Source organism: Coptis chinensis, chromosome 7 (genome assembly GCF_015680905.1).
Source record: "Coptis chinensis isolate HL-2020 chromosome 7, ASM1568090v1, whole genome shotgun sequence".
Classification (NCBI taxonomy): Eukaryota; Viridiplantae; Streptophyta; class Magnoliopsida; order Ranunculales; family Ranunculaceae; genus Coptis; species Coptis chinensis.
In genome coordinates this window covers 33,514,909-33,585,763 of record NC_141462.1, presented here as the reverse complement: position 1 = coordinate 33,585,763, position 70,855 = coordinate 33,514,909, and the positions used below count along the sequence as shown (strand labels likewise).

At 38.3% G+C, this 70,855-nt stretch overlaps 1 long non-coding RNA gene across 1 annotated transcript; it reads right to left on the bottom strand.

The window, feature by feature from the left end:
* Nucleotides 1–24,843: 24,843 nt before the first annotated feature.
* LOC147487192 (uncharacterized) lies at nucleotides 24,844–26,294 on the bottom strand. Its single transcript, XR_015201851.1, has 2 exons — nucleotides 25,468–26,294; nucleotides 24,844–25,224 (listed from the first exon to the last, which is right to left on the bottom strand). It is a non-coding gene; the product is annotated as an uncharacterized LOC147487192 (long non-coding RNA).
* Between the last annotated feature and the right edge of the window lie 44,561 nt (nucleotides 26,295–70,855).

The window sequence follows — 70,855 nt, the reverse complement described above, 5'->3', positions numbered from 1 at the left end:
GACTTAGACAATCGGACCACGCAGTTTCGAAAAGAAACTATAAAAACAGATGGTTAGTACTTTTGTACCCCCTCGCACCACAAACCTCATAGAGATACGTGTGATCGAGGTAGCGGTGTTAACCGAGAAGAAAAAGACAAGCAAACCCATAGTGAGAGTGATCGATCGTCCGTATTGTGTCCGTTGTCGGTTGTCGAAGACGAAAAAAAGGTTAGTTTGCTTATCGATATGGTCCTCTGGTTTCAGGGAAACATTCTTCTCATCTTCTACATCCAATCTTCTATCGCGACCCGTAAAAACGATCGGAAAAATCACTAAATAAACGGCTTATTCACAAAGCTCTCCATCATTCTTGGCGCCTTCAAAATATCTTTGGCATCTTGCCCGATACGAGCAAAAAGTTGAGAGATGCTATACAACACCTTGCATGTATACACAAGTTTCTCAAAGGAAACGGCGGCCGAAAGTTACACCCCCCAAATTAAATCGTGGAAGACCACGAACCCCTTGATAAAGCTTTTGTTTTGTTTGTTTGTTTTTTTTTTTTTTTTTTGTTTTTGTTGATGATTGATTGTCAATCTCCCATAACTCTTGCATGCATTTTTATATATCTCTCTTTCCATTAAGCATTTAGAGAAACACTATGGCTTGTTTGTCCGAAGTTGCATGTGGAGGCAACATGAAACGATTAATCTGAGACGATGGCCTCAAATTTGAAATTTGTTTCAATAAAATATGATACCGCAAGACTACCGTGGAAAGGAGGGGCACCATACCTGTGCTCCTTTAAGATGGCCCATGAATCCGGTTTTGGTGCTTTCTCGACCCGATTTTTGACCTATCCGACCCGGTTTTTTTTGTTTTTTTTTTTTTTTTTTTTTTTTTCCAGGTAGAAACTACCGTACTATATCTGGCGAAAAAACACTTTCGAGAAAAAACTCGATGACGATCGCAGACTTGGTGAGGTGGAAAGAAAGTGACGAATCTGGCTGACTATCCGGAACCGCGTCGATGGTCGCTAAGGAAATAAAAAAATACTAGGACTCGAAAATTTGAAATGGAGGAAGTGTACGAATTTGAAACGAAAAGTCGAAGAAGATGAAGTAGTAATGGCTTACACACAATTAAATTACGAGGAACGCAATTCCGTTGAGCAAAGAAATAAGCGCAAATTATCGGAGTGGTGGCAAATTGCACCGGGACAACTGCCAATATCGTTCTGGTTAATCTTTACGAGAGTGCACTGATAAGAGCCCAAAACTGTAGTTTTAACCCCTTAATAATCATACTTTTAGACCAATTATGTGAGTAATAATTAAGAGTTAATACTGATTACGTGTTTTATGTATTTCAGGCTTCAAAGTCCATTATGTGCAGATATGTACCACTTTAGCGAGATAATGGAGCAAGGGTTGGTTGCTAAGAAGTTCTATGATTAAAGGCCAAGATTCAAGAAGACAAAACCTTTGTAAAGCCTGGTCAAAAGATGAAAAGTTAAAGTCCACGCGGGCGTAAAACGATTGCACAAAGTCAGTGAGAACTTCCGACCATATCTTTGGACTCGGACCTCGAATTGGGTGTACCTTATGTCAAAACGACCGACTCGGAAAGAGCTTTCCAATGGTCCAAGCCTTGATCCAATCAGAGGAGGAAAAAGTGGACGAAACATCTGTCGAAGCCAACTGCAGCTGAAGAGCCCTTTTGGATTTGAAGAATTGGGTTTTGGGGACGATTCTCGCCCCAAAACATGGCTCCAAGCCCATGCACGATTTTGGATCTGAAACATATAAAAACAAAGTAAAACTTAGTTCTTAAGTTATCTAGTTTTATTTAGAAAACTAGTTCCTTGTAATGGTAGCTAGGGTTAGGTTAGAAAAAGTAGATCTAGATCTAATTAGTTTTAATTAATTAGTCGCAAATTCTTGTTTTAGTTTAAACATTTGAATCATTGTTCTTCATTTCATTAGATAAATAAAATAGTTATTATTAGTCATTTCGATTTTGTCATCTTACATTTATAGATCTAGTTTAAATTCTTGTTTGTTATCATTATTAGTTTAATTCAATTTTTGCATGAGTAGTTTGAATTGAGTTTAAACAAGTAAAGTTCAAATCTTTATATTATGTCTTGTTTAGATTCCATGAGAAATGATAGTTTAATGACTCTAGGCTAACCCTCCATTAGAGGGTTGAGGAAGCCTCGGTGAAAACTTGATTTTGTTAGCTTAGAATTAGATCACGATAATCTATTCAATTCTAGAAGTAATTAGTTCACCATGAGAATGGGTTTAATGCTTCACATGCTAGTTATTACTTGGTAGAGATTGCCATGAATAGTTAGGGATTAGATTTACCAAATTGAACATTTCAATTTGGAGTCGCGCGATTCTTTGTTAGTAGATTAAGTAGAGTTAAAGCGAATCAATCCCCTAATTCCTTATCATAGAGTCCAGTTAGTATTTCGTAGTTGAATTATCGTATCTTGTTAGTATAAATTGAATCCGTAGTATAATCATAGAATAGATATTTCTTATAACACATCACTCTCACTGTTCCTTGTGTTTGATAAATTGAATTCTATTTAAGTCTTGAAGGTTTAAGAATGGAACGAATCCTTACTCGTTGTATTGCATGATTTTGTTTTGAGAGTAAGAAATATTGATTTAAACGTAAGAACGGTAGGATTACGTATTAGTGTTCTTGTAGCATTAATATTTAGGATTTTACTGTTTTTTCGGGTTATCAAATGGCGCCGCTGCCATCTTAATCTCGTTCAAGACAAGAATTCAATTGCTTGAATCCAAGAGGCAATCCCCCATTCTCTACCCACCCACCCTTTTAATTTTTCATTATTATTTCTTGAATTTTCGAACCTGCTGTTTTTTTTAGGCATAGGGGCTGCGGATTCACAGAGACAAACACTGCGGTGAAGGTATTTCTAAATTTTTGAAAATTCTGAAAATTTTCAGACATAATATTTAATGTGTTGTTGATTTACTGGAATATTTTCAGATTTTTCAAAGTTGGTTTACCTTGTGAAAAAAATACGATCTTTACAGTGCTGCATTTCAGTTTTCACACCGTATGTTCTTAAAAAACAGACGAATAAGGTTACTTAGGGAGCTCTAAAAATTCTATAATTTTTGCAGGAGTATCTATCCTAAGTCAGAAGTTTTTAGTAAAAATTTGACGAGTTTTTTATTTGTTTTGACCTCCTAAATAGTAGAGTGTTTCCAGTGTGTTTCTGCAGTGTTGCAAACACTTAATATCTGGAACACCAGCCGATAAGGAGAGGTTGTAGAACTCCAATTGCTCTCAAATTTTTACAGGAACAAGTAGGATCTGTTAGGAGTCTCCAGTAAAAAGTTGGCAATTTTTGGATTTGTTTTGATGAGTTAACCATTCGGTTGTTTGTATTGTGTCCGAAAACCGTTTTGCAAACTTTGAAGGGCTGTAGAGGGACTTTCACAGCTCCAATTGATCTAAAATTTTATAGGCTACTTGATAGACGTCTTAGAAAATTACTGTAAAAATTTCAGATTTTTTGGAGTACGATAAAAGACCTAAAACTTGAAAACCCTGGAGCGCGACCCGCGCCCAAACCGAGCGCGACCCGCGCCAAAACACTGTAATTTCAACTTACCTTGAGCGCGACCGCGCCCAACCCGCGCTTAGCCCGCGCCCTACAAGGAAAATTCATCGTGAACAGCCCGATTTTCATAGGAAAGTTCAAATTTCTATTCCTTAAAGTTATTTAGTGTTTCTAACTTGTTAAATACACTGAAATCGCGTATACAAGACGCTATTCGTAAGCGAAGCAAGGAGGCATTCAGGTACTCCTTCTTTCACTCCTTGTTTCTTCTGTTAGAGGAGTTTTAATTCTAGTATAATCAGGCTTGTTTTCTTAAAATGAAATACCACATGCCTATCTAGAAATGTATGCTTAGAGTTGTGGTTGCATATTAATTGCCCTATAATATATTTGAAAAACCAATATGGCATATCAATATGTAGACCAACAATCATATGATAATTATGCAAACCCTTCACCATGTTCATGTTGTGGTAGTCCTGACCATTGGGCTTCTCAATGCCCATCATATCAAGAGCAATCTTGTAATTATTATGAGAACCCTTCACCATGTTCATGTTGTGGTAGTCCCCGACCATTGGGCTTCCGATGCCCATCATATCAAGAGCAATCTTGTAATCATTATGGGAACCCTTCACCATGTTCATGTTGTGGTAGTACTGACCATTGGGCTTCTCAATGCCCATCATATCAAGAGCCTGAGCCTACTATAGGATATAGTAATAATTATGAGCCTCAATTTTCAAATTTTTATAGTGACTCATACAATCAAAAGTTTCCTAGTCATCCAAACTATTCATGTAATTCCACCAATAACAATCAACCACCATTCAAATTCGAACCTAACCCATCACAAGATGCGACATCAACCAGAGTCACTCAAACGCCAATAACTATGACTATCAAACACCATACCAACCAGACCCACACCACCAAGCTTCACCTTAGCTAACAACATTCGATGAAATGATGGCCCAAACCAAAATAATACTTCAGAAATCAACCTAACCTAAAGATACTAGGTTCACTGCCCGGAACATTTCTACCATCCCGAGATCGACACTATTCCCATAACTAACCCAGTCAACCTAGTTCACACCTACCCTACATTTCATGAACCATTGCCTTCCTAAAACCCTCCCATTAACCATGATATTAACTCCACACCCCACCGGATGAGGAAATTCTTGTAAAGCGACTCTTTAGGACTAGTTTGGGATGACCACTCAAACTTGAGCGATGTCTCCGAGGAACTTCCCAATGATCCACCTGATGATGAATATAATGATTACACTTTAGAAGATATTTATAAAGATGTGAAGGGAAGAATTTGATAACTATTGGCATTCTCGTAATATGGACCCTCTGTTGAGCATGTCCGGGCCTTTGAGTTTGCAAACCGCACTCGGTGGATGATGTCTCGACACATTCGAATGAGTCCATTGAGGATACTTGTAGTGTTTTAAAGGAAGAAGGTGAGGACATGGAGATTAACAATTCAAATCTAAGGCATGAACAAGTTAATGTGCAAGAAAACGAAAAGTTACATCTTTAGAGCAATGTGAATCTCAATTCAGTTTGGCGGTGAGGAAATAACAATGGAAGAAATAGAGGAAAATCTTAAAGATAAAGCCACGAACCACAACCTTGTGGATTCAGCTAAGCCGGATGTAGAGTTCTTAAGAGCATGTGAGGATCCACCACCCGATGAACCACTAACCAACCACCATCCACCTGAGTTACCACCTCCTATAATCCAACCATCTACCACAACTAAGCCATCCATTCACCCACCATTTAAAAGGAACCTCGATTTTGCCCTTGAGCCAATTGCCTCAGAGACCATCTATAATTTTTTCAACCCTCACAGTGAAGAGTGTTTGCCTAGCACACAATCCCATGAGTACACCATTCGATAATTGAGAGACAAACTCGACCGAAAGTGTAGTGAAAACCCTAGTTTGTCTTATTTTTTTCATCTAAGCTTAATGAAAGACATCGGGATCCACACTTCATTCCCTTCTCACCTAAAGTATCGCTAATTCATCTTTTTGGTCATTCCAACTATTTAAAACAATTACAACATGATGGTTTGCATATGTTCTTTGATAGGATGCATAAGTTTTCATTCCTTTGCTTACATGTTTGCTTCCAATTATACAACATTATTCGTTTGGGGAGTGCATTTAGTATCATGTTTTTATGGCTAGACCCCCAACTCTTCCGACTATTTGTTTATAGTTGACCACGCATCATCCACTTTGTGCCACCCCAGTTTCATGCTTGTTTGGGGGTGTGCACGCCTAGGGAATCGGCGTAAAATGACCCCACATTAAGTCTCGAATCGACTTTAAAAGACCCGTTTTAAAACAAATTTTTACAAACCTATTTTCAAAAATTTGTTTGGGGGTGGGTGTTTAGTTTTTCCATTCTTGATCACTCAAATTCCTATTCTTACCCCCACCTCATTTGCCTTGAAGAGTAGCTAGATTTCTTCTTGTTTGTTGTTTTGATGTTGTTTTTTATTATTTTTAGTAGATAGGATGTTACGTTGTTAAATTCCGTAGTTAACTTTGAATTTGGTAGTTAAATGTTGTTTGAATTTCAATTTTAATATAATGTTGTTCTTTTCAAATTGTGCATGGTTTTTATTGTTAATCCCACCTTCCCGAATTGTTTGGGGGTGGTATTATTTATTCTATCATGATTTGTAGAAGATCTTCCATTTTAGAGTTTGTTTTGGAGTGAAGGTTGAGAATATTGTCATAATTGGCATACCTATGATTAGATGTGGTGGTATGATGAAATCTAAGAGAGTTTAGAAGTTACTAGTCTAAATCCAAAGATAAAAGATATTAGGGTTGTTATAGAATCAAGAATATGAGTTGTTTCCGTTTTGGGTTGGGAAATTTTATTGTTTCGGAAATTGCCTTAAAGTTTTTGGCAACTTACCCATTCGTTTTAACAATTCAAAACCTATAAAAACTTCATTCATTCTACACTCACAACCCACACTACACCTAACTTCCATTTCTCACCTTTCACTCCCACGTTTCCCACGTTTAAATGATTTTTCATGAATCAACACCTTGGGCCCAGCGCTTCGGAAGGAGGCCGCTTCTACACTTTTTGTCGAAATTTTGTTCAGAGCGCCAGCGCTTCAAGGTCAGCGACTCTTCGCTCAAACACTGGAATTCCAAATACCGCAGAGCGACTTCGCCCTAGTTGGCGTGCTTTCGCCGCGACTTCCGTCGACGAGAGAAAAATTCCAGTTTTCAGCGGGTTGTTCCCGGTTCATTCGCAAATTGTTCCAGGCGTAGTTCGAGATGACATCTCCTATAATAATACTGGAACAATCTTTCAAAGATTTGTTTCAAAGCACTACTTATGGTGCTTGGTTTTCGTGAAAGTGATCACACACGCGTAGAAATTTTGGGAACCGCTTATGGTTCTTGCTAGCATTTGTTCTTGGACTTGCTATGCCCGCTGAAATACAAGACCCATGGTGCTATTGGGTAGATAATATGTATGTCTACACTTATGAGTTTTGCATGAGTCGTATGGGGCGGGCATTTTCCGTTATCGTCGACCAAGAGGAATATAACGTCGCCGCTTTTGGTAGCCCCGTCCATGAACATAGGAACTGTTATGTTTTGGATCATGCTAAACATTTTAGGGGAATGACATTTTTCTTACGTGAATGATGCCACTTGCGCGTCTTCCTTGCTTTAGCCACGGGACGTATGTGCCATGACCTTCCCGAACTTTGATGTCTAGTTTAGCTCGAGCCCATAGCATGAGGCATAAGTACCTTCTTATGCCTGTTCTAATTTCCGTATTATGCTATGTTTCTTTCCTATTTTTGTGCCCGTTTCACGGATTGGGTTAGGGTTCGACATTGTGAGACCCACCAATTATATTATCGATCTTTCCGTCTAATGACTTGGCAAGGGTGGAGGATACAACCTCATCGGGTTGCACCTTACACCCCATCCGACCAAGTGGCGCTTTTAATAGGTTAGCAATCATAGATGATAAATGGCGTGAAGCATGGCAAATTATCATGGCATGGCAGGGCGCTGGAACCTCACTTCTTTATAGAAAAGGAGGATGACGAAGTTAAACGCTGAAGTGGAGGTATGTTTTTTAGTTTCAGTTAGTGTCCGCTTATGTCCCAAGCAATTTATTTCTTGTTAACCCCATAATGGATGGAACTCTTATAGAGTTGCGTCCGTTTTCTTTCTATATTAGTATGTTATAACCTTGTTTTGCGGATGTTCCGAATTTCACGCGTTTCCATGGTATTTTTCCTACCATCTCTATTTAAATACTTTGAGGACAAAGCATGTTTCTTGTTTGGGGGTGGGCATAGAAACACGTGTAATTAAGGCATCTGTTAGGATATAGATATGTATAATATGCACTTGTTTTCTAGTAAAAATTTCAAAAATTCAAAAAATATAAATAAATAAGTTATGCTTTACACACTTAGGAATATTGGTATTGTTTTCTTTCTCTATGCTCTTAATAATCTAGAAGTCTCATATAGCTTTTGCATTAGAATAATTGTTAGAAACTTAGGTTAATATGTAGGTAATACTCTTTGCATCTATCTATAAATATATTACATGAGTATCTATGATTGTTAGCAATGAAGTTTAAAATCTAGGCTAGAGTACTTATTCTACAAATCCTGTGAGAATATAGCCTAAAGTCTTATATGAGTGAAACATTTGAGAAATGACACAAGGGAGAAGTAAAATCCAGATAGAGAAATCACACGTCCACTTGCTTGATCACTAAACCATATCCTAAGCGAGAATTTAGGCCCTCTTTGGATCGATATAGCCAGAAATTCAAACCTATGAATTATTTTCCGCTAGTCGCCCCACTGAGCCTTTCATTAGCCCTTCCATAAACCACAATTCCTTTACCATGTTAAAAAAAAACAAAATAAAAAATATATATAAAAAAAAAAAAATCAATCAACCTACCCATTTTAGAATAAGTCTGAGAATAGAATGAAGAAGAAAGAAAAAGAGAAAAACCTGTGTAAACAAAAATTAGTTAGTTGCTTCAGGAAATAAAGAAAAGAAGTTTCCATCCAAAGAAAAAGAAAAATAGAAATAAATCAAAACTCCAAAAATAGAATAAAAGGGAGTCAAAAGCCAAAGAAAAAGAAAAAAAAAAAAATATGGCTAAGGATGGAAACAAAGTGTAGAAGCAAAAGTAAATAACAAGGTTTCTCTAGTTACATAATATGAAGACTCTATTATCTCGGACTTGTCCTTTTGAATATCCATTTCCTTCCTTCTTAAACCATCTCCTAATCCCCGACACCTAATAAAGACATCTAGCTCAATTAGGAATAGGTTAGTGTGATAGTAAGTGGCAGATGTGTTTGATCGACTCGGCTTTCTTGTGTGTCATTGAGATTGTAAGGTAAAGTGTGCCCATTCTTGACCGGAGTAGTGAAACTTGAGCGGAAAAAATCGAGTGATTTTTGTCTTGACTTTAATGTGAGGACCTACTTAAGGGCGCTTATTCGAAGTTTTAAAACTAACCTGCTAGGCATTTCATAGTATTACTCATAGTATATATATTTGTATTATAGATGATTGATTATTATGCATATATTAGCTTAGGTTTTGACTTGGTTATTCTTATTCATTTGCTAGTGAGATGTATAGATAGTTGAGACATGAATGAGAAAAAACAATAGTTTTATTTCTTAGTCGTTGTAGTATAGAAGAAGTTTGTGAGTACCTTCACTGGAAAACTCTCCACGAGGTCAGAACTTCGTCCACTAGGGAATTCCTAGTGGTTTAAGGCCTTGTTGCATATGGTCAATGCAATCGCACTTTCAGTAAACGAGTAGATAGAACTCCATTTTGGTCACTTATTCTAATTTCTCATATTTGTTTGAGGACAAGCAAAATGCTGTTTGGGGGTGGTTTGATAAGAGCCCAAAACTGTAGTTTTAACCCCTTAATAATCATACTTTTAGACCAATTATGTGAGTAATAATTAAGAGTTAATACTGATTACGTGTTTTTATGTATTTCAGGCTTCAAAGTCCATTATGTGCAGATATGTACCACTTTAGCGAGATAATGGAGCAAGGGTTGGTTGCTAAGAAGTTCTATGATTAAAGGCCAAGATTCAAGAAGACAAAGCCTTTGTAAAGCCCGGTCAAAAGATGAAAAGTCAAAGTCCACGCGGGCGTAAACAAAGGCACAAAGTCAGCAGAACTTCCGAAGACCATATCTTTGGACTCAGACCTCGAATTGGGTCTACCTTATGTCAAAACGACCGACTCAGAAAGAGCTTTCCAATGGTCCAAGCCTTGACCCAATCAGAGGAGCAAAAGTGGACGAAACATCTGTCGAAGCCAACTGTAGCTGAAGAGCCCTTTTTGGACTGAAAGAATTGGGTTTTGGGCCTGATTCTCTGGCCCAAAACATGGCTCCAAGCCCATGCACGATTTTGGATCTGAAACATATAAAACAAAAGTAAAACTTAGTTCTTAAGTTATCTAGTTTTATTTAGAAAACTAGTTCCTTGTAATGGTAGCTAGGGTTAGGTTAGAAAAAGTAGATCTAGATCTAATTAGTTTTAATTAATTAGTCGCAAATTCTTGTTTTAGTTTAAACATTTGAATCATTGTTCTTCATTTCATTAGATAAATAAAATAGTTATTATTAGTCATTTCGATTTTGTCATCTTACATTTATAGATCTAGTTTAAATTCTTGTTTGTTATCATTATTAGTTTAATTCAATTTTGCATGAGTAGTTTGAATTGAGTTTAAACAAGTAAAGTTCAAATCTTTATATTATGTCTTGTTTAGATTCCATGAGAAATGATAGTTTAATGACTCTAGGCTAACCCTCCATTAGAGGGGGGTTGAGGAAGCCTCGGTGAAAACTTGATTTTGTTAGCTTAGAATTAGATCCGATAATCTATTCAATTCTAGAAGTAATTAGTTCACCATGAGAATGGGTTTAATGCTTCACATGCTAGTTATTACTTGGTAGAGATTGCCATGAATAGTTAGGTATTAGATTTACCAAATTGAACATTTCAATTTGGAGTCGCATTCTTTGTTAGTAGATTAAGTAGAGTTAAAGGCGAATCAATCCCCTAATTCCTTATCATAGAGTCCAGTTAGTATTTCTATAGTTGAATTATCGTATCTTGTTAGTATAAATTGAATCCGTAGTATAATCATAGAATAGATATTTCATATAACACATCACTCTCACTGTTCCTTGTGTTTGATAAATTGAATTCTATTTAAGTCTTGAAGGTTTAAGAGTGGAACGAATCCTTACTCGTTGTATTGCATGATTTTGTTTTGAGAGTAAGAAATATTGATTTAAACGTAAGAACGGTAGGATTACGTATTAGTGTTCTTGTAGCATTAATATTTAGGATTTTACTGTTTTTTCGGGTTATCACGCACCGTTTACAAAATGAATTTAACAGAAGGTTCGGGGCTCAAGAAATCTTCGCGTTGATACGACCGAAAGCCATATTGACGAAAGGGTACATAAAATTTGAAGTTGAATTCAAGGATTCAAACAGAAGTTTTAAAGGGTTTCCAAAAGTATACATCGGATGGGATAGATTTCTGTACCGCTTGCGAGGGAAGTGGAATCCGACAGAGTTTAAAGTGCCGAACAAATTTCGAGGTAAGCCAAAACATAAGTATTAAAAATTGTACTACGAGTAAACTGTTGACTAACCACGAGTTATTTTTGTGTCTAACAGAAAACGCGAGTATACTACCAGACATTGAATTGGACAAGGAAGTGGAGAACAATCTTCGTTTCTTCTTTCATGAATGCTCTGATGAAAGATTGGTAGATCTGAGCTACTTTGATGATATCGTTGATTTCCGACATTATGGGGGTATCGAACAACGGCCCGATAGGTCCATGGAGGCACATAGTGAAATGGCGAAAAAGAGTAAGAGTCTCAAAAATGCAATATTTGGCAGCGATAGCGATAGTGAAAAAGAAGATGGAACGGAGTTAACACAGCGAGAACTAGTGCTGAGTTTGCCAAGCAAAAAGAGTGAATTGTACAAAAGAAGATGTACCACAAGAAAACGGGCGAACGGAGATCAAGAGAAAAAACCAACGTTACAATGTATGATGCCTCGAGGGACGAGACTACAATGCACAAAACATTCCAGACGAAAGATAATACATACGCAACATCAAGAGGAAAAGGTATGTACCGTAGAAAACATATAAATTTAAAAGTGTGGTGAGATGTAATATCTCGTTCTGGTTTGGTATACACAGGAAAAGAATGGCGGGGAAAAGAACGAAACAGTGATACTTACAAAAGATAGTGCAGCGAAGATCACAAAGTCGGTGAAAGAAAACAACCGGCAAAACAAAATGTAGGAGCAAAAAATCCAACCACCACTGACAAGTACTGTCAAGGGTAATACTAATCATGGAGGAAAACCACAGAATCTGTTAACAGTAAGTTGACCGTTGAATTCTACTATTGCATTAGGACGGTAAAGAAATTTGTGTCCAACACTAATCCGATGAAATTGGTAGATGAAGCAGAGACTGTCAAGTTTGGAAGAGGAAGTGAAGGGGTCGCCCGGGATTACGCCAATGGAAGGGCTCGAAAAATATCAAAACTGTGACCAGAATACGGAGAACATCGGAGAATATGACAGAGCAGTGTCAATGATTTTCGATAGTATGAATCAGGTATGATAGTATTATTTTATTTTTTTTCTAGTTATTGCAAACTTGTGTTTAAGTCTGAAAGATTGATGAAATCAGATATTTTTTGCCGCAGGTTAAAACGGCGTAGTAATGCAGAAAAGAAATTCATGAAACGATCCGCGAAGAAAAATATCGTTCAATGAAGTCAATGCCTTAGAAGAAATAGAGAAAGTGAAGATACTCAACCAAAAATTGGAAGAGGCAAACAAAGCGTTAAAGCGGAACCATCGAGAGTTAGAAGATCTAAAACAAAAGCTTAACCGAAATGGACGGAAGAAGCAGAGGAGAGATCGTCTGAAGAATTCGGAAAGCCCGTGAGATAATGGAGGAACGAAACACTTACAAGCAGATGTGATAGAATTGAAGTCACTTGTGGCGACCAAAGATCGAGAACTTAAACGTCGCAAAAAGAGGTAGAGAAAAATAACAAGCGAAATGACAGATTTAAACGAAATGCTCGCCACGATCACGCGTGCAAATGGCATTAATCGTGAATCGTCCATAAGACAATTGACAGAGACTTTAATAGAAACGGGAGATGAACTAGAATGTGAGAAGATGAATTACAAAAATTTGTACGAGTTGTATATGCGAAAAGTTGGGAAAGAACCATTGGATTTTCCCAAACCAATGATCATGTGATTTTGAGTATGTAATACCGTAGAGCTAAAAATTCTTTTTATGAAAATAAAAATAAAGTATGTGTTGGCTATTGAATATCATTGTGATGTTAGATAACATACCTGCATAAAACTTTGTGTTGTTAATTTATAAATGTAAAAGAACGAGACGCCCCCATGTAGAGAGAATAAACCTCCCAATATAGAACCATTGGAGAAAATTATTGAAAGGCAAAGGGGACATGATTGTCCTCAATGAACCTAGCTATTCAGGTGTTAAATTATTTGTACCGAACGTGAATCAAGGCCTGACAACTGTTGGAGTTGTCACAGGTTCAAAGTCGTCATCCGTGCACTGGGACCAAACTAAAACACAATGTCATTGCCTTAGTAGTGGAATCAGCACGGATATTGTATTGTGGGAGTATTGCAATAATTGTTCCGAGCAAGAATAACTATCTTATTGACTCGGACTTCCGTCAAGTAGGCATGAATCGAACTTACTTTGACCGAAAAAAAAAGGCATAATATGGATGACCTTTACGAATGAACGCGTTAATGAATGACATTGTTGAACGTAAGAGTACAGACGAATAGAGTAATGTAAAACGACAACCAAACTAAGAGAATGGAAGTTGAATGTCTTTATTGATGGATAAAATAGAACGAATTATATAGATGGACAGATTTGTTATTGATGGAGTAATGTAAAAATGCAAAAAATTTCCTAACGGTAAAACTTGCGCAGGTGGTAAGCATTCCATGGCTTCTCTATCATTCTTCCAGAAATAGTACGGAGGAAATATGACCCCTTAGATGCTGGACGATCTATGATGTAGGGTCCTTGCCAATTTTCTCCAAACTTTCCTGATTCTACAAGCTTTGGGTTTCTACAGAGAACCCAGTCTTCAGTAGCAAAAGACTTAGGACGGATCTTCTTGTCGTAGTTCCGTTTCATGTCAGCTTGATACTTAATAAGCTGTTGTAGTCCCTCAGAACGAACCTCATCAATAAGAGCTTTTGACTGAGCCAAAGTAGTGTCATTGGAACCTGTTTCAACCGCGAATCCCGACCGAGATGTACCGAAATCAGTTAGTAGGTAAGACCGCTTCAAAGACCATATGCAAGGTTAAAAGGTGATAATGCGGTTGAATATTTTGGCGTTGTCCTATATGCCCACAAGATACCGGGTAACTCCTTGACCCAATTTCCTTTGGCGCCCGTCCAAACGCCTCTTTAGGTTGGCCAAAATCACCTTATTGGTGGCTTCACCTACCCATTGGCTTCATGGATGATAAGGTGCGGAGAAGTTATGTCGTATCTTTAAATTAGCACGCAAACCCGGCCAATTTCTTCAAAGATCGAATTGTTTACCATTATCCGATACAAGTGCCGTAGGGATGCCAAAACGACAAACAATATTTCTCCACAAAAACATTTTGACGTTGGAAGCATGGATTTGGACCAAAGGCTTTGCTTCTACCCATTTGGTAAAGTAATGTCGGTGGCCACAAGAAGGAATCGTGATACTACCCGGAGCTTTAGGTAAAGGACCAATAATGTCTAAGCCCCATTTGGCAAATGGCCACGGGCTTAGCATGGGATGCAACTTCGATAATGGTAGTTTACTCATATTATCGTGCTTTTGGCATGGCTCACACCTCTCAGATAGGTGTTTTGCATCCTTTTGCATCTCTGGCCACCAATAGCCCTGTGTCATAGCCTTATGAGCTAAACTCCGCCCCTTGGAGTGGCTTCCGCATAAGTCGGAGTGAATCTCTTCCAAAACTTGAAGTCCTTCCTGTTTTGAGAGACATCGCAACATAGGGTTTAAGTCCGAGCCTTTGCGATATAAGTGCAAACTTCCGTCAGTAACAGATATCACCAAAAACTTCCATGCATCGCGTTTGATTCTTTCAAATGAAGTTTTGGTTCTCGCGCGAAGCGAAGAAACTTGCAAGTAGTGGATATAAGGAAGACGCCAATCTTATGCGATCGGAGATTATCAGCGGCTCTCGATAGTATCATATCGGGAACTTCAGACTATCATCCGCTTCATGTACCAACTCACTATCTGTTTTTGGAGCTTAATTCAGGAGGAACAAATGGATCTACATTCTAATGGAAGATCCAAAGTATGGTCATGTTGTGAATTTTCCATCTCCCTTTTCCGCTTCGAAGTCATGATTGGTGCGATTATATCGTGGGTCGATTTCATTTTGCGCGTCAAAGCAAAACAAGTAATTGCTTTCATGTACATACAAGTCATGCAATTCTGTTTCGTAAAGTCAATGCTTGGCTCTTTCTAGAACTCCACATGATGTATCTTGACTCTTCGCTTCTAACGGGCGGAGAGATAAGCCAATGAATCAGCATGACGTATGTCATTTCGGGGTCTTTGAGTGATAGAGATGCTATCAAATTGTCGAGCAAGGCTATGTATCAAACCAAGATAAGCCGCCATACGGTCATCTCTTGCTTCAAAAGACCCGCCAAACTGATTGGCTACAAGGTGAGAATCCGTGTATAACTGGAGCTTTCACGCCCCCAGTTTCAAAGCTGTTCTCAAGGCACAAACGGCAGCCTCATACTCGGCTTCGTTATTTGAAGCGGCGAAGCCAAGTCGCACAGATTTCTCAATCTTCTCTCCGCCGGGTTTAACAAAAACGCATCCAATTCCAGACCCAGATTTATTATGGGAGCCATCTGAATAAACAATCCATAAGTCAATTGGATTAGGAATTGCGTTAGCAAGTTGGTCTTCGTCGCTCCCAGTTATTGGTGGCAGAATGTCTTCCATAGATTCTTCTTGGCGCAAGAAATCGTCAATAGGAGAATCATCAATCGGAAAATCAGCTATCAAAGAAGCTAGGGCATGTCCTTTTTCAGCAGTACGACTTTCAAAGACAATGCTATATGCACTAAGATAACTTTCCCATTCGGCTAATCTGCTTGATTCTTGTGCATTACTTAAAGATCTTGCGTAAAGGGATACTCGATTAAAAACTCGACCAACCTCCCCGAAGTATGGTTTTAATCGACGAAGCGGCATGAACCAATGCAAGTGCCATTTTTCCATCTTTGAATAACGAGACTCAGCTCGGTTAGCGTCTTCTTGATAAAAAGACGGGTCTACCATCATCGACGAAAAAGAACAAAGACTAACGGCTTGAGTTGTAGCTGCTAGGTACATGCCAATTGGTTGACCCGTTGAAGGACTTGTCAATATAGGAGGATCGACCAAGTATTTCTTCAAATTGTTGCAATGCCATCTCACAATCAATGTTCCAAGTTGCCCCCCTTTAAAGTCCGGGAAGAAGGGATGACAACGATCGGAATATTTAGAAATAAATCTATGAAGAAGCGCAAAGCCGACCCGATAAGCCGTTGAATTTCCTTCTTATTTTTTGGTGATGGCATATCAATGACGGCACATATTTGATCAGGATTAGCCTCAATACCTCTACGAGTCATGAGGTATCCCAGAAATTTTCCAGAGGAGAGGCCAAAAGAACATTTGGCGGGATTGAGTCTCATGTTATACTTGTTAAGCCTATCAAAAACAAGTTGAAGATCGGAAAGATGATCACCAGTAAGCTTCGATTTAACGACTATATCATCAATATAAGCCTCCATTATTATCCCCAGTAGATCGGAAAAAATTGTATTGATAAGCTTTTGGTAGGTTGCACCGGCATTTTTCAAACCAAAAGGCATAATAGTGTAGCAGAAAATGCCTTGGTCGGTAATGAAAGCGGTGAACTCTTGGTCATCCACATTCAAAGAGATCTGGTAGTACCCTGAAGAAGCATCCATGAAAGATAGGCGCTGGAATCCCGACGTGGCATCCACTAGTTCGGAAATTCGTGGCAATGGATACGGATGAATCGGACAAGCTGCGTTAAGGTTTGTAAAGTCAATACAAATTCTGATTTGTCCGTTCTTTTTTGGCACTGCGACGACATTAGCAAGCCATTTCGGTAAGTAACTTCGTCGGATAAAGTTAACCGCAAGTAGCTTATCAATCTCCTCTTTAACTTTGAGCTTCCGATCGGTGCCATTCTTCTTGGTTTTTGGGCGAACCGCCCTGAAACTTGATCAATGTCAAGTTTATGACAGGCAACAGAAGGTCTATTCCCGGCATTTCCTCAATTTTCCAAGCGAAGATACGCTTATTTCGCTGTAAAAGGGAAACCAACTCTTGTTGTTCTACACTCGATAGTTCAACGGAAATAAAAGTGGTTTCTTCTCGCTGAATCTCCTACTTGCACTTCCAAAAGTCGATCCACTGTCGGCGGCCCTTGCACATGAGCCTCAATATTATAGATGGAGGGCACGCCGGTAACTGTAACTTGGGCAGGGCACTTGCAAGGATCGTATTACCTCGAACTTCAGATTTTTATAGTCATCCATTGCTTTGTCATGACAGAATGGGCGGATACCGGTCACTACTTAACCTTGCAAATATGCCCGGAGAATGGGAACTTGACACACGATGAAATGTGGACACACTGAAATATGCCCATGGAATGTATCCAATCTCTGCCCAAAATTGCGTTATAGTGGGATCGACACCATCAATAAGAAATCGAGCTCAACTTCTTTGTTCATTAATTTGATCGGTAAGGTAATTCTTCCAACCGGCGAAGATGTTGTTCCCGCAAAACCGATGATAGGATTGTCTTCGGGCGATGATCATACCCTCGCAAGTTGCATCCGAGAATAACATCCACCGAAAATGACGCTGGAAGTGGCCCCCGTGGTCGATCATTACCCGTTGAACACGAGAAGCACCTATAGACACAGAAATTATAACTGCATCATAGTGAGGGTGATATACACCACGAAGATCATCATCAGTGAATCGGAGAGGCTCTTCTTCAGAAGTCTCGGTCTGGATTCCTTTGACAAAATCGACTTTGTTGATACGGTTAAATTCACCAACATAACTAACTTTCAAACGCTTTTGATTATTACTCTGACTTTTGGAAAGAGACTCAACATGAGAATGGGAGACATTAATGACATGCTCATAAGTTGCGAATCGCCTGCTGAGAGTTTTTCGTAAGATATTCGCTCAAAAAGTCCTTTTCTCCACTAATTTCTGAATCCGACCGGAGAGAGCGACAAAGTTCGTCTCATGGCCATAGTCATTATGGAATTTACACCATAAGGCTTTGTCCCTTTGTCGCTTTGGTATCTTCCTCGAAAGTGGATATCGGGGAAAGAAGATTCCCACTTTTCAACTTCTCATATATAATGTAGTAATACTTGGCATTGGCGGGGTCAGTTTTAGCTCAGGTAGAGTTTCCATCACGATTGAAATTGACTTGCTTCTGATTGTCATTCTTTCCATCGTTATGTTGTTGATCTGACTGTCCTTGCTTCGGCTTAAAATTTTTGCTTTCAGAAAAATCTTTACTCCGAATATCTTTGTCCCTTGCTGCTTTCGCCGATAGGTTCTCCTCGATACGGATGTGTTGTTCAGCCCTAACATACAGATCGTATCGAGTTTTAGGGACATCTTTAATTAGAGAGTGGTAAAGATCCCTTACAATGAAGTTCGAACTTCTGTCTCTTTCATAATATAATGCTTCTTTAAAGGCGAAAAGAAGCATCCCATCAGAAACTTCTGGAACATCTGCTGCTGCCTTTCGGAACCTAGTAACAAAAGTACGTAACTTCTCGTCACGTTGTTGCTTGATGTTCAGAAGTGAGTCGACATCCTTTGGCGTCTTGCAATTGTGGCGGAAACGATTAACAAACTGATTTTCTAGTTCATTGAATTGGTGAATTGATCTTGAAGGCAACTCACTAAACCAGCATAACGCTTCTCCCTTTAGAGTCGATGGAAAGAGCTTACATATGAGCGGATCATCTCCACCCCATAACACCAACTTATTTTTGAATGATAGAACATGCAAGTCAGGATCTCCTTCCGACTCATCATAAAGTTCAAAATTGGGTTGTTTGAAGTCGGGATGGTGGTAAGCTTCTTGAATGTCGATCCGAAAACTTATCAAGTGCGCCATCATTGGTATCAAGTTTTTCGCTCTTACATCCCTTGACTCTCTATCATTAAGTTCTTTTGCAATCAACTCTTTCAGCCGTTGTTGTTGTTAGAGTTAAAGTATTGGCTCGAACAATTTGGGCCCCGGTCGTGCCTATGTGGAAAAGGATACCTTCCATTATCTCTTATTGGAGTTAGAGATCTTTGGCGGTACCACGATCGACTCCGACCGGTGATTGTCTTTGTCTATCCCCAGTAACCAGCCCTGTCTAGGCGGTAGTCACCCTTGGCGGGTGGTCGGAATAATTATACCACTTCTCCATGTTTTGTAGCTCTTGTCTGGGATGCCCGCCTTCCCAGTCATGTCGGACATATCTCGGAGGACGGCGGTCTTCCCTGAAATTGCTTCTCAGAGGTAAATCTTCCCTTTGAGATCGGACATGTCTAGGATAGTAGTTATCCCTGCCAATCCGATTCTCCCCATAAGTATGGGTAATAGGGTCATTACTCCTAGAGCGTGCACTGGTTGATTGTGCTTGAGAAATAGCACGCGTTCGGTGACGACGAAGTGGATCGTCAAGACGGTCCCATACACTGGAATGGCCTGCGTCCCTTCGTGGTCGCCTTGATGTTGTTGAATTTGCAACATCGTCCACCGGCCTTTGCCTCTTTGCCAGCTTCCTTCTCAAATTCCTATTTAAATTTTTGACTCGTCATAACTCGCGCTCAACCGTATTAGGGGTGAATTGGCTGTTGCTATCACCTTTTCCGCTAGTTGGCGTGAGAGTAATGTCCACGTCCATATCCATGTCAACTGAAGGATCGACATGGACAGACGGCGGACCGCATGGAGGATTACTGACTTGTCGATTTTCTTGTTGCAAGGCTGTTAAGGGTGGTGGCACTTGTAATCGCCCTTTTCTTGAGCGGAGGCGGTGGTGGTTGGTCTTCTTCTGATCGGATGTTGAGAATTGATCCTACTACTAGGAGCAACTTGATTGTTCAACGGTTCATGCATCGGCCGATTTGAATTTCGAGGGTTGCGATTCTTGTTAGTAGGAGGAATATGTTGACTATTTGGTCTACTTCTTGTGCTTACCATCTTGATTGTTTCACGTGATAATGAATTCTTTTCCCCACAGACGGCGCCAATTATGTTTCGGCAGTAAACTGCTTCAACACAACGAGAGCAATGGTAAAGAACGCACTAAGAAACAGAGGAATTTGATGTTGGGGGAGATGAAACTGAACCAAGATAATGGCTGCCTACGTACCCAAGATCTATTCTCTAGGGATCAAGTTTCCACGTAGTTCCTTATGAAAAATAATGTGGTATTTATATAGGTAGAGTAGAGAGTCCTTGTAGCTCAAGTAGTCTTGTTGCTTGAGTAATTGTGATAGAATATAACTGTCAACTGATAATTATCTTTTTGATAAGAAATGAATCTGGACATAAATCAATGTATATTAGTGGCAAGCCATGTGGCTAAGGTTCAGCCTTAGACACATGAGTTAATGGGCCTGTATATTGATCCATGATATTGCGAATTGGGCTTTAGCCCTGTTGACTAAATGAATAAAATAGAGACCCCTACTAATTGACGTTTGCCACGTAGGTGGGGGTCGAAACACTTTCAATGTACCAAATACACCGTGGAGACAACATCCAAACTTCGCATGGAGAAACATTCTACAAAACCAAACACCATCAGGTTTCAACAAATAAACCAACAAATACATTCAGACAAGGACAAGGTACCTATAACAATTAGAACAGAGCATTGGTTCCATCCCAGTTTAACCAGAACTATCAAAACCCACCTATCAACAACCAAAGAGACCTAGTTCCCATTACACCATCAACTAGTGTCCAAACAGATAAGCCCACCGAAATAATACTATATGTTATGCAACAGCAAACCCAAATCCTAGCATCCATGCAACAATCTCTGAACTTATTAGCCCAAGATAAAACCCAGAAAGGTGTGTTCCCAGGTCAAGCTATTCCTAATCCTAAACCAACAAACACAACCTTTGAAGCAACAAGTGACGTGAACGAAGCTGGAGCACTAAAAACTCTTTCTTAATCATCCCATCTACGAGGATTGACTCCTATTTTCTGATGTATTCCTTTCCCTTTTCTATTCCCATTTCGTCTTTTGCTTTAAGGAAATACATCAATAAGGTAACCGGACCTCTCCACTTGGAGGGTGTGGTTATAAGTGACGGAGCCTTGAGTCCACAATATATCTTGCGCATTCCACGTTAGCACTTTCACTCGTCGTTTGAGTAGTGTATCCCTATTGAGCAAGTATACAAATTTTCTTTTCTTTATTTTACACTTCTTTTTAGAATAGCTTTTCTATTCCTGTCATTTACAATTTCTGTCTTTATTTTAATTTCCTTATTCTCTGTTTTTACATAAGCATTTTTCTTTTAATTTCACCTTCGATGCTGAGTAGTCTTTCCTCTATAAAGAAGAGATGTGAAACAAAGCAGAGGGCAATGGGGATTGAGTGAAGTTGTCTTACGATTGTCTCTCATGGTTGTTTAGCATGTCTCGTCTTCCATAGGCATGCCATACTGTGGGATGGTTAGCAGTTGGAGCCCTTGATTTCGAAAACGTTTTCCTTCTATAGGTGATTTCTAATTGTTTCGAGCTTCGTTTTTCTCTCTGGTTGGAATGACTTTAACTAGGGCTAACTAGAGAGTAGGAGAGGAGAGACTAGATTATCTAGAAATGGAGCTGGTCCTCTTCACTAGATTTGCCTACTTGCAAAACAAGAGGTGGAAGATCTAGGGAGGCCAAACCATGGGATGGTTCGCAATTAGAATCACTTAATTTCAAGCACCTTCTATTGGGAGGATCACTTTCGTCATAGTGATTTTTCTTAATAGTTTTATAGTTTATATTTTTCTGTCATAGTAATTTAGGAGCATAAAAACCAAAAAGCCAAAAACAAATGTTTCTTTCTTTCTTTAATAAAATTGTTGTTTTCACCGTGCTTATAATAGATAATTCTTGATACATCAATAGTTAAGTGATTTTTTCAAAACAGGCAATGGATTTTATACAGACCAACCCCTAGAATAATGTAATCTAGGGGCGGTTTGAGATTAGCTTTGCTTACTAAGGGTCGCTTATATCACCGAGCTATTCGCTCAGGTCAGGACATTCCATGTCTTGCGCAGTAAATCCTCCAACTCGCGTAGTTGAAGCCCTGTCTGTCTAGATTGGGTTCACCACAGAGCCAACACGAAAGTTGCATAAGATTATCTGTCATGATTTGTTTTCAAGTAGTAACATCTAGAATCATAGCTTTCGAGTACGAGTTTCTTAAAACATCTCTCCATAGTTTCAAAACCAGAAGATATAAAAATGAAAATTATACGCCGGAGTAACCAAAATGATACCGGATTAACATATAATTTTATCTTCGTTGCAAAACCTCTATATGGATAGAGATATATTTTAAAAGAGAAAACCAACTAAAAAAAAAATAAAAAAATGAGGCATCTCCAAACGAGAATTAAATAAATAGAGTAACCCAAAGTGATACTATTATCTGTTTAATTCTATCTTTTGTCTCGAGAATTTGACGTTAAAATAAAGACTCAAAAATTTTCAAATTTTCAAAATTCACCTTTCTTAAAAAAAAATTCCCTTTTGTTTAAATCTTTTCCCCTTCTAAATCTCTCTCGTTTCTGAAAAACTTTACAAAAATATCTTCTGTAGCAAACAAAAACCCTCCACTTAGCAAGACTTGATGGATCAACTTCAATGATCGTGTGCAAGCACTTCCTAGATAACTGCAGTTTAAGATATTGACACATATACCGAAAATCATTCCTGATTTAGGTAAGAGTTCATACGCACGTAAGAGACGAGCTAAGAGAGAAGGCTAGTGCTTGAATTGTCAACCACCAACTTGCCCCGATCTTCAACCTCATAACAATTCTGTTTATAAAGTCTACATGTGTTATCCTCTAGTGCATTATGCTCGGTCTAAGAGAGTAATCCACCCATCTGGTTGGGATTGACTCAAGTTTTCAAAAACTTCTAAGTCTTAGGCATCTGACTTAAAATGACCCACCTTTTTAAATTCTGTCAAACTTATTCAAAACCAAAAAAAAATTAATTAAAATTTTCTTTCTGTTATTTGTATATATTTTCCTACAACTCCTGTACAGTTCTTTTCATCATCTGTTTTTCATCCACCATTAGATGTGAGTGTACATTATACCGTTACATTGAATTTTCGATGCTGATCGTTTTGGTACCTCACGGGTCAAGATCGGAATTAGTAATGAAACATGGATCTGCTCTTGAAGTTGGCAAGGCACTGAAGACAAGATCGGAATTTCCTGATTTCATTTGGGCTTGGGCAAAAATTTCAATTTCATTAAAGATGCAAGTGCCTCAAACTATTTCGCCCACGCAACTGCCCACATTCGATCTTCTCCATCATGAAAATCCCCAACCCTAGCCGCCCACACTAGCTCGCAATCGCCCCTATCCAACTCGCGTCCGCAACCTCACCTCAACACACCTCCACCCAATTTTTTTACAACCTGCTCCATTTTCAACCCCCATTCCAACTCAAAACCCCAATTTTATCAATCCCTACTCTAAATGGCTCGAGTTCTTAAAATCGTGCCGGAGCAAAATTTTCAAGACCTCTTCTATTCCGATATGTTTGAAGTGCATTTCAGGACTGATTCTCTAAAAAGACCGCATGAACAGCAATGTTGAAAAGAGTGTGATCATCGACGACATTGTGGCCACCATTACCTATCATATCCCTAAAAATGTTCTTAAGAAAAGTACATATTTCAGTCCTCTCCATTTTCTCCGTTTCTAAGAAGAAGGTGAATTGAGCAGGAATATAATAATCACTTAATTACCTCTATATGTGTCTTGTACTTACAAGAGCTCTTGCCAAACGAAGTTTCATTAAACTTAAGGGTTAACTAGTATTACCCCCCTACTAGATGAGCCAATTAGGATTTTCCCCTTACTAGATGGGGATATTAGACAGTGTTTTTTTTGTGGGGGGGGGGTCAACTAGTTGGGGGGTTTAACCTAAAAAAAAGAAGTTCATCGAAGGGGAAACTCATCTTTAAAAGGAATCTAGTATTGCCAAAAGTCATTCCAGTTGATTAGACTGAAACTCTGCAAAAGTGGCATTATCATAAGAGACCGGTTCCTCTATAACCGGGTGGGTACAGGGTGATCTTTGTACCACACACACACACACATCGGGGCTCAAACTAGTTGGGGGGTTTAACCTAAAAAGAAGAAGTTCATCGAAGGGGAAACTCATCCTTAAAAGGAATCTAGTATTGCCAAAAGTCATTCCAGTTGATTAGACTGAAACTCTGCAAAAGTGGCATTATCATAAGAGATCGGTTCCTCTATAACCGGGTACAGAGATTGATCTTTGTACCACACACACACATCTCGTATCTCGGCGCACACACACACATTTCCGAGCACACACAGGTATCGAGGCACACACACACATCTCGGATTCGGATCAATGGAGAGATAACACGGTTACAGAGATGATCTTTGTACCCGGTTGTAGAGATCTCGAGTCCTTATCATAACTCAGGACTCTTTTCACAACAAGGGAAGACTCATTCAACTTCTTCCATAAAAATCAGCTCGATCTATGTCGGAGTTGCGTTAAATGACCCGTGAAAACAAGAGTCATGCCCACATATGCGATTTTAGTTTGGGTAGTGTGGTAAAGATCAAACCACCCTGATTTTATCAGACGTCCAAAATGAAAATACACCAGGGACATACCAAAATCAGTCACTTATAAAGTTCCGATTGACTTGGACAATTTACAAGGTATATCAAACTCAATTCAACGCCAATTTATTAAGAAATATGTGTCCTAAGCAGGAGATTTTTCAAAAAATTATATTCTCACTTCTGATTAAGTGTAAAAAGAATACATGGTATCTCAACCATATAAAACTAATCCAGCAAACTCGTACATACAAAACGAAGGTGACAGCCTGAATAGATTACATGGTATCTTCAATCACCTGAAAATTTCCTCTTATGCTAGCACTGGGATTACCAGACAGAATATCACAAAACAGTCGGATTTCACTCGAATATGTAGTAAAACAATAAGAATACATCACTAGGATCCTCTCTGTCCTTTCTTTGCAACCTGCACATTTTTAGCCTTTCTGTTTCTCCTGCTCTTTTAGCTTCCGCTCCCTCTCCTGTAGAAAACACACAACAACAAAAAGGACAAGATCTTATAATACCCATCACTCCATCAGAGTACAGTTACACTTTAGGATGTTTGGATCAAGTGGTCTACTAACTTAGCAAGTAATAACAGACAGCTGGAGAAACTCAATAAAAAGAATAACAAGGTGGTCATAAATTGTCCCCCGTAAGATTACCCACAAATCAGACTGTGAAATCATAATGCCAATCAACCCTAAGATCATATTAATCACCTCAAATCGAAATTGTGCATGGCCAAGAAAACCAAATATGCCACAAGTCATACAACCTCTGATTGATAATCCTAAACTTCATACGCGGCATGCGACTGTCATTTTGCTTTTCAACCCTGAAGTTGCTGGTAAGATTCCCTGAACCGTGTAGGTGCAATCCTTCTTTTCAAGATCCCTTGAGTCAAAAGTTCTTGAAAGGGACTTTTCATGACCAAGCTTCATCTTAAAACCAAGTTATGGCACCGTAGGTTTTTGAGCACCCAGAGAATGATAACTATTTTGAGATAAAGTGAATTTAGAAGGTAACAAGTCAAAACTTCTGCTAAAAAATAATCCCGATATGACTCTAGATATCACCAATCACCAAGTATATGAGACATCAGCAACACAAATCCTGAGGGTGCGAACTAAATCGAGATATGACGTTAGATTTCACCTTGTACAGTGAATCCTTGTTGACAGATACAGGAAGACTATGCTCTCTCAGTTCATAGGCTGATTTGAACAGAAATAAACAGAAATAGATATATTACACATGTAAAAATGACTGCCACATAGGCTGATTTGAACAACAAGTTAACAGATTACCTGGAATGATGAATTTAATAAGTACGTTAACCAAATTGACAAGAAAAAAAGTAATTTACTCAAATTGAATTTTTCGGGAAAGTACCTTACCTACTTTGGCTATTTTTTCTACTTTTAAAGTAAATGGTCAACGTTTGAAGCCATTTTTGAAGTTACGTTCCCCAAAAGTAGAGGAAGTACTTTTGGAAGATCCTGTCTATCAGGATTGATCATCTCTTTGATCACTGCTGTGTCGGGATGACGACATAAACCTTAGCGCTTTTTGGGAGGCAACCCAAAGTTTTGTACCTATTTCAAACTCTACATTTGGGGGTGCACTTGTATATATAGTCGTTGTAGTATAATTGCATTTCCTTGTGCTTTCATTCTTATTTTATTGGCAGGAAATGTGATTAGTAGATAAGCATCAAAGAAGGTAAAATGTTTTAATTTCTCTCTTTCCAAGCTTAGACGTTCATTTTGTCCTTAACATCATTATTGTCATTCTGGTGGCTTAGTTTTCAACATTGGGGACAATGTTTCATTTAGGTTTGGGGGTGTTGAAATTTAATTTAAAAATTTCTCTTTGATGTTTATGATTTTTGTTATATATATATTAAAAAAAAAAATGGTGTTCTAGGTTTCAACTATGAGATTCTTATGATAATAAATGTTTGATACCCTTTCGATGATGAAATAGGTCTAGAATTGAAGTCTCAATTTGGCTACATACTTTGACTTGATTCTTAGAAATCTAAGTTAATTAGAGTGTAATAGACCTTGCATAGTTCTTGAGCATCTTTACACGAATCTTGCATTGCATTTTATGAGTAATGAACTTCTGGAATCCAAGTGCCAGATGAATTAACTAGACAAAACATGTGAGTCTGAGCCAAAATCCTGCATTATGTGTGATTTTTCTTGAGTGATGACACCATGGATGAAGCTTTTCCGAGTAGAGAGATGCACACTTCTTTTTGCTAGATCACCACACGGACACTTAGGTAGAGTTTAGGCCTTCTTTGACCGTTTGAGCCTGATATATCCCACCTATATATATCATTTCCTTATAAGCCCTTTTGAAGCCTTGCTATTAAGCCTTTTTCTTGTGAACCAAACTCCTTAACCTATATCTTTTAACCCATAATATAGCCTACCTAAGTTGTTACTTGAAAGTTAGGATGACTATGAAGAAAATAAAGAAAGTACTCAAAGTTAGTTGCTTCCTTAACAGAAAAGTCAAAATTTCAAGACCTTGCCGCAAGTCAAGTAAAAATCAAAATGGCAAGAAGATGTGCCCACCTAAAAAAAAAACAAAAAATCAAAATCTTAGGCCTCTTCGAAAGTTACAATTTTCTTATGAAGACCCTATTCTCTCAAGTAATAGCTCCTTGAAATATCCATTCTTTTTCTTATGAACCCCATTACAACCCATTCAAGACCTCTAGCTTCCTACGCTAAGTGTGGTGTGAAAGTAAGAAGATGATGTGATGATCAGCCTCAGCTTTTTTAGTTGGTTATTGAGAGTGTAAGGATTGAGTGTGCCCTCGCACACTAGAGAGACTTTGACTTGGACTGTAATAATATGACTGATATGTGTTTATGACACAACCGGTGAGAACCCAAGTTAATGATTCTTTCTAAAGATACTAGAAGTGAAGTTACTCATGTAGGAACCGTTATGGTTGCACCGAATGATTACAAACCGCGAAAACCCACGCGCATCGGAATAAGGGGTTCTCACGGTTTTGGATAGAAATCATACCTTTAGATCGGCTAAGATAACTCTGAGAATCCAAGATCTACGAATCCGAATCAACCTCTTGATCTTCGGTTGTATTCCTATTAATGGAATGGACGTTGTGTGGGGAACGATCTACCACCCTCTTCTTTCTCTCTTGGCCTCTCCCACTCACAGAATTTGGAACCGATTTTAGATATACTTTTCTTGAGCAAAAACTTGGTAAAAAACGGCCAGAGAAAGAGGTTTCTATTTATAGGTTACAACAGGGACAATGAGGAGAAATTAGGGTTGGGCCTCTTGACGGGCTTGGGCTTCCCATGTTCGCCTAGAACACACGGCCCAAGTCCATCAACAAATGGCTTATTCCACTAAAGGCCATTATTGCACTACCGCCCTAATCCCAAATTACATGTTACGTTTATGGGCTCCATATTATATGCTTGTTGATCTCCCCATGTTTAAGATATCGAATGCCCGTTGATTAAGTCAAGTTACTAACAACTACATTAATCAACTTTTTATGTCCTTGAGTAGTACCACTCAACCTCATTGTTATGTCGGATTAAATCCACCTGCAGGATTTACATGACAATCCTTATGAGCTCCTCAGGGGGACATCATCAACCCGACTTCTTGTGGGTCATGGATTCCTTCTATAATCAACAACACACCTTACATACAATGTCATTATCCAATCCATCGAGTTTGTTGATTCACAAATGAATCTCACTCATTGATGATTTAAAGCAATGTATAATGGACGTAAGTGGCCGTTATTATATCCAGATTAAGATGACAAACATCTATAATAACAGAAGTGTTTGTTCTCTTATATAGTCAGTATAAAGAGAAACAACCTCACTTGGTCCTGTCCAATACACACAAAGTGTACTAGTGTAATCCTGTAGTCAAGATAGACTAATACCAAATTATACTACAACCGTACCAATGGTTTGTCCAAATCCATTTAGGTTGTGAACGTTTACTTATACTTTATAAGGCTACTAATGATATGATCTTCTGTGTGTCACCACATATCATATCATCTACAACATAAAATATTAGACACATGCATATAACTAATAACATATATAATATGCATAACATTTGCCCATATGATTCTCATTCAAAATATAAAGAATTAGAGTTAATACAAAAGTAATGTTTTTAGTATATAACCCTATCAACTCGTGCATAGCATTGCATCTTTTCATATCATAGTTCTTATATTGCTTAATGCTTATGTTTATTGCATTTTTATTAAATTTGGTGTCACGAAAATTGAAGTTTATTGCCAAAAGAGATGAAGGACTTTGTTGAGATAACTTAGGGTGATTACCTGGATAATCAAGTATTTGTAGTCTAATTTAGAACACCGGAATTTTGTGGGTATATTCTCCGCAAAACCTCACGAGACAAAACTCATCCTCTAGGGGTAATCTAGAGGTTTAATGACTTGTTGCACAAGCTAAGTGCAATCGCGATTTCTGCAAAAGTGAGTTAGGATTTTCTTTTGTTTTGTTTTGCTCGAGGACTAGCAAAATATAAGTTTAGGGGTGTTTGATAAGTGCCTAAAATTGTATATTTTATATATAGTTTTATAGGCACTTTATAATATCATTTATGCTTAATTGCGTATTTTTAACGTAAAGCCATACATTTGCTTTATTCCATGACATTATGCACATTTTTTTTTGGTCATAAAGGATTATTTGCATATATGTGTATGTCTTTGGAAAAGTCTTATGCAAAATATGTTTTATTAATTTGGTTTAATATTTTTTTTGTAGGAAATAAAAATATTAGTCAAAGCCCAAGCCCATGAGCTGAAGAGAATCATTTAAAGAATCAATAAGAAAGAACTCATACAATAAATTGTGCTATCAAGAATGGAAGGAAATGTTAGAGAATTGATAATTATGGAAGAAAATCAAGAAAGGATAATCACAACTACTACCATATATTCTTACCATTTTCACCACATTAAATATCCCAATTTCCATTAATTATTTATTCTCTTGATTATTATATCAAATCATTCCTTAATACCTTATATTTTTGCCACCATATATATTCCCTCATATCCTCCATATTCTTGTCAATCACTCCATTCCTAATTCAAAACATATCATCCTTTATTTGATTACCAATTTATATTTCCTTCCTTCCTCATGCCTTGATAATATCTCTTCCATATTCTATTTCCTAAATTATTTTATCTTATATTTTCTTCCCATATTTCAAAGATTATTTCTATTTTGTGTGAAGATATTATATGCACCAAAATCTTGTTGGTAGAAGCTATAAATAGAAAAGAGAATTGACATTGAAGGGACATTCATTATATCTTCATTCTAGTATCCAATTAGTAAAAATTTTGCTTTGTAGTTTTAGTTCATTTAATTAGTGAGGAAGAGTGCTTTTGAGTGTGTAATTTTCCGAAGATCAACATCAAAGCAATAAAGGCGGTTTCAATGTTCAATATATCTCTTGTCTTTAATTATTCTTTCATGTTAATTAATAGCATGGAGGGCTAAGCTTCCACCCCATGGTGGAAAGTGAAAGCTCTTCATGAAATTCTTGTTATTTTGTTTTTGTCATTTTTGTTAGAATCTCCACTATATGTGTTTTTGATGAAATCCAATGATATATCTTTTTATTGATTTTTGCACTAAGGTTAAATGTGCATGGTTTCTATCACTGTAAAAAATACGGGGTACTTTCTATTGTTAGTTTATTCTTTTTGTTAAAAATATTTTAGACTCAACTTTATTAGTTATTAAGGGATTTTTGGGATTTTTTGTACTTCTTATTGTGGACATTGAATGCCTAAAAATTCCTCATTTGGAGTCAAAGAGAATAGAGGATTGAATTTAATATTGAGATGTTTTATTATGTTCTTAAAGTTATATTTTCCACTAATTCATCTAGAACTAGCGTTTAAGATTTAGTGAAGTTTTGGAGAAATTTAACAAGATGTATAAAAATAAAATACAAGAATTGTTGGTGAGTTAGTAATTTTCTACCAAGGGTTTTGATAAATTGATCTTTGAAAATCAGTTGCTTTAGTTAGTCATTATTTCCTTATAAGTTACTTTTATTTTTAGTTTAGATAAGAAATTAGAAATCCTCAACAATTGTTTTAATATTAATCACCAAGTTAGCTATTGGTTTATGAAATCTTTTCTCCCCCATTTATTTATTTCAAGATGTGGATCGATACCTCATTTACTGCTATTCTAATAATATTTTATTGATTATTTTACAGTTTTTTAGATTTTTGTTGATTGACAAGTTCTAGACGACGGGATTAAATATTCAAAGAATTTGTGCAAATCAGGTGCCTATCCCATAAAGTGGGTGTCAATACCTTTATGGGATGTCAATACCGTGCCTCTAACTCAAATAAGCAGTTTGGCAAATATTTTGGGAGAGGAAAAAGGATCGGCAATTAATGATTTGATGATGTGTATATATAATTAAAGTTTTAACTAAAGGCTCGGCCCATAGGTTTTTTTAAATGGGGTGTTATATTGGGTTTTAAAAGGATCGACATTTCTTAGTTGCGAGAGAAGCAAGTAGCGGCACTAAATTGATCAACAAAAGTGAGCAAGATCAATTAATCGGCAAACAAGGCCATGAAATAAATGAAGTAGGTCGGGTTTGGCATAGAAGGTCAATTGATGAGTCAATTGATTGAGATTGGGTTTTGGGATCATTAAATTAACTTATGCAACTTTCATTTTCAAAAAACTGATCGGCTTCATGGGTTTGAGTAATGATTTAGACCGATAGAAATTGGTTAGTCTGTTGAGTGTTCAATCTTAAATTTGGATTAAAAAAAAAAACAAAAACTTCCAACAGATCGGGTGTTTTCATAAGAGAAGTAGAACTCTCAAAATTCAAAATTGAGCTTTCAAAGTGATCGGCAATAGTAAATTAAAGCAGCAAATTCAGAACAAACTGATTGGCAAGTTAATCGACCTTGGACTAACACTTATACAATCAGCAACTTGAAAATGATTTGGTCATAAGATAATTAGGATTCTTCAAAGTTTTGAGCTGGCCCAATGTGATGTAAAAGATTGTTTTAATAGAAGAAAAGTAGGTGAACGACACAGTTTCAATCTATTGCAAAAAATTGATCAGTAAAAGTCAGCCAAAGGTAGTATCTGTCGGGATCTCTTTATCGAAGCAATTAGTTTTGTCCTAAACAAAATATATGAAAACTTAAAAAGGATATGCTCAAACTCAACTTCAATTTGAATAGGAAGCGGGCAAAACATTGGTAATAAAAGGATTGGTAATTATTTTGTTTTGCAAGGGTCGACAATATTAAGAAAGATACTACTGAAATATGAGACTGGGGATAATTGACTGTGAGTTCTATGGCGAGGCAAAGCACTTCTTGTTGTATGGCCGATCTATTATTTATGAGTCCTATTACTCACAGACCCCATATTGTGTTTGGCAGACCTAACAAAAAAAACAATTATTACAAGTGTGCCATTGGTCCTAAAAAATTGAATTCGAAAATTGATAAGAGCCCAAAACTGTAGTTTTAACCCCTTAACCATCATACTTTTAGACCAATTATGTGAGTAATAATTAAGAGTTAGTACTGATTACGTGTTTTTATGCATTTCAAGCTTCAAAGTCCATTATGTGCAGAAATGTGCCACTTTAGCGAGATAAAGGAGCAAAGGTCGGTTACTAAGAAGTTCCGTAATTAAAGGCCAAGATTCAAGAAGACAAAGCCTTTCCGAAGCCCGGTCAAAAGCTAAAAAGTCGACGCGGGCAGAAATAGCACACAAGTCAGCAAAACTTCCGAAGGCCGTATCTTTGGACTCAGACCTTGGAATGGGGCCTACCTTATTTCAAAACGACCGGCTCGGAAAGAGCTTTCTAATGGTCTAAGACTTGACCCAATCAGAGGAGCAGAAGTGGACGAAAAGTCTGTTGAAGCCAACTGCAGCTGAAGAGGCCTTTTTGGACTGAAAGAATTGGGTTTTGGGCCTGATTCTCTGGCCCAAAACATGGCTCCAAGCCCATGCACGATTTTTGGATCTGAAAGTATAAAAACAAGAGCTTGACTCTTTGTTAATGGTAACTAGTTAGACCTAAAATAATAGATAATTATAGATCTAGTTTTTATTTAATTAAATTAAGTTTAGGTTATATTCAATTCTTGTTTTAGATTAAACTCTTAGAATCATTGTTCTTAATTAGTTTGATAAATAAAATAGCTATTTGTCAATTTCGATTCTTGTCATTTACAATTGTTAGATCTAATTTCATTTATTACTTGTTATTCAATTCTTAGTTATTAATTAGAATTTAAGTATTGTTTAATTTAGATTAGTAAAATTCAATTCTTTATATTATGTTTAGTTTTAATTTAATCGGAAATGATTGCGTAATGATTCTCATCTAAACCTCCATTAGAGGGGGTTGAGAAGCCTTGATGAAAGCTTGATTCCGATTATCGTAGAGTCGTCGTAATTTCCTTTCCACTCTAGAAACGATTAGTTCACCATGAGAATGGGTGTAATCGTTCACATGCTAGTTATGAATTGGTAGAAATGCCATGTGTAATTAGGGATTAGGAGTAACCAATTGTTCTGCGGAGCAGTTCAATTTGGATTACGACGATTCGTCGTTAGTGGGATGAAGTCGAGTTAAGGTGGAATCAATCCCCTCTAACTCCTTATCATAGAATCGACGTAGCATTCCCATAGTTGTTCTAATAGTCGACTAGTTGCATCTCGTGGGTAGTTGCATCGTAGTCTAGTTGCCATTTCGTAAATCTCTCATTAGACTTTAGAGTTAAGTTTACTTATACGTAGAGAACACCGCATGCGGAAGGACTAGGAGTGGAACGAATCATCTACTCCATTATATCTCATAGGACTGAGAGTAGAAATCTTTGATAAGAAATATAGGCACATAAGATAGTTTTAGTTTACTTACGTTTTGAGTTTTATCGTTCATTTCGTAGGAAAATTAGCAATATTATGTTTTATCAAATGGCGCCGCTGCCATCTTAGTTTCACTTTCGCATTGTTTTCGTAGTATAAGTACTTTTCTTAAAGTCCCATTTCACCCACCCACCCTTGTTTGATTCATACTGTGGTTTTCCATTTCAGCGTTGAAAAGTTCCGCGAAAAATTGCACTGAGCGCACCTGCGCCCATAAGCTAGGAACCTTGAGCTGCGACCACCTTCTAAATCATCGTAAATTTGAAGTTACACGGAGCACGACCAAGACCCTAAGCGAAGACATACTAAGCTAGATTTTTCCGGAATTCTACAGTTTTGATTCGAACTTTGATTTTTCAAGTTTTTCAGTGTTCTAACTTGTTATATACACTGAACACGCGTAAACAAGACGCTATTCATAAGCGAAGCAAGGATGCAATCAAATATTCCTTTCTTCCACACCTCGCATCTCCTGTTAGAGGTTTATACTAGTATATCAGAATTATTTGGAGTGTTGACGTGTTTAGCTAAGTTGGTCTTAGCCTTGTATGAGATTAAGGTCTGGCCGAACAAAAACACCGAACGTAATTACACAACAACGTCAACAAACAAGTCTATCTAGTATACCACCCAATACACCTCTAGCTACTATTTCACACACACACCCGATATAATTCACGAAGACGAAGAGACTCTTCTCTCGACTTCTACAAAGCCTTGAAATGATAGCCCCAAATCTTGCATCGTTTAGCAGACCCGATGGGGATTTCGAATCCCCAAATATTTTTAATTTGTTACCCGCTTTTCATGGATTAGACCATGAAAAACCTTATCGGCATTACATCGTGGGATTGAACAAGTCCTAACAACATTCCACCATCCTACGATTGGTGCGAACAAATTAAACTAAGGGGTATTCCCTTTCACCTTAGCCGATAAGGCGCCTTGGTTAACTTAGCCAAACGCTTAATTCTCGTGGACTCGTGGGCTAAACTTGTTCAAAGTGTTTATGGAACATTTTACCCACCCCTAAAGATGGATGAGATGCTTTTCAAGATTCATTTCTTTCGACAAAATCCTCATGAATCATTTTCGAGGCTTGGAATCGTTTCACCGATCTCCTTATAGAGTGTCCACATCATAACTTAGCGAAAGACATGTTAGTTCCTGCCTTTTTTCAAAGGACTTCTACACCACCATAAAGAAGTCCTTGACATAATGAATGGGGTAGTTTCTTAAGCAAAGGAGCCTCGGAGGCTTATAAATTTTAGAGGATCAAACTAAAGCGAAATAACAACCGGGGGGTAGTGACGATATCCACCGCTCCGCTAGTTCTTCTAATACTGATTAAGGCGCCGGTATGTTTGAAATTAAACATGATCCCGAAGCTTAAAACTCTAATCGAATCACTCACTAAAAGGTAGAGGCCATTTCTATTCAACAAAAGCCTATCCCCGTCATGAATGTAAATTCAAATCCATGTAGTTTCTGTTGGAGCCCTGAGCATCCCGACTTCCACTATCCTATAGCCTATGAACAGGCTTGTTCCATTAATAGTGAACCTAACACCCCTTGGAGACAAAATCCCAACTTCGGTTGGAGAAATAACCAACACGTCACACCTCTAGGGTACAATAATCAATATGTTAGGCCAACGCACGGTTTTAACCAAGCTCCACCACGACAAGGACAGGGTCAGGGTAATTTTAATAATTATAACAACCAAGTGCAACCTCGACAAGGACAAGCACAAGGTCAAGGTAGTTATAATAATTATAATGCTAATAGAGGTATCGTTCCGGTAAATAATAATTATCAAAATCTACCCATAAATAATTCACGTGAAATAGTTCTAGTCACACCACCCGTGACTACTACACCCACACAACCGGATCGTCTTGACACCTTCATACAAGTGAGCCAAAAACTTTTCCAAACCATAGCTCAATCTAACCAACAGCTTCTACAATCCGTTAATAATTTAAGCCAACAGTTGGCCCAAGATAAAGCCCAACCCAAAGGTGTGTTTCCAGGACACGCAATACCTAATCCTAAAACAATAAACACAGCCTTTGAGGTAACCGATAATACTAGTAATGAATATGAAAATGTAGGTGAGCTAAATGCCATCACCACTCTCCGCTCGGCAGAGTGGTTGATAACAAAGTAACTATGCCTATAGTTACCCCACCAAGAGAGCCCCTACACCACCGCTATTTTACTAGATACCAAAATAGAAACTCAAGAGCCTACCACCGTAGAAGTACCGGTTATAACACAACCTAAGAAACAGAAAAGCCACGGTTAAACATCCAGGTGATACCATTGCTAAATATAGACGAAAACCACCGCTTCCACAAAAATTAGCCATGTTAACTAGGGATACAAATTATGAGGAGATTAGGGGACGTTTTCAAGAATCTAACTATAAACCTTCCCTTCCTCGAAGCTATTAAAAAAGCTACCACACCATGCTAAGTTTCTTAAGGAGTTGTGTACCACTAGCGTAAGACCAATATACCAAAAGACGCTTTTAACGAACAATTCCCAACTTTATCCGAACATAATGGAATTGTTAAGTACAAGGACCCCCGTTGTTCTATTGCATGATGCACCTTAGGAGATTCCTATACGACGACCGCGTTATTAGACCTGGGGGCTAGTGTTAACTTACTCCCGTTTTATTTGTATAGACAAATAGGTCTAGACGAGATGCAACCCACTAAAATGACTTTGCAATTAGCTGATCGGTCTATTAAGTATCCTAAGGGTGTGGTCGAAAATGTGTTTGGTAAAAGTTCGTGATTTCTACTATCCGGGCTGATTTTGTAATCCTCGATCTGTAAGTCGCTAACGACTCGTCCCATCATCTTAGGGCGTCCTTTCCTGGCAACTGCCAATGCGCTCATTAATTGTCGCGATGGTTCAATGTCCATGTCTTTTGGCCATCTTGCTGTTGAAGTAAATGTTTTTAAAAAAAAGACACATGTACCCGATTCGTCTATGGATGGAGAGGTTAGCATGATCGAGAGCTTCGCTCGAGATTATTTCAACAACACGTTCCCTGATAATCATATGCCCAAATTTCTTTCATTTGGAAGTTCAGACTCCAACATTTTCATCCCTACACTAGTCGATACACATATTATGGACGAGGACGAGATAGATGACTTTCTCAAAGATATAGAGGACTACCATAGTAATGTGGATATGACCAATCTAGATGAGGAATTCAATGAGTTTCTTAGAGCAGGTGATGATTCACCCTATCAAGAACTACTTTGCACAACATCCACCTCGACTCCCCTCCTTCCACCCTTTCAAAGGAATCTCGAGTTTGCACTCGATCCTTTTGTTTCTCCTGTGCTTCATAGTTTTTAAATCTACCTAGTAAACAAATACTTCAGAAGGACAAACCATTTGACACCTTCATTTTCAGACTTGAGACAGTCCTTACCTACACCATGAATGAGTTTTGTGCTAAAACCACATCCTCATTGTTTACATGCTTTCCTTCTACAACTTATCCATATCCACCATATCTTCCACAACCATTCACTTTTCCATACTTATTCACTAGGACACCCTCTCGTTCAAAAATGAAAAATAAGGTGCATATTAGGTTGCATCATAGGAAATCTTGGTGCTTGATTTTGTTTGGATATGTTTTCTGTGATATTTATTTATGGAATGATCCTCAACTATTTCGGTTGTTGATATATGATAAACTGCATGTTCATACATATGTTTAGAAAAAGTCTCGAGTATCTGACTATAAACGACTCAACTTTTGTGTTTGGTGCATTTTCTTTCATTTCTGTACATTGGTGAGTGCACCATTAAGGTAACCGGGCCCTCCCTATAGAGTGTGTGGCTGTAAGTACCGGATCCTAAGTCCACGTTTAATATAATTCACATTTTCCACTCTTGCATGTTTTTCGGATTTTTGAGTCATGTTTCTCTATGGGGTGAATTATGTCCTTCTTGCTTATTGTTTTTCCTTATAAAAGTAAAAAAATATTAAATAATAAATATAGTAATCTAGGAAGTCTCGAGAATCTGACTTTAAAAGACCCACTGTTAAAAAAAAAAAAAAAAAACAAATTTTCTAAACTTTGTTGTAAAAAATTTGTTTGGGGGTGGGGTGTTCGTGTTTCCGTCCTAAAATGTTTTATGTCCTATTAGAATTGCTTAGGCCGTTTAATTGTATTCCGATTCGGGCTGACATAATCTATGAATTTAGAGTTCGATCGTTAAGCATAACGTCGTCATCATACACGCGCCGAGGCATTTTCCACTATCTTATATGTCATCCATGGTCGGAATAGAGTGTTTTATGGATCATTGGATTGGAAATTCTCTCCTGATCATTTCCATATCTCATTCGCAAAAATCGGACCGGTTAAGAAGCGGCAATTTTAATTGGAAGTTTCGCGAAAAATCGAAAAATTCAAAAAGTTCGAATTGGGCTTGGGCCAACCAGCACAAGACCGGCGCCAAGATTCCCATTTTTATCTTTGCCCCAACAGTCGCGTTCATCTTTCCAAACCGCCATTAACGCCCACCAAACCTCCAAAACCTAAAAAAAAAAAGAAATTAAAAAGAAACCAAATTAACCCACGCCAACCATCAAAAATCCAATTCAAATCTTCTCTAAATCCTTCCACCACCGCCTCCACCAAGTAAAAAAAACCAAAAACCACCAAAAATTTCAAATTGTGAACTGTCGCGCCACCACCGCGCCACCACCACTGTTTGGTTCAGTCGGTCGACTCAAATTCCAACACCACATCCCATTTAAACCCCCACTACATTCCAAACACTAAAATGGCTCAACAACGTCGAATCTTGCCGGAGCAAGCATTTACTGGCGACCAATTAGCGCCCGCTTTTACGGTGACGAAATGATCGATTAGAGATCGGAATAGCTTGTGGTACTTTCGGAAGCCTTTTACCACGAAGACTTAGTTCGACGGTTTTACAACACGAAGGAGGTGGAGGGGACTAGAATTTTGTTATGGTGGCGAAGAGGAGGAAGGAAGTAACTCTTGGGTTGTTGGTGATTCTCTAGGCATTCCGCTAGAATCCATCCGATGTCACGTTACGAGTCCCAATATAATGGGGTAGAACCATTGATGAACGCGGATAAGCATCGAAAGGGAACTACAATGCGCAAGATCGCGTTGTGTTAGCCAGAGCATCCCTCCAACCAACCAAATGCAATTTCGGTGGATTGGTCGGAATGTCCTGGGGAAGGAGAAGGTCAGCGACATCGGTCTGAACTGCCTCCACATTTTATGGATACTCCAGGAGCAGAAGTACGAGTTCTGTATCTTGGAGTTTTTGCTTAGCATGATTAGGGGAGTAGGGAAGTCCGTTGCACCTCTCCCTGTGTTGATAACCAAGATCATCTTTGTTGTTGAGCAAGCGACTCGTCGATAGGTCTTACATCACCCTACACCAAATTCCTCACATCTATAAGGAGTGTGTCCAACGAGTTTGGAGGTTGCCTGAGGATAGGGTAGAGGACGAGGAGGATGGTGGAAATGAGAATGCCGAGGAGGATGGGGGAAATGAGAATGCCTCGGAGGATGAGGAGGACTTGACTTGTTTTGATCGCGGATGCCTTGGAGAGGTCTTTGGTCGATCTGCGTAACGCATGGCTGTGATTCATCATGGCATGCGTTAAGCTCAACACTATCTGCTAAGACCTCCGGACTTGACGGGCAACTATCCACCATAACCGAGATCGGTACCCGAGAGAGGATGAGAGGTGGGAACAGATGAGGGCCGAGCTAGAAGCTCAGCGCCAGTTCCGGGCCGACATGCTTGCACGATTCCCACCTCACGGGGATTCTCCTTCTGAGGACACACCATCGAGGCACGAGCGTCGTTGTTCGAAAAGACGAATAGTCTTTGGCTGATCGAGCTCGGAGCCATCTCCCCGAAGGCGTGTGCCCTCCCGCCACCAGCATGCGAGTGGTTAGGGATAGTATCGTTTGATGTTTCTATTTTTATTTGTAGTTTCATTATTGTTATTTATATTAATGTAAGTTTAATTCCGTAATTTGAATTTTGTAGTGAAATGTATTTCAAATGAAAATTTTAATATAATGCGGTTATTTTCATTGTGCGTGGTTGTTTAATAATGATCCCACCTTCCCAAATTGTTTGGGGGTGGTGTTATTTTTATATGACCCTCGTCTTAGAATTTATTGCGGAGTCAAGGTGAAAATATGGCCGTTTAGGCATATCTATGAATAAGTATCATGGTAGGATGAAATCTTGATTAAATAGGTACATTATATCATAAATTCAACCTAAAAGATACTATGTTTGTTTTAGAATCAAGAAAATGAGTTGTTTCCATTTTCGGGTTTGGAAATTTTAGGATTTCCGAAACTGCCGTAAAACCTTTTTGGCAACTTCCCGATCCGTTTTAGCAACTTTAAACCTATATAAACTTCATTCATTCTACACTCACAACTCACACTACATCTAACCTCCATCACTCACCTTTCACTCCCACGATTCCCACGTTTCGTCTCATTTTTCGATTTTCAGCACCTCGGGCGCAAGGCTGCTTCAGAGGAGCGCTTCGCTCCGCAATTTTTTTTAGAATTTTTGTCAGAGCACACTCGCGCCCAAGGTGAGCGCGACCCGTGCTCAAACACTGGAATTCCAAAATCCTCAGAGTGCACTTGCGCCCTGACTTCCGTGGACCAGAAAAATTCCAGTTTTCTGCGGGTTGTTTCCGGATCATTCGCAGCTATTCCAGAGCGTAATTTTGAGATGACATCTCCTACATTGATACCGGAACAATCTTTCGAAGATTTGTTCCAAAGCACTACTTATGGTGCTTGGTTTCGCGAGGCGATCACATACGTTGGCTGGGAACCGCTTATGGTAAGACCCAATTTACTTTATTCTCCAACACTAGCATCTTATTTTTATGATAACTGTATTTTCTTTGAGAGACCAGATAGAGAACAAGTGTTCTCCATCAACATTGATGATGAACCGATGGAAATTACCAGCTTCTTGCTAGCATTTGTTTTTGGACTTGCTATGCCCGCTGAAATACAAGACCCATGGTGCTATTGGGTAGATAATATATATGCCTACACTTACGAGTTTTTGCATGAGTCCTATGGGGCAGGCATTTTGCGTATCGAGGACCAAGGGGAATATAACGTCGTCTTTGGTAGCCTGTCCATGAACATAGGAACTTTTATGTTTTGGATCATGCTAAACATTTTAGGGGAATGGCGTTTTTCTTCTGTGAATGATGCCACTTGCAACGTCTTCTTTGCTTTAGCCATGGGACGTATGTGTCATGACCTTCCCCGAACCTTGATGTCTAGTTTAGCTCAATCCCATAGCATGAGGCATAAGTACCTTCTTATGCCTGTTCTAATTTCCCGTATTATGCTATGTTTCTTTCCCTGTTTTTGTACACGCTTTCACGGATTGGATTACGGTTGACATTAATCGCGACCCATCTACTAATAGTATTATTCGATCTTTTCGTGCAATGACTTGGCAAGGGTGGAGGATACAACCTCATCAGTTGCACCTTACACCCCGTCCGACCAAGTGGCTTTAATAGGTTAGCAATAATAGATGATAAATGGCGGGAAGCCCGCAAATTTTCATGGCATGGCAGACGCTGAAGAACCCTCACTTCTTTATAGAAGAAGAGGATGAGGAAGATGATGAGTAAAGCGGAGATAAGGTAAGTTTTAATTCTAGTTAGTGTCTCGCTTATGTCCCAAGCAATTTCATTCTTGTTAACCCCATAATGGGTAGAACTCGTATAGAGTTGCGTCAGTTTTTAATTCCTATATTAGTACGTTCTAACCTTGTTTTGCAGATGTTCCTGAATTTCACTCGATTCAATGGTATTTTTCCTACCCTCTTTATTTAAAATGCTTTGAGGACAAACCATGCTTCTTGTTTGGGGGCATAGAAACACGTGTAATTAAGGCATCTGTTAGGATATAGATAGGTATAATATGCATTTGTTTTCTAGTTAAAATTAAAAAAAAAAATTTTTAAAATATAAATAAATAAGTTATGCTATACACTTAGGAATATTAGTATTGTTTTCTTTCTCTATGCTCTTAATAATCTAGAAGTCTCACCTAGCTTTTGCATTAGAATAATTTTTAGAAACTTAGGTTAATATATAGATAATAATCTTTGCATCTATCTATAAATATATTACATGAGTATCTATGATTGTTAGCAGTGAATTTCTGAAGTCTAGGCTAGAGTACTTATTCTACAAATCCTGTGAGAATATAGCCTAAAGCCTTATATGAGCGAAACATTTGAGAAATGACACAAGGGAGAAGTAAAATCCGGATAGCGATATCACACGTCCACTTGCTTGATCACTAAACCATATCCTAAGAGAGAATTTAGGCCCTCTTTGGATCGATATAGCCAGAAATTCTACCCTACGAATTATATTCCGCTAGTCGCCCCTCTGAGCCTTTCTTTAGCCTTCCATAAACCATAATTCCTTTACCCTGTTACAAAAACAAAACAAAAAAAAAAAAAAAAAAAATCAACCTACCCAATCTAGAATAAGTCTGAGAATAGAATGAGGAAAAGAGAAAAAGAGAAAAAACCTGTGTAAACAAAAGTTAGTTAATTGCTTCAGAAAATAAAGAAAAGAAGTTTCCATCCAAAGAAAAGAAAAATAAAAATAGAAATAAAATAAAAACTCCAAAAAATAGAATAAAAGGAGTCAAAAGCCAAAGAAAAAAAAAAAAAAAAAATATGGCTAAGGATGGAAACAAAGTGTAGAAGCAAAAGTAAATAACAAGGTTTTCTCTAGTTACATAATAGGAAGACTCTATTATCTCGGACTTGTCCTTTTGAATATCCATTTCCTTCCTTCTTAAACCATCTCCTAATCCCCCCGAACACCTAATAAAGACCTCTAGCTCAATTAGGAATAGGCTAGTGTGATAGTAAGTGGCGATGTGTTTGATCGACTCGCTTCCTTGTTGTCATTGAGATTGTAAGGTAAAGTGTGCCCACCGCATTAATCGGAGTAATGAAACTTGAGTGGAAAAATCGAGTGTTGTATCTTGACTATTATTGTGAGAACCTACTTAAGGACGCTATTCCGAAGTTTCAAAACTAACCTGCTAGACATTTCATAGTATTACTCATTGTATATATGTTTATTGTAGATGATTGATTATTATGCATATATTAGCTTAGGTTTCACTTGATTACTCTATATGCATTGCTAGTGAGAGGTATAGTTAATTTAGATCATGAATAAGGAAACAATAGTTTTATTTCTTAGTCGCTTTGTAGTATAGATGAAGTTTGTGAGTACCTTCACCGAAAACTCTCACAAGGTTATAACTCGTCCACTAGGAAATTCCTAGTGGTTTAAGCGCCTTGTCAGCATATGGTCAATGCAATCGCGACTCTTCAAAAAATGAGAGTAGATAAAACTCCATTTTTGGTCACTTATTCTAATTTCTCATATTTTCTTGAGGACAAGCAAAATGCTGTTTGGGGGTGGTTTGATAAGAGCTCAAAACTGTAGTTTTAACCCCTTAACCATCATACTTTTAGACCAATTATGCGAGTAATAATTAAGAGTTAGTACTGATTACATGTTTTTATGCATTTCAGGCTTCAAAGTCCATTATGTGCAGAAATGTGCCACTTTAGCGAGACAAAGGAGCAAAGGTCGATTACTAAGGAGTTCCGTGATTAAAGGCCAAGATTCAAGAAGACAAAGCCTTTCCGAAGCCCGATCAAAAGCTAAAAAGTCGACGCGGGCAGAAATAGTACACAAGTCAGCAGAACTTCCGAAGGCCGTATCTTTGGACTTAGACCTCAGAATGGGGCCTACCTTATGTCACAACGACCGACTCGGAAAGAGATTTCCAATGGTCTAAGCCTTGACCCAATCAGAGGAGCAGAAGTGGACGAAAAGTCTGTTGAAGCTAACTGCAGCTGAAGAGGCCTTTTGGATCGAAAAGAATTGGGTTTTGGGCTGATTCTCTGGCCCAAAACATGGCTCCAAGCCCATGCACGATTTTTGGATCTGAATGTATAAAAACAAAAGCTTGACTCTTTGTTAATGGTAGCTAGTTAGACCTAAAACAATAGATAATTATAAATCTAGTTTTTATTTAATTAAATTAAGTTTAGGTTATATTCAATTCTTGTTTTAGATTAAACTCTTAGAATCATTGTTCTTAATTAGTTTGATAAATAAAATAGCTATTTGTCAATTTCGATTCTTGTCATTTACAATTGTTAGATCTAATTTCATTTATTACTTGTTATTCAATTCTTAGTTATTAATTAGAATTTAAGTATTGTTTAATTTAGATTAGTAAAATTCAATTCTTTATATTTTGTTTAGTTTTAATTTAATCGGAAATGATTGCGTAATGATTCTCGGCTAAACCTCTATTAGAGGGGGTTGAGAAGCCTTGATGAAAGCTTGATTCCGACTATCGTAGAGTCGTCGTAATTTCCTTTCCACTCTAGAAACGATTCGTTCACCATGAGAATGGGTGTAATCGTTCACATGCTAGTTATGAATTGGTAGAAATGCTATGTGTAATTAGGGATTACTAGTAACCAATTGTTCTGCGGAGCAGTTCAATTCGGATTACGACGATTCGTCGTTAGTGGGATGAAGTCGAGTTAAGGTGGAATCAATCCTTCTCTAACTCCTTATCATAGAATCGATGTAGCATTCCCATAGTTGTTCTAATAGTCGACTAGTTGCATCTCGTGGGTAGTTGCATCGTAGTCTAGTTGCCATTTCGTAAATCTCTCATTAGACTTTAGAGTTAAGTTTACTTATACGTAGAGAACACCGCATGCGGAAGGACTAGGAATGGAACGAATCATCTACTCCACTATATCTCATAGGATTGAGAGTAGAAATCTTTGATAAGAAATATAGGCACATAAGATAGTTTTAGTTTACTTATGTTTTGAGTTTTATCGTTCATTTCGTAGGAAAATTAGCAATTTTATGTTTTATCAAAAATCCTAAGCTTAAACGACCTGGCTAGGTCGTTCATTGTGCAAACCCAACGATATGGCCACACCGTTTGGACTAAGTTCCAAACGGTGTGGCCAAGTAGTTTGGACTAAGTCTCCAACGATATGGCCACACCATTTGGACTAAGTCCCAAACGACTTGGCCACACTGCTTGGGACTTAGTCCAAACGATGTGCCACACCGGTCAAGAGGCCAAAAAACAGAACTTTATATTTTTTCAAAGTTCAAATCCCAAATGGTGTGGCTATATCGTTGGGGACTTAGTCCAAACGGTGTGACCATATCGTTGGAGACTTAGTCCAAACGACTTGGCCACACCGTTTGGGACTTTGTCCAAACGGTGTGGCCATATCGTTGGAGACTTAGTCCAAACGGTGTGGCCACACCGTTTGGGATTTGAACTTTGAAAAAATATAAGGTTCTGTTTCTTGGCCTCTTGACCGGTGTGGGCACATCGTTTGGACTAAGTCCTAAACGGTGTGGCCAAGTCGTTCGGAACTTAGTCCAAACGGTGTGGCCGTTTGGGATTTGAACTTTGAAAAAATATAAGGTTCTGTTTCTTGGCCTCTTGACCGGTGTGGGCACATCGTTTGGACTAAGTCCTAAACGGCCAAGTCGTTTGGAACTTAGTCCAAACTGTGTGGCCATATCGTTGGGCTTGTACAATGAACGACCTAGTTGTGTCGTTTAAGCTTGGGGTTTTCGAATTCAATTTTTTGGGACTAATGGCACACTTGTAATAATTGTTTTTTTGGACTTTTTGGGACCAATGGCACACTTGTAATAATTGTTTTTTTTGGGGTCTGCCCAACACAATATGGGGTCTGTTAATAACAAACACCTTATTTATTTAGGCTATAAACAGAAGAATATCGATACCATCATATTGGGCTAATCAACATATTAATGAGCTATATAGGCTTGGCATGTTATCAACTGTGTGAGTTCCATGACGAGATCAATCACTTCTTGCTATATACAGATCCATTCTTCAGTGAGGCTACAAAAAGAAGAATATCCACATCATCATATTGGGCTGGTCATCATGTCGATGAGCCATAAGCTTGGACGATTGTGCAAGTTCCATGACGAGGTCAATCACTTCTAATTAATTCTATTTTCTATTAATGTTGGGGCTTCATCTGGATGATCGAGCTACTCTATATGAATTGATCGATATGCTTAACATTAGATTCTTATCTACTCAATATAAAAGGATCAGAATAAAAATGAGATCTAACCAATATGAATTGAGTTGCTTAATAGTATATTCTAATCTACTCAATATAAAGGGATCAGAATAAAAATAATATTTATGAATGAACTGATCTCCTCAATACTTTCTGATCTACACAATATAAGCAATATAAAAGGATCTGACTAAAATGTAGATCTACTTGGTCCAAATAAAGTTTGTCGAACTAGTTTGAAGTTGTTGATCCTTAAGGCAAACATATTGAATTGTTCAACTCGTAAGTTATTGTACGTACAGGTGACCAAATTGCATCTTTTTCCTTGATGACCAAATTAATTCTATGCTTGCCGACCAAATTAAAAGAGCTATTTCAAAGAAACATTTTTGGAGCGCCAAAATTAGAAAAAATCAATTATGACAAAATTTCTCTTGTCGACGCAAAAGTGAAAACCAATTTTAGATCGACATTTTTTTTTTGGTTGTTGAATTAGATATTGCAAATTGGCAATGAAAGAGACCGAGATCGGTTCTTTCGTCGCCTAGGTTGAACATCTGGAGAATATGGATAGAATGTACTTGTGGAAATCCGTTCACTCTTTTTGTAAGTGAGTTACAATGCCACAATCTACAGAACTACTATTATCAACTGACATGTAATGTGAAACATGCATTGGTCATAAAGAGCTTGAAGGTTAGGACCACTACTTGCAGAGTGACCCTCCAAAGACGTTGAACTACTAAAGCATGGCAACTAATATCAGCATCCTGGCAATGGACTACGACTTGGACTTGCATGTCGACCCTCCATTTGTGGTATGTCATACTGACTTGCTCTAGTGGTACGGAGTCCAGATAATTCTTCTAGGAGAGAGCCGACCTTTTATAGCCTTTTGGTTATGATCGGCTACACCAATATTATTTTTCTTTATATCTTTGATGAGTTGCCTACCACTCCATTGAGTGATTGGCTGCAAAGTTAGCGGTGCAAAGTTAGCAGAAGAGTTTCTGGACTCACTCACAATCACACTTGAAACTGAGGGTCGTCGTAACTGCCCATTCATATTGTAGTTTCGTTTGTGGGCAACCTTCCTTAATCGACTTGTACGATTTCTCTTAGAGCATGAGCAAGTGTTTTTATTCTTTGATCGGCTATATGAGGGTCCAACAACATCCAAATGATCCCAAACACATCTTTCCTTACTAGTTGGTTTTGTTGGTTCCAAATTAACTTCAAGTAGTCGTAGTAGCTGTCTCCTGAGATGGTTGTTAGTCGATTTCCAATCTCCGGAGATGATGATCGACCAGAGTTCATTGGTGGGTCCGCAATGTGGATATCCACTCTCTTAATTGCATTAGATGACTTTTGGGAACCATTGATGCTCTTGGAGACATGGGAATATCCATTAGCTTATGAATTTGAAAGTTGAACTGTAGAATGGTCTGCTCCTCTCCGTTAGGCTGAGTGTTTGATGATGCCATTGACGTAATGTTTTTTTTGGTTGAGAGTAGGAGCACAGACGGTGCCAAATATGTTTTAGCAAGATTTGCTAAAACACACCAGTTGAGAGTTGGAAGTAATGTTTTTGGAGATGGTTGTTGGGGAAAGATGAGACTGAGCTTTTGAATTCACTGCCTATGTACCCAATAATAAGATGGGATCAAGTCTTGACGTAGTTCTGATTTTATAGATATTATCGGTGGCAGTTACTTCCTCGTTCTCCAATCATGGGATGAACTGATAGAGAACTATCACACGATCTAATGAAAGTGATTTGATGGAAGTTATTTGAATGAATGTCGAAGTTGTTTAACATGCGTATAATTGATATATATTTTACATGTAGGTAGGTAGGCTCTGAGCATAGATAGGCTTTGAGTGTGGGCTTTATTGTAGGTAGGCTCTGAGCATGGGCTATGAGTGTGGGTTTTATTATAAATAGGTTCTGCGCATGGATTCCAAGTGTGGGCTTTATTATAGATATGCTCTAAGCATGGGCTCTGAGTGTGCACTTTATTATAGATTGGCTCTGAGTGCGGGTTTTATTGTAGATAGGCTCTAAGCATGGGCTATGAGTGTGGGTTTTATTGTAGTTAGGTTCTGAGCATGGGCTTTGAGTGTGGGCTTTATTATAGATAAGCTATGAGTGTGGGGTTGTATTAAATTAGGCTTTTATTGGGGCCACATATTTGTGGGGGCCGGAACAGAGGTCACTATGTAACAATCAGTGTTACTGAGTTGTGAACTTCATTCTGTCTGGGTTATAAAACTAAGCAGACGGAATAAAACATCTTGTCTCACTGTAAAAAATATTCAGATCCCTCAGTCAAATTCGTCAGGTTACAAAATGAGGAACTCAAGTGAATACAAGAACTTTTAGAGGCCTGCCTGTGACACTTAGCTCATATACATTTATAGACCATAATTGGTCTTGATTTAACACTTCGAACCTTAAAACAAAAAAAAAAAACAACACCCATTTTCCTCATATTTATGAGATGATAAAAACTCATGTATATCATGGAATACATGTTAGGTTTAAATCCTGTTCAAATTTCAAAGTTAGCAATGAAATTAATAAAAGGGTTTTATAGATTTGAACCCCTATTTGAAAATGAAATTAGACTTGCCCCCCCAAACTCGATCACACATCGTGAAATGTCTCTGTTATCTCGTGGTGAAATGTCCTAACTACTTTTTATGTGTAAAAATACCTAAATGTCCCCTTGACTTCAGAAGACCAAGTTTTTTTTTAAAAAAAAAGAGCACACGTGTTAGCATCTTATTCACTCTAATCAACGGTCACGATTGCAAGACCAAAAATCTTTTACCCAAATATTTTTAACATACCCTATATTTTAACCAACAGCTAAATTTTAGTATTGGCTCTTATTTTTTGGGCGGGAAAAGGTGAAGTGACTCTAGCAAAAGTGTTTGTGTGGATTCATGCTGTTTGAGTGTGGATTAATGGTGTTTTACTATTAGTGTTTATAACAAAGTGGTCTTCGTTGTCATTTTGAACTGTTGAGCGGTGCAAGTTCTGTTACGACTTGAAGAGGACAAGCAAGGATGAGTGTTTACTGCGATTTGTAGGTATTTATGTTACATTTTAGAGTTTTTTTTAAGTATCATGATGGAATATGTTGATTTTGTAGTTTGGAAATCGATAAAGATATCATTTTTATGCATGCAGTTACGTTTAACGATTTCGATAAAAAGATTTAATTTTTTATGCATGGAAGAGGGGTATGTTTATTTTATATATTAACAAGGAGGGTACGCATAATTTGTATGTTAATAGAGGTTGGGGTGTAAGGTGTAAATCTAAATTGTATGTTAATAGGGGGGGCATGTCTAACATTTATGTTTGTGTTACAGAAATGGGTGATAGAAAAAAATCTGAAGATACATTATGCTGGATTATTTTCAAAAACAAGAAATGGGGAGGAATTATCACATTTGCATTACAGATCAAAATATCCAGTTAAGGAAATGCTTGATGTTGATGGTGACCATTTGAATATGATAGACTTTAGTGTAGATGTTAGTCTACCTAGTCACATGTCAAAGTTGGATTATATGAACATATATCTTGTATGTAGGATCTTGATAGACAAATAATGCCACCTCCACATTTCAGAGGCATTGGGAGGCCCAAAAAGGCAAGGACCAGAGGAGAAGATGAATAAGTTAATCCTAAAAAGAAAAGGAGGATTTGTTTAAAATGCAAGCAACCAGGACACGTACAATGCTAAGACTTGTAAAGGTTTACCTGCTTCAAAGAAAGATAAGAATGTCAAAGAATCTTCATAGGAAACTCAGGCTTCATAAGCATCAACTCCTGCTCCAGACTCCACTCAAGCATCACACAAGCATCATCTCTTGTGAAAGACTCCACTGAAGCATCACCAACTCCTGCTCCAGACTCCACACAAGCGTCAGCTCCTGCTCCAGACTCCACTCAAGCATCACAAGCAGCAAAGATGATTTGTTCTAAATGCAAACAACCAGGGCACAATGTGAAGACTTGTAAAGGTAAGCAGCCTTTAGAATGTGAAGCATCAGCTCCAACTGAAGCATTGAAAGAAAGCTCTACAGCATCAACTCCTGAACCACCAACACCAAAACCTAACTCCAAAGTGTCTGCAACAAATCCAAATGCTGAAGCAGCTCCAAAATCAAATCTGCAAACATCTTCATCATCAACTCCTCAACCAGCAGCTGAGCCTGCAACTCTGACTTTTGAACTAGCAAGAGTAACAAGATCAAAAAATGCAAAAGTTTTTAAGGTATAAACCTATTTTGTAATTGTGTTAGGTTGCCATATGTTCCTTATGTTTTATATGGTTGATTACAATCATTAAATTTAAATTTAAATTTATATTATGTTTTGTTATTAGGCACTAGAACAAAAGCAGACATTTGGTGTTTCTTGGCTAAGCAATCAGCTAAGTCATCCACTAGTGTGCTTGCAGCAGCCCAGGTGGCATTTACTGATGGGGGAACTGTCAGGGCACCAATAGAAACTAGAAGGCCAAGGCCACATGGACCAGGATCAACTCCATTTAAGTCACCAGGACCAGCATCTCAGCCTTGGGTGTCACCAAGACAAGTGGGGGCTGCACCATTCAAAGTAACTATGAAAAGATTGCCTCCTCTTGCTCCCGGCCCCTTGCCAACATCAATGAAGAAGTTCCAAGTTGTCAGACCCAAGTGATGTGGATAGGGGTTGGTATAGGAGTGGACTTAAGTTTTTTTGTTAGTAACTAATGCTTTGTTAGTACTAAGACACTTGGTTTTTTGTTAGTAGTCATTTGGAGTGAAGGTTAGTAAAGTTGTCACTTGGTTGCCTTGTTAGTAGACATTTGGTTTTTTGTTAGTTGTCAGACACAAATGTTAGTGCTTATGCAATTTTTACTTCTGAAATGTTAGTGAAGTTGTTACTTATGCAGTTTTTACTTATGAAATTTGATGGGTTTCTTTTGTTTGAGTCTTTAATTTGTTATGATCTTTCTATTTACAAGATTAATACAAGAAAGGTAATCAACTTAAAATTGAAAAGTTAATATTAAAACTAGAGCAACATTTACAGGACTCCTGACACATAATAAACACTTCAAAGAGTGATCAACACATAACAAGAGCACTGAAGACAACAATTAACAAAAGACTCTAAACACTTCAACCATTCCTAATAGTGCTCAACACAGACAAGAGCACTCAACAGAACCTATAAAACAACCTACACCAAAACAAACTAGACAAAGACAACATTAGTTCAACATAACAACATCACTTCTTAAGCTTCGGCATGGGCACACTGATCAGCTCCCAAATGTGCATTTTATTAACCTTATATTACTGCATTACAACCCTTCTTATGCTTAATGCAAAGACAACTCATAGCTTTTATTATCTTTTTCAAGTTACAGAGAATTTCAGACCACTTATCATAAAAGCTGCGTCTTAGCACCAAAAGAAGCCTTAATCATGCTTATTATGAAGACCAGAAGCTGTTATATACAAGTGTTGAAAAAGTCAAAGTCAATGGTTAAAGTCAAAGGTCAAAGCCCTCAACTCAGAAGACCAGAGATGGATGTCCTTATCTCAAAATATGGCATTCTCCAAAAGCTATCTTGGTCAAGAAGAAATAAAAAAGCAAAAGGAAAAGCAAATACAAAAGGTGAAGTGTGAGGTGTCTCAAGTATAATGGAGAAGGATAAATCAGTAAAAGGCAAAAGTAGGGGTATATAATCTAAAAGTTAGGGAGAGAGAAAGCATCCATTGCATTTAAGGTCCAAACCAATTGGTTTGTAGGAGTAGATAATGCACCTAAACTTAATCTAGTGTCATGTAGGATTTAATTTCTAGTCATTTATTTTTCAAGTCTTTTTACTTTATTGTTCTTCATTTTCTTTTCATTTCAATCTTGTTATTTTGCATATTTCAATCAATCAATCAATCTTGTTTTGTTGTTATTTGTTTCTATCTTTATTTTAATACTTTCTTTCATTGTTTTGAATCATTTCCATCTTAAACAACTTGAGTTTCAATGTTTTTCATTCATAAACTAAACTAATTTTAAACTAAGAGTCTACCTTCTTCCTTTAAACTCCCATCATTCAAACTCTAAACAATCTAGGATGAACCACATCAAATACAACTTTGAGATACTTTAATCTAGGCTAGTTCAAATGGCGCCGCTGTCGGGGATCTTACTTTAAATGGTGCCACCATCATGGATTGAAGGAGCAAGAGTGATTGGTTGAGCATCTAAGGAGGAAGCACCATTCTCACCTTTCCATTTCTATTATTATTTTTTAAATTTTCGTTGTTTTATTTCATTGTTTTTTATTACTGACTGACTTTTTTGCAAATCAGGGTTCGAGATCAATAAGCTGGAGAGGAGTTGAAACTGGAGAAAAAAACCGACAAACTTTCACTAGAACTGGATGGGCGACCTCGCCCTAGCCAACGGGCGACCGAAGGCCCACGTTAGCACACCAGCACCTGATTTTTTCCAGTTCCAATTGTTTTGAGATGTCTACCTGAACTCCAAACTTGGACTTTGTATTAATGTAGTATAAATTAGTGGAACTTGTTTGTAATATTTAGAGATAAAAAGGAAAAAAAAAAAAATAGGAAAAATGGTTTTTAATTGATTTTTGTGGATGAACATGAGTTGAACTTGGTTGAAGTTGTATACTTTTTTTTTAAACAATAGGCTAGGGTTAGGAAGACCCCCACCTGCATAGATTAACCAAATCGTACATAGCTGGTTCCTAATGTATCCTCCTCTGTGTAGATTATTAAGTTTTCTACCTATGGGAGGTCCATAATGCATTAGTTCATTACAATGTGAAGGCTTTAGTCTTGCAAGATGATCTGCATGCCTATTGGCCTCTCTAAAAACATGTGAAAATTTACAACTTATGAATTTCAGAGCAATGTCTAATATATGTGCCAACACATTTTGACATAGCCATGGTAGTTTGGCTATTTTTGTTATTATCTGTATTGCTGAGAGAGAATCAGATTCCACTTCCACTTTTTGTAATCCCATTTCCAGACAAATGCAAAGTCCAACCTCTATGGCTGTCATCTCTTGGTAGATAATTGATTGCTTACCTCCACTTCCTGTATACGCTGCCAACAAGACTCCCTTACTATCCCGAATTACACCACCATGACCCATTCCCTTGTCTGACAAAGATGATAGGGTTATATACTAAAAACATTACTTTTGTATTAACTCTAAATCTTCATATTTTGAATGAGAATCATATGGGCAAATGTTATGCATATTATATATGTTATTAGTTATATGCATGCGTCTAATACTTTAGAAGATCATATCATCAGTACCTTATAAAGTATAAGTAAACGTTCACAACCTAGATGGATTTGGACAAACCATTGGTACGGTTGTAGTATAATCTGGTATTAGTCTATCTTGACTACAGGATTACACAAGTACACTTTGTGTGTATTGAACATGACCAAGTGAGGTTGTTTCTCTTTATACTGACTATATAAGAGAACAAACACCTCTGTTATTATGGATGCTTGTTCTCTTAATTCGGATATAATAACAGGCACTTACGTGTATTGTACATTGCTTTAAATCATCAATGAGTGAGATTCATTTGTGAATCAACAAACTCAATGGATTGGGTAATAACATTGCATGTAAGGTGTGCTATTTATTATAGAAGGAATTTGTGACCCGCAAGAAGTTGGGTCGATGATGTCCCCTTGAGGAGCTCATAAGGATTGTCATGTAAACCCTGCAGATGGATTTAATCCGACATGACAATGAGGTTGAGTGGTACTATTCAAGGACATAAAAAGTTTATAAATGTAGTTGTCAGTAACTTGACTTAATAAACGAGCATTCGATATCTTAAACACGGGGAGATCAACAAACATATAATATGGAGCCCATAAACGTAATACACGGTTTGGGATTAGGGCGGTAGTGCAACAATGTCCTTTAGTGGAATAAACTATTTGTTGACGGACTTGGGCCATGTTTTCTAGGCTAACATGGGAAGCCCAAGCCTGTCAGGAGGCCCAACCCTAATTTCTCCTTATGGTCCCTGTTGTAGCCTATAAAAAGAAACCTTTCTTTCTTGGCTGTTTTTTACACTAAGAGAAACTCAGGTTTTGCTCAAGAAAGACAAGTTCCAAATTCGGTTATGATCTTGTGAGTGAGATAGGCCTTCAGAGAAAGAAGGGTGTCACAGCTCGAATTTCTAAATAATTAAAAAAATGAATATTTGAAATATAAATATCTCAAACATCACTATATTCAATTGTCTAAAAACCCAGGCTATGACGGGGTGGATACAACACATGTCAAAACCTAAAACCCAAATCATAAAAGAATCTTAACAACAAAAATAATCTCCAAAATTCTCTTTATTACTTTATAAAAAGGCTATCTTCCATCCCAATAAAACATCAAATAAACTCTCTGAATAACATTATTAAATATCTTATTCTCATGTCATGCTAAAAATATAAACTACGTTATTACATCCTTTCAATAAGAATCAGACCTAATAAAGAACTAACGGACTGCTCCAGGCATGAATCCCAATCACACGCCGCGGTTCCACTGCCTTCCACCTATGTTCCCAAGAACACACCCACGTTGCCAAAACAAAGCAAACATGGGTCAGCAAAATGGAATTTGCTGGTATGAGTAGACTAACCACATATAAACATTATCATACTTTAATTATCCAAACAATCACGTTATATTTTCCCATAACTTAATCATTCTCAGCTTGGAAGACAGGTAGTTCCGTCATTTCAACCGGCATAGTATCGTCCCAAGCAAGACTTCCATTATATTAACTCATTCTAATAACTCGTTTTAATATATAAATCATTGAATTAAAACTTACCGATATCCACTGCTGTATAAGGGTAGGACCGCGTCCCTGCACAAAATGTTATTAAGTCCTACCCTCCTGCAAAAGAAAGTTAGAACTTCTATATAACATATGTAGATATTATATTAGGTATTCAAAAGTAAACTCAAACACTCGTATAATCAAAGAATACAACTAACCCGCAAGGCGAATACCTTAGTTCCTCTCTAGGGCAATCCAAACAATCTGATCATTCATGGCACATTCAACGAATACCCATATTTTAACGCTAACGAGCCATTTATGGCACATTCAATAAATGCCCACCTAACATATGACATCAACAGTCATAAAACTCAATTCCAAAACTTGAGGCGTGGAGAGTTTTAAAAGAGTGCGGTAAATTTTGTTTACGCATTATAGAACTTTATTTCATATATTATTTCAGAGAACGAAAAAGTATCTTGATTCATGTATTTGGTTTACGCGTTATTAATTAGATTAATGTTTAAGTGTCATAACGTTGCATATCATAAAAACTGAAATATCACATAGTAGTTAATACATATACACACGTATATCTAATAGTCTTAGCCTAAAGCCAAGCATGCTAATAGCCCTAGACCTATCCTAATAACCCAAATCATAATCCGAGTTAAAAGGTCAAATTGGGTTAACTGGTCAAAGTCAACCCTAGTAAAAAATCAACTCTGGTCAAAGTCAAAGTCGACCTGCCAAGGGTCAACAGCAGTCAACCAACCCCAAACTCCTCTAACTCAAAAGCCCAAAGCCTAAGGCCCAAAGTTTAAACTTAAGGCCAAAATGAAAATATCCAAAAAAAAACACTCAAGCCCACTTGCCTGATTCGGCCCAAGCCCAATCTAAACTTACTGTTCATAAATTATAACCTGACCCACTTGGATTTATAAAACCAGCCCACAAAATAACTTAAAACCGCCCAACTCAAAACTAAAACTTGGCCTAAAGCCCAAAACTGAAACCGCCCAAACCAAACAGATTTCGCCCCAAGGCCCAACCGAAATTCATCGTTTATCTTCTCCACCGCTTACCACCACCACCACCGCCACCAATTCCGATCTTCTTCCACCCTCATCCCAGCGGTTTGAACCCTTGTTAAAAACCATATAACATTAATAAAAGCAAAAGCTCAATTCATTTAATCGATAACCCATCATCAAAACTAGATCTGGTTCAATCCGCCATTAACAACCTGTTTCAAGCTTCCACCACCACCATTAGCAGCCCTCACACACACTACACTAGCCACCAAACATAACCTAACCCATAACCACCACATCATAACATTTAAAGATTCAAAATCGTTAATAGTACCGATTTCTATGGGCTGGCGCCTCTATTAACGCCGGTTCAAGCTTCCACAACACTCAAACAACCAAACTGACATCAACACTAACTAACAGTATACATCACAACCAAAAATTTCTAACAAAACTATCAGTCAAACACCACAAACAATAAGGCGTCTTGAGTTCTGAGGTTGACGCCAGTAACAACCGGCATCAAGGCTTCGACAGTTTAAGTTCAGAGTTTAAAACCACAACAAAAAGAGTCTCAATGAAACACAAGCCGAAATCTTGCTGTGGGGCTTGCGCCACCATTAACAACTTGTTTCAAGCTTCGACAGTTTAACGCACAGTATCACAGTATTTCAGTTCGACAGTTCTATATCAAATTTTATAGTTTTAAGTTTTAACAACACTACATATTTCAAATTTAAAAGAAATCGACAAGAATGCAGGATTTAATAAAATAAATCCATAAAATATCTACTCACTTGCAGCGCTCTCCGATTATCAGCCAACTACAAGAAAAAACTTCCTTTTCTTCTTTCAGAAAAATCCCGTTTTTCTGTCTAAAACTCTCGCTGTGTTTTTCCCCAAAAACTCTACGTGAGAAAACTTCCCGAAAAACAAGGACAACCCTTATCTATTACTTACGGGACTTTTATCCTTAACTGATAGTTATCATCTATCCATTATCTATTTTAATTATTATTATTATTTATTATTATTATTATTATTATTTATACTAGGAAAACAAAAGAAAAAACCGGGGTGTTATAAAGGGGCTGGTAGATCGTTGCCCACACAACGTCCATTCTAAGATAGGAATACAACAAAAGATCAAGAGGTTGCTGATTCATAGAGCTTGGATTCTCAGAGTTATCACAGCTGATCAAAGGTATGTTCCTAACCAAATCGTGAGAACCTTTATTCCGCTGCGCATGGTTTTCACAGTTTGTAAACTGCGACCATAACGGTTCCTACAAAAGACCCATCAACATTCAATTTCACACTATCTTGTTATGGGCAATTCCAATTTACATTTTGCTGTTTAAATATTTGAAACTTTACCTATAGCCCGAGAGCTTGGCATAATCTTCTTACTTCTATCGAATCTTCCATTGAAGAGATCTTGAGTTGTACATACGCCTTCATTTTTCTGAGAATTCTTTTTAAAACCACTGTTGCTGGTTGTGCATTGTTCTTGAACCTTTAAGCATTTCTTTCTTTCCAAATCCCGTCTAAAGTAGCACAAATATAGGCCTTGACAATTTCAGTTACTTGGCTGACTCCCCTACAGATTCTCAGTATGGAAGACCATTCTCGATTCGAATTACGGCGATCTGAAATAATGACAAGCACTGACATGATTCCCTTAATGATTACCCGAGAATATTCACACTCAAAATAGAGATGGTTGGAGAACTCTCTACTTTGGTTAAAAAGACAGCAAGAAGAATGAGTAAGGATTTTTTTATACACTAACCCATCCTGAGTTGACAAGTTATTGGAGAACAATTGCTAGCAAAAAAGGGAGTGTCGTGGAATGACTAATCGACCCCAAACTAACCTATGCCATCTGACTTTCCCTCCATGTCTTCTCAAGGCCTCATATGCACTGCTTGACGTGAAATTCCCACTCTGATGTGGCTTCCAAATAACTCTATCTTTCTCTAAATGTCTCTCAATTGTAGTAGACCTGATGTCCTCCCTTAGACGATTGCATTGCATATTCTCAAATATTCCATTCCAAACTCCACCTGATATTAGCTTACTAACCTTTGCATTGAGAGGAAGCTAAATATTCATGATAGCTTGTGTATTTGCCAAAAGAGGGCTGCTATTACACCATAGATCATGCCATAATAGAATGTCTTCTCCATTTGATATCGAGTAAAGGATAAGGTATTTTGCATATTTTCTACACTTTAGAATGTTTCTCAATGACCGGAGCAGTCTTTCGGTACTGCCATGGTCCACAAGAATTTATTCTTGAGCTGATTCTTCCATATCCAATCAACCTACATAGTATTTTCTTTACTCGCTATCTTGAACAATAACCCACGTTGCGCACCTATGTTCCATGTTTCTATATTCATAATGCCTAGTCCTCCCTCTTCCTTTGCTTTGCTGATAGTACCAATACTTGCTTGATGCACACAGCTTTTGATATCAGTCCCACTCCATAGGAAAGTAGCACATATCTTTTCCACTTGTTCTAGAACAGTTATTGGTAAAATGAAAGTTCTGACCCAATAGATGTGTAGAGAGCTAAGAATCGATACAATCAACTGGAGTCTGCCTGCATGAGAGAGTAAACGTGCTTTCCAATCCTTGATTTTCCCAATTACTTTTTCAACCAGAGGTTGGCAATCTTTGATACCTAATCGAGTAGAAAAGAGTGGGAGACCTAGGTATTTCACTGGAGGTTTGACAAGCTCAATTCCTAGAATTTGAGCCAAGTCTATGGAATCTTGATGTCCCATAGCCCCAATCATAATGGTAGCCTTCTGGGAATTGATTTGAAGTCCTGTAGCATCACTAAAAGCATGCAAGCAATCTTTGAGGGCTGCAACGGATGTAACTTCCCCTTTGCAAAAGATCATAACATCATCTGCAAAGTTCAGGTGAGTGAGTAGACTCCTCTTGCATTTAGAATGATATTGGATCAGCTTGTTATGAATACTTTCTCTAGAATATTTGAAGTTTCCCACTCAACCCTAGTGAAGCCCAACAAAGCCTGACTAGAGCCGAAGTTTCCAAAAGAACAAAACCAGTGCAGAACGGGTCCACATATAAAGAAGCAGCAAACTTCCGAAGCTCACATCTGATAAATCTAGATGCCGACGTTGGCTAGTGAAACTGCCATAGCGACCTGGGCGACGAACTCTATGCAAAGAGAGAAAGTTGTAAAAACGCTAAAATCGGCGCCGCCACTGGACACACTAAGTGGACCCACTCAGCGGGCCCAAAAGGCATGACGAGTCAGCATAGGCAGATGGCAAGAGATGGTCACAAAATTGTGCCACCTTGCAATGTGAGAAGACACGTACCTGTTCAAAGATTGAAATGAAATTGAGCAAAGGGACAAAAACAAAGCACAAAAGGACGAAACATTAAATGAAGTTTTGTTTCGTAAACAAAACTTTGGTTAAAAGGAATTCACATGCAGACAAAACTTTGAATATCAAAGCTTTGAACGTCTCAAATTGAGAAACGGCCAAAACTCAATTAATCCTTCTCTAGTCTCCAGCCTATATATATATGAGGGGGTGACCTTCATTATTCGGCCTTCAGCATTTTCATGCTCTAGCATCCGCTTAGCAGTTAGTTAGTTTTATTTCAGCACTTACATTCCGTCATTTTCATTCCAGTAGCTTAAATACTGTAAGTTATTTTACCCTTAATAACAGTCATTTCTTTTCTAGTTTAATTCCTGTCCTGCATTTATTTACTTAATGTATACAGCAAGTTTTATTATTCTTTCAATGACCATGAGCTAATCCCCCCCCCTCAGGGGGAGGGTTATGCTGGTCGTGTGAGAATTCGGATTGACTCTTTAATATTCTAGAATCACTGCTTAGGAATTGGGCATAGATTAGACATCCGGTCCCAAAATGACTAAGACTATACAAATTTGGAGTGCTGATGCTCCAGAACAGTCTCGTGCGTGACCCAAAATGTCTCACGCGCGACTCTATGGTGTCAGACATCTCTCCAATTTGTCTAGCTGATGTGGAATCGAGCTAGGAGCTGAAATGATATTCCAGAGATGAAATATTAGTTCAACTCCTTATGCTAGTGCGATGCGGCTCAGAGATGTGGACATGCGCTAGGGATCAATACTCGACGTCGTCTCCGAACATGAGATGAATTAGAGATGTAGTGATGTGGTAATACACACTGTTGAAAGATGATTCTTGCATGAGTATGATTAACTCTCTCCCTGTTTCTCTATCTTTGTTTATCTACATCAAAATCACCGTAGTAAGTTACATTATTTGCATTACCGTTAATTTAATTAAAACCAACTAAAAACCCTAAAATCCTACTCACCAAAAGTTGTAACTCCAGTTGTGAACCTTTTCCGATCCCTAAGGTTTGGATGATCCCTTACTCGACCTATCCTACAAAACCAATGTGAGTAAGGTAACTTGACTAAAACGGATGACTAAACGGACTTTGGACTTTGGACTTTGGACTTTGGTCTTCGGACTTTGGACTTCGGACTGTGGACCTCGGACTTAATCAAGAAAACCAATAAACGTACAATTAAAAGTTTTAATCAAATGGCTCCGCTGCAAGTCGAAGGACTCTGGACTTAACATAATAACTGGAACACATCATGTAAAACCCCCTCCCCTACCTCTTCATTTTTTTAATTTCCATTTTTTTTCGATACTAACGTGTTACGTAACTGTTTTCCTTAACTTTTTCTACTAACAAATATCTGTGAACCAAGTCTTGTTTATTTTCATTAGCACAGTCTAAGTATTCCGTAGGAACTTGAAGTATTGAACTAACAAAAGAGTCTTAGACGAAACTAAATTAGTAGCGCGCGAGACTAACCTGGAGTATCAACACTCCGATTTTCAGGTACATGCCACTTTCCTTTTCAGTACTTTTTGGACTCTCTGGTCTTGTTTTTCCAGTAAGTTCACGAGCTCGGGAGTTAGTTCGATCATTGTACGAGGAATCGCGGGACGCCAGGTTTCAAACTCTTAAACTCCTCAAACTTTGTAGAGGACATTATTTGCTATAACCTGTTTTACCTCGTATGTTTGTGTGTTGGCATGAGAACTCTTTGCATGTAAATGTGGTTCGTCATTATATCTTCACGTTAACATGATTAATATGATTCAAATATATTTGGATATATGCGTAGTTTCAAACCACCTTCTTAGAATATTTTTGTATGTGTATGTTACATCAATTCACGTACGCGGTATTTATTTGCATGAGTTCGTTCTCGACATTCCCCTAGCTCACATATAACTCACATATAGTTGCACGTATAAGTAATATAGATTTGTATGTGTAGACTTTCTGCGTAAACTAGTATATGTTAATTAGTTTCTATTTTGGCATCTATCGTTTTTAATTGCATATTTCGTAATCACGTCTCCATAATACATTAATTACGTAAACTAAAAAAATAAAAAAAAATAAAAAATAAAAAAATAAAAAATCATAGTAATTAAAAATTTCATCTTAATAATCTTAATAATACCCCGCATAATACACCATCATAAATCATCATCCTATTCCATCAATGTCTAGGAAACTCGAAAGATTGAGGTTGCCTAATTAAGGAACATGCTAGCACGGACAACCTCCCTCAATCCTCTCAGGTGACCTAGCTGCTGGAATATTCACACGTTATCCTAGCTTACCTGCTCGAGTTAGCAACAGCTCAGGAAGACGTGCTTCACCTCCCTCCTTCCTTAATTTTAAAACCTCCAGTCATAAACTGTTCCTTATGAGCCTTGAATTAAAATTTGTATTTGTATGAGACTACGGTCTTGTAAACATAAGGAATTAGAACTTACATATCGGCGTCGGAAATACAATAAACAACTACTTATGCTATCTCCTAGACATAGTTCCTCCTCCGTAAACCAACCTCGTCAAACATCTCCGTTGCCGTCATCTCTCCTTTAATTATGGCCCAGAAAATCCCGCGGTCGAAAACCCTTTCGGTTTCTATATCTTGCCTTACAAGAAGGACCTGCTTCTTGCATTAAATTCGATGCTATTGTAGCTGATTTTCGAATTCCGCCAAACATTTTCAGTTTGTTACCTGTTTACCATGGTCTAGACCATTAAAAACCATACAATCACCTTCGTCGGATGCAACAAGTAGTCACCACTTTCCACCATCCGACTGTTACCAATGAACAAGTCTTGCTTAGGTTGTTTCCCTTCACCTTAGCTGATAAAGCTTCAGTTTGGCTCACAGGCGAAGTGCCGCAAGCCATTGACACATGGGCCAAACTCGTACAAGCATTCATGATAAAGTTCTATACTCAGAAGAAAACTACAGAAATGCTTCAAAAGATTCAATTCTTTCGCCAGGACCCCCAGGAATTCTTTTCGGAAGCATGGAGCAGATTTACTGATATGCTTCTCGAATGTCCCCATCATCAACTCGACACCGCTGTATTAGTCCGTTCATTCTTTAATGGTCTCTCTGACCATCAAAAGGAAACCTTAGATATCATGAACGGCGGTTGTTTTATGGACAAAGGCGCTACTGAAGCATACAATTTTCTTGAGAAACAGGCTTCACGAAGCACCTATTGGGGAAACACTGATTCTTCCAGATCTTCTAAAGACACTCCTACCAAATTTACGTCTATGTTCGAGGTCAAACCCGATCCGGAATTAAAAACTCTAATCGAGTCCCTAAACAAAAAGGTCGATGCTCTTTCGGTATAAGTAAATGATCAAAAATCCAAACAGGTCATGGCTGCCAACGCTTCCCCATGTCCTCTTTGCTTAAGTCCTGAGCACGCCAATTCTTATTGTCCTTTGGTATACGAATGCCCTCCCCAACCTTCTGAAGAGGCTTGTGCTTCCAACATCCCTAATGCACTTTGGCGACAACATCCAAATTTAGCTTGGACACCCCATGCCCAACAACAAGCTCCTCCGGGTGTCAACAACGTTCCTCTACGACCACCCGCGAACTACAATTCCTATCGTCAAGGAAATCGTCCGCAATTCCAGCAAGGGCAAAGTAATTTTCCTAACAATGCAAATATAGGGTACCAAAACAACCGCAACCTTGTTCCCGCTAATCAAGGATATGGTTACCAAAATCAATCCGTAAATAATAACCGTGAACTAGTTCCTGCTGCTCCGCTGGTACAATCCACAGCCGATAAAACAGCTGAAACTTTTCTGACATACATGAATCAACAGAATCATATCCTAGCTTCTATCCAATGTCTCTTCAAATTGTTAGCTCGGGATAAAAGTCAAAGGCGTTCCCTCGCCAAGCAGTTCCAAACCCTAAGCCTACAAACACTGCCTTTGAACTCAACAATGCACCAGGATCTAGTAATCCAAGCCAGGGTGAGGTAAATTCCATTACCACTCTTCGTTCTGGCTGAACCATCGACAATAAAATACGTATGCCAGACGAGGAATTGACGGAAACCACGGTTGACGTCCTCCAACTCCTACCTCGCAACCTATAACGGACGAAGTTGTGCCTTCCAATTCTACACCCACGTCCCTAGGAAAAGACGCCATTGATCTTTATGCGCAATTCCGCCCAAAAGCTCCGTTCCCTGCCCGTTTGGTAAAGAACAAACGTGATGAACATTTCGATAAGATCCGTGAAACCTTCAAAAATTTGACAATAAACTTACTTTTCCTAGATGCGCTTAAGCATTTACCCAAGCATGCCAAATTTTTGAAGGACATGTGCACCACCAAATGACGTATGAATGTTCCTCAACAAGCGTTCCTCACTGAGCAGTTTCCCTCGATTACCACTACCAATGGTGTGGTAAAGTACAAGGACCCAGGTCGACCAACTGTACCATGCACGTTGGGCGACAAGTATACCGCTACCGTACTTTTAGACCTAGGTGCCAGTGTTAACCTATTTCCCTACTACTTATTTAAGCAGTTAGGTCTTCATGAATTAAAACCTACCAATATGACTCTGCAACTCGCGGATTGCTCCATCAAGTACCCAAAGGGCATAGTAGATAACGTCATAGTCAAGGTCCAAGATTTTTACTACCCAGTTGATTTTGTCATTCTAGATACTGAAATGGCCTGTGACTCCATTCCTATCATCTTGAGACGTCATTTTCTTTCAACTGCTAACGCTCTCATAAATTGTCGGGACGGTTCAATGACATTGTCTTTCGGGAACCTTTCTGTCGAACTCAATGTATTCAAATTAATGAAACAATTTCTCGATCCTATAATGGAGGGTGAGATTAGTTAGGTTGATAGTCTAGAACATGATTATTTCACAAACTCTTTTCCCCCAGATGAGATACACCAATTTCTTTCTTTTGATAATCCTGAGTTTGACGATGACTCGTACATAAAGGATGTCCATGCATTATTAGAGTTGGTACCACTATTTGACCCTACTGCTGCATTGCAAACTGATTCAGAATAACCGGATTCGCTCTTTTCCATTAAAGAGATAATCCCTCACGAATTCTTGATCCCCAATCCTCCAACTCCGGATTTAAAACCTATACCCTCTGATTTGAAGTACGTGCATCTCGATCTCGATGGTAGTCACCCTATAATAATTTCTGCTCACTTGACTACCGATGAAGAGGCATGTTTGATTCATGTCATTCATGAACACCGCTCCGCTATCGGATGGTCCTTAGATGATATAAAGGGAATAGACCTTAGCATATGCACGCATTACATACATCTCGATGACGGCACAAAGACATCGCGAGAACCACAACGCTACCTTAATCCCGCCATGAAGGAAGTGGTGAGAGAGGAAGTTTTACGTTTACTTGATGCGGGTATCATATACCCTATCTCTGATAGTGATTGGGTTAGTCCTGTCCACGTTGTTCCCAAAAAGTCTGGCATTCAAGTTGTACAAAATGAAAATGGTGAATGCATCTCCACTCGCATTCCATTAAAATAGAGAATTTGCATTGACTATCGCAAACTTAATGCCAGAACACGTAAAGATCACTTCCCTCTCCCATTCATTGACCAGATGCTAGAACGTTTAGCCGGTCATGCTTATTACTGTTTTCTTGATGGCTATTCTGGATACTTCCAAATTGTCATCGATCCCGTCGATCAAGAAAAGACAACTTTCACGTGTCCCTTTGGAACCTTTGCATACAGACGAATGCCTTTTGGTCTTTGTAATGCCCCAGGCACCTTCCAACGCTGCATGCTTCACATTTTCAGTAATATGGTGGAACGTTATATGGAAGTCTTCATGGACGATTTTTCCATCTACGGAAATTCCTTTGACGACTGCCTATCCAACCTTTCTAAAGTATTAACGCGTTACGAAGAGAAAAATCTGGTACTAAATTGGGAGAAGTGTCATTTCATGGTTACCAAAGGACTTGTTCTAGGTCATATTGTTTCGAAAGACGGGGTAGAAGTTGATAAAGCTAAAATTGTTAAAATTGCTTCGCTACCTTTCTCATGTACAGTTCATGATATCCGTGCCTTTTTAGGCCATGTTGGGTTTTACAGGAGATTCATTCAGGATTTTTCTAAAGTTGCTCGACCTTTAACCAATCTCCTGCTTAAGGATGCAGTATTCGACTTTAATTTCAATTGCAAACAAGCTTTTGATACTCTAAAAACCGCTCTAACTACCGCTCCTATCATTCAACCCCCTGATTGGTCTCAACCATTCGAACTAATGTGTGACGCTAGCGACTTTGTTATTGGCACCATACTAGGCCAACGACGTGATGACAAACCCATTGTCATTTACTACGCTAGTAAAACTCTTAATGACGCTCAACGTAATTACACAACAACTGAGAAAGAGTTCCTAGCTATTGTCTATGCTTTGGATAAGTTTCGCCCTTACCTTGTTGGAACATCCACCATTGTATATACTGACCATGCCGCGACGGTACTTACTTTTCGCGAAAAGGGCCTTAAAACAATGATTGTTCCGCTGGATCCTTCTCTTGCAAGAATTCACTCTGGAAATCAAAGACAAGAAAGGAACCGAAAATATCGTGGCCGACCATTTATCAAGGCTGGTTGGTAACATTGATAGTGATTCTGAAGCCATCTGTGATTTCTTCCCAGACGAATATTTGTACTATATTTTCTCATCTTTATGGTACGCGGATATCGTTAACTACCTAGTTCATAGCTAGTAAATTCGTGGATGGCAAAAGTTCGATACGTCAATTATTCGCCTAAGGTTCGAAATTTTCAACAATAATACTTTTAAATATTCGGTCCAATAAAACGCTAACAGTAAAAATACGATATACGTGTTTTAAACGTGTATAATACGAATATATTTTTTTAAAATTCGGCTATATATTTTACATTTAAAATTTTGATATATAAGTATATAACGTTTTTATTTTTATTTTTACAATTTTATTCATGAAAAAATAATACAAATGTCATTTTATTTGCAAAACCTTATAATTAGTGAATAATTCGCAATTATAATTATAAGCCCCCAACTAATTCGCGAATTAAACCGTATCATTCAAAAATTCGCCGAATTATTCGTTTTATTCGCCAAACCTTATAATTCGCGAATAATTCGTGAATAATTCGGCAAATTACTAGCTATGACCTAGTTACTGAGGAAGTTCCTTCCTCTTGGTCACGTCTTGATCATAAAAAGTTCTTATCCACTGTAAAATAGTATTTTTGGGATGACCCCTACCTCTTTAAGTATTGTTCCGAACAACTCATTCGTCGCTGCATTCCCGACTGGGAGCACACCGACATATTATCCTTTTGCCATGAACAATCTTGTGGAGGTCATTTCAGTGGAAAGAAAACTGCGGCCAAGGTATTACAATGTGGTTTTTACAGGCCTACCCTTTTTCGCGATGCACACGAACATTGTATAGCTTGCATTCGTTGTCAGCACCTAGGTCGAATTACCAAACGAAATATGATGCCCCTAAATCCTATCTTGATTGTGGAAATTTTTGATGTTTGGGGCATTGATTTTATGGGACCTTTCCCTATTTCTCAAGGTTTTCTATACATTTTAGTCGTAGACTATGTGTCCAAATGGATTGAGGCACTCGCATGTCGCTCAAATGACCATAAGACTATCGTGAAATTTGTTAAAGAAAACATTTTCTCTCGTTTTGGTGTCCCCAAAGCTATCATTAGTGATGGGGGTACACATTTTTGTAATAAAATTTTTGGGTTTTTAATGAAGAAATATGGAGTTACTCACAAGGTTGCTACTCCATATCACCCTCAAACGAGTGGCCAAGTAGAAGTCTCCAACAGAGAGATAAAGTCTATTCTGGAGAAAACTGTCAACCCATCAAGAAAGGACTGGTCTCTCCGCTTATCGGATGCCTTGTGGGCATATCGAACAACATTTAGGACACCTATAGGGATGTCTCCTTACCGCATTGTTTTTGGAAAACCTTGTCATCTGCCAGTTGAACTTGAGCATCGTGCCCTTTGGGCCGTCAAAAGCCTCAATTACAATATCATCGAGGCAGGCGAGAAGCGAAAATTGCAATTAAATGAGCTTGAGGAGATTTGGAGTGATGCTTATGATCTTTCGAAATCCTACAAAGCTAATATGAAAAGAGTGCACGATAAACACATTTTGCGTAAGGATTTCAAAATTGGCCAAAAAGTTTTACTGTACAACTCCAGATTACACATTTTTCCTGGTAAATTGAAAACACGATGGTCTGGTCCTTTCATTGTGTCAGCTGTGAAATATTATGGGGCAATCTCTTTGCTTAATCCACAAGATAATAGCGAATTTCAAGTTAATGGACAACGCCTAAAACATTACCACAAATTACGCTCACCAGATGTTGAACAGACTCTTCTTCAGGATCCGATCTACACAGACTAGATGTTTCGTTTGGCGTACTCAATCTTGTTTCTATAGAGGGTATACCATTTTGGTAGCCGAGCCATCTTCTATCTAATGATCTCCAAAGTTCTTTGAAGTGTGTGGTTGCAAGCGCCGGAACCTTAGTCCACAAAAACTCTATTTCAGAACTGAGTATAAATGTCTTCTGCAATACGAGCAAATGTGCTTTTCGGTAAACGATGGGTACCTAAAATTTCACCTCCTTCCTTCTCTTTCCTTTTCTACTCTCTGCCTCACGAACTTTAGCTAATCATTTGGTGTAAGTCTCACTCATCACGAATAAGGAATGGTCGTAGTACTTTTGCTCGTATACGTCGTGCGCGAAGGATGGGTTGGTGTATGCATTGCCAAACACCCTTCTATCTAGGTCTTGACTTCCTATCCGATACTAGCCAGTTTAAGGTATACTTTTGTCTAACACCAGCTGCCCAGGATAATCTTTGCCGCCACGCTCACGAGTTTTCTCCCACAGAATCGACGTTAAAAGACTTCGATTCGTCTTGAGAATCTGACGTTAAAAGACTCGACTCGTCTTGAGGATCTAACGTTAAAAGACTCACCTTGTAGATATGTTTATATTGTTGCCTTTTCCCTTTGCATTAAGTTTTGCACATGAGATTCGTGTCCAACCTCGATGTCGCATACTTGGAACACAAACGGGCGATGGATTCCACCAGACCAACCCTAATATTGGTTACTTTGAGTTCCCCTTGGGGCGGTTTGAGGATAGCCGTATGTAATAAGGGCAATTTTATTAAACCGTAGCGCGCACGGTCCAGGATGGTACTGTCTGTCCCCTAACCCCATAATACATAAAGGTAAAGCCACAGTCTGGTTGGATTGGGTTCGCTCTAGAGCCAACATGACAATTGTCTATGATTTAAGATGGTGACTCTTCTGGACATCTAGTGTTCTTCACGTATATCTCCCTTGTATATAAATAAAACACTCTCTTTCTTTTCAAAAAATCTTGTGACCTTTGAGAATGACTCATACAATTGGATAGCATTTTTCATGCCGATCATTTTGATATCTCATTCATCCAATTCGGAGTCCAAACGAGTCGTGGGTAAGAGTTTAGTTTTTTTAGGCTTAAATCGGGTTTTTGGCTTGATTTGGGCTTGGGAAATTTTTTGGCCCAACCAAAATATCGAAATCTCGGGCCCTTTAAACCCGACAAAGCCGACCACACGCGTCACCATCATCCACTTCATCTTCCCAAATTTCTGGATCTTGCCCCCTCTCGTTTAAGTCTCGCACGAGACAGGCCCACGCTAAATCCAGGTCTCGCGCGAGACTCTTACAACTCCGACCACAATTCCCTTCCATCAGCAAGTCCCATTTCTCCCCCTCATCATTAATCAATAGCCAGCCTCTCCCTAAGACCAGTGATGGCCGGAAACAGGCGTATTTGTGTGGAGAAAATTTTTGGAAATTTATTTGAAAACGGGATGTTTGCTCCATTCTTTGATAATGAAATTCACTCTAGAGGATGGGAGTACTTGTTATATGCTAATGGAGGGCTTTATTCCAAGGATTTGGTGATGAAATTCTATGACAATGGGAGCTTTAATGGCGACCATTTTTGGGTTACCGTCGAGGGTGTGCGCCACGAAGTCACACTTGTTTTGCTCTCCGGGATCACGGGCTTTCCTCTGGTCGACCACGTGCTGACTCAGCAGCATTCCATGTACCCACGAACTTACGACCTAATGCTCGACACGCTAATCGAGGGAGAGTACAACATAGACGGAAAATGCGCCGTGACGGCCGGTCGGTCGAAACCAAACTAGGTTGTGACTCAATGGCTGGGACTGAACGTCATTGGCACCTCGAAGCCCTCAGACATCAACAAGACCTTCCTCCACCTTCTCTGGATCCTCCAGGAGCGAAAGGGTAACTTCTGCATCGTTACCTTTCTTTTTGATGTTATTACACATGCCACTCTTAGATCAGCCCCTCTTGCTGTTCTGGTAACGCAAGTTATGATAACCTTGGGTTTTTCTGTCCGCCACCCCACTACTCACTATACCACAATATGAGAATATGCTTGTCTTCAAGAAATGCATACTGGACCCTTGGGAACCCACAACACCTAGGGCTGCCGAGCACGCTAGCATAGGCTCATCTCACCCACCCTACTTTGATGAGACTGCCATGAGTAAGATGACCCAACCCATAGATGCCTTACGTGCTGTGAACAGTGGTTTGAGAGACATGTACACTCGCTAGGTATCGATGAAATGTACCTTGGGCGAGTTAAGGACAGATATGACCACTCGCCACGAGTCGATGACAGACAGCATGGGCAAATTCCAGCAGGAAATGAGAGCTTCCATGACTACATTTCAGGACCATATGCTTACTCGCCAGAACCAGTTCCAGCGAATGTTCATGGCGAGCCAGCATCAGTTTCAGGCTCAAGTGATGGATACTCTGGGTGATATCCAGGAGCAGTTAGCCTACACGGGAGCTCGTACTGGACGACGTCGCAGGACTCTTGGTTCTTCTTCTGCAGCCCTCGAGGATTCTTCTGCAGCTCCTGAGGATCATCAATAGCTAGTTTATTTTTCCAGTCTTGTATAATATTTATGTCAGATATTTGATTTACGTGTTTGCATTTCCAGCTTAATAGTAGGTTATTTCCTAAAAATTTCTGCCTGAATATATTAGTTATATCTAATATTATATAGGTAGGAACATATATAATAATATTAGTAATAATAATTTATATAGATATATATAAATATATATACATATATATTTTAGATGCCACACTTAACAACAAACTTTACCGTAAACTAACGTTTTATTAAACAGTCAGAAAACGGTCATGAAATCGCATCTAAAAACAGTCAGAAAACGGCAATTTTCTTTCTATAAATAAGTTCAACACTTCTTCCACATTCACTCATCTCATATTCTTCCCTCTACACTTCTTATTCTAAAAATCATTTTTAGTCCGCTCCAAATTTCAAGCTTCATAGATGCACTAGAAAAGTTTGAGCAGCGGCAAATTGAATATGCTACTCAAGTCTTCATGCTTGTTTGTTTCATTA